This window comes from Notothenia rossii (assembly GCF_949606895.1).
Source record: "Notothenia rossii genome assembly, chromosome: 2".
Taxonomy (NCBI): Eukaryota; Metazoa; Chordata; class Actinopteri; order Perciformes; family Nototheniidae; genus Notothenia; species Notothenia rossii.
In genome coordinates this window covers 64,538,975-64,611,063 of record NC_136904.1, presented here as the reverse complement: position 1 = coordinate 64,611,063, position 72,089 = coordinate 64,538,975, and the positions used below count along the sequence as shown (strand labels likewise).

Below are 72,089 nucleotides of genomic sequence, written 5' to 3'. Positions count from 1 at the left end.
CATAATGCACTTCCCCTATTTAACCTTCTCGATTGCACAAACTACACTGTAAACATTGCCCTCCCAACAACTCCTAACACAGCATAATCACAATTGTTTCTGACTGTTCAGCAGCTTGATTGACAGCGGAACAAAGGAAAACTTATACCTGTTCAATCTACAGTTTGGTAATCTATACCTTCTGCCCTCGAGGGCAGCAACTCAAACTCTCTATACAGGATGTGTTTGGGGTCGCATGTGATTTTACGGCCTTGCTTTCTCACCATCTCCTCAAATATCTTCTGAAGAGAGGATGGTGGAAGCATACCAATTATTTTTCCAGCCCTTTTTATCAAGCTCTGGAGTTGTGATTTAGATTTAACTGACAAGTTACCAAACCATGTTGTGATGCCATAACGAATAATAGACTCAATTGCTGCCCTGTAGAACATTAACATGACACATTTATCCACTCCATGAACCCTGAGCCGACGCAGAAAATGCAGGCGCTGGCTTATCTTTGAGCATACCTGATCCACCTGATGGACCCAGCCTAACTGAGCATCAAAATAAATCCCCAAATATTTAAAACTTGTAACCTGCTCAACTCCCTCCCTGTTGATAAGGACGGGGCTGTGATCACCTACTGACTTGGGGTCAAAGATCATTTCCTTTGTTTTTTTGACATTTAACACCAGGTTGTGCGCCTCACACCACTTCACGACCTCTTCAATCTAAAGTTTATAAATAGAAATGTCTGAGTCTCTAGTCAGTAGACTAAGTATGGCTGTGTCATCAGAAAACTTTATAATGTGGTTGTGTGTGTGCTGACTCCTACACTCATTTGTGTAGAGTGTGAAGAGAAGAGCAGAGCTAATGCAGCCTTGTGGTGCCCCTGTGCTTATGACCTGTGTGTCAGAGAGGGTCGAGTTTACTTTCACCTGCTGCTGTCTTTCAGTTAGGAAGGAGCATTAATCGACATAGTACAGTAAATACAAGCTGTAACAAACAGGTGATCGTGTCATTGTAAGGAGTAAAGTTAACTTTCACATACACATACTTTTTCCACCAGTAAGGTACATAGATTGATTGATTGATTGATACATTTATTTCAAAGAAGTAAAATAAATAATTACAAAACAAAACAAATGTTGCAGTGCATAGTCATGTAAGAAAAAATCAGCATTAGCAACATAAACATTCCCAAATCTAGTGTGTGAGAAGAAGTATAATTTATTCGCACTCCCTTGTCCCTAAATGATTTATGATCTATAATCTGCAATACTTATCATTATTATTCATTATTATTATTAATAATCTGCTTTACCTGTTGATTGACATATATACGCACACACACACACACACACCAGTGTTGGGTGTAACGCGTTACAAAAGTAACGGAGTTACAGTAATATATTACATTACTTCGTTACAGCAAAAAGTAACGCATTACTAATGAAATGTGGGTAATATATTACCTGTTACAATGCTCAGTAACGCAGTTACAACACATTTTAACCCGAAATGAAATGGTGTTTTGTTTTTTAAGAATGTACTAACATAGCGAGACATTCCGACACCGGACAAATTGTGCGGGTAGATTAGTAAACCTGGTGTTTACCCTTCAGGCTTCGCGTCGAGATCTTCGGGGAAGTGGAACGTTATGCAACCATTCAAAAAAGAGAACGTAGCGAAAAATACAAACAACAAATTGTGTCAGGTGCGCGTGACCTGCTCCGCTGCGCGTGCATCATTTCCAAAGTGCTTCCACAGCAGTGACACACATCTGATCTGTGGATAATCATTGATACGAAAATGGTTAAAGCAACCATCACTAAACGCCAGCAACACTGCATCTACTGCAGACAGTAGCAACAGGTCAGATGCGGACATCACGTTACCCTCCGTTGTGGACACTAGCTTACTCCCGCCTGACTCGCCGGCCCCAGAGCAGCAGTCTTCGTCGTCCGAAACTACGCCGCCCCTCTGCGGCCCGCAGGTGCCAGGTATATCTAAACAACTACCCGCCTGTACAGTGGGGTAAGGCGGTCATTTTGCAGCTTGTGGTATAAAAATAGACAATGGCTAGAATATTCATGTGAAAATAGTACCATATTCTGACATGCCTGTAGAAATGTTGGGTCAAAAATAATGCATACAATAGCACAGATGCCTTCACCACGAATGGCTACAAAAATATCTCATATCCCAAGCTTATTATCAACGACGAGCTGATGTTGCAGCTGAAATGTTCTCCAGGTCACAAAGTCAACCTCACATGACGATGTGATACCAGTTTTCAAGCACAGTAAATATTCTCTTCCCAGCGTATATGATGGGACCAAGGTGATGATGTAATAGGCTACATGGTTTTAATAATAGTTTTTCCTTTCAATGTTTGCCATTTCAAACCATGAGCATGGTTTAAATAATATTTGCCTTGATTTACAATATGTTAACCTTCATTATAGTCCTTGACAGCGGTCTGTACTGCTGTATTAACAACGTGTCACATGTTAAGAATTTACAATCAGAATCGAGTATTCAACTAAGCCGTGTAATACAAGTTGTTAGTAGCCTTAAGGCCTACACAGTTGTTATAATATACCACATTGCCCTTCACTGGATGCATAATGAGCTGCACTAAACTACATTTTAGCATTTAAAATACCTAGCTATTCTTTTGCGGTTATTTTTGTGAAAGTAACTAAAAAGTAACTAAAGTAGTTAACTCATTACATTTCAGAGACAGTAATATTGTAATGTAACTTATTAGTTTCAAAAGAGAGTAATAAGTAATATGTAATATTACATTTTGGAAGTAACTTGCCCAACACTGACACACACACACACACACACACACACACACACACACACACACACACACACACACACACACACACACACACACACACACACACACACACACACACACACACACACACACACACACACACACACACACACACACACACACACACACACACACACACACACACACACACACACACACACACACACACACACACACACACACACACACACACACACACAGTGATGAAAATAGTAAGTAGCAAAAAGGTAAAATATTATTTACAATTCTGACAAAAAACTGACCACAGGACTACTTATAAACCTTTGTAGCTGTACTGGATACAATTTAGGCATCACCTGGTATAGAATCTGATGTCTGCGTCCGAGCCAGCAAACCGCTGTAACCCAAACTCTCGCTGGACACGCAACTCCTGCAATTTCTTTTTGAGATCCTCTATTTCTTTGGACAAGTCTTCAGTAGCTGAATAAGACATATCCAGTGCAGATGGTTCAGGGACTGAGCAGTAGTCGTGATCAGTGAGATCGAAGGGCTGTTCGTGCTCCTCAGGAGGGACCGGTTCAATGGGCCGCTCTCTTCTTTCCCACACACCAGGCCGTGGTATTTTTAAAGTAAAGCTTTTCCACTCAAACAGCATAGTTAAGGCATATTTAACGAGCCTCCTTCGACCATCAAGTGTCGTTGGATTTATTGTCTGCTACAGACCTTGGAGTGAGAAGTGATGGTGAAGTTCTCCCGGCGTATATTTACAACCCACTGTCTTCTTAGGTTGAGTTGGGTTGGAAAGCCATGAAAACTCAAAACACCATTACATTTCAACACTCCATAATCGTCCAGGAGCGACGTTTGGTCAGGGTCCCGTGGCGTGCAGTTGTGACGCTCCTAGGCTCCTTCAGCTTCATAAAGGGACGCAAATAGCTTTCAACTGATTGCAATGTATTCCCATCTGCGGGGGGATTTGACGCTCATGGAAGCACGGCATTCATTTGTGTCGGCTGCCCTTAAAGGCAATGTGAGCGTCCATTCCCATTGGATAACGGAGAATTGTATACCCGGAAGTAAGTATTCCCCTTACTGTCGATTGATTTTACAGTGATATCTACACTACTCATCGATTAAAAAACACCAGATTATCCTTGTTAATTACACAACATTGATTGGTTTAAATTGTGTGCAATGCTTTTGTATTTTTCCCCTTCGATTCGGAGAAAAAAATATTTTTTCGGAGAAAAGGATGGCAGAAGACACTACACTACCCAGAATCCCCAGCTATCATTTAGGACTACACCATGTGCTCTGTTTGACCAACACATCCTCACACCCAGGTCGGCCTATGTTGACGTTATGTCAGTCCCCTGTGTCGGCTTTTTACAACGCAAGGGGCCGCCCTTAGCGTACATTTTCAACTTTCCGGGATTTGCCCTTAGCGTACATTTTCAACTTTCCGGGATTTGCCCTTAGCGTACATTTTCAACTTTCCGGGATTTGCCCTTGGTGTACATTTTCAACTTTCCGGGATTTGCCCTTAGCGTACATTTTCAACTTTCCGGGATTTGCCCTTAGCATACATTTTCAACTTACTGGGATGTCCATAGGCTTCTACATAGCTCCCTAAACGTATGTTGTAGACGACTTGAGATCGCGAGTGAATGCTACCCACCGCGGGCCATTCTGCTGAAGCCCACGTTGCGAGACTACATTGCATTAAAAACATTATGCTCTCTATATATTGTCTTTATTATGCTTTATATAGTGTTTCGGGCTTTGGCTATAGGGCGGCTCAAAGTATTTTGTCTGGCCGTTGTGAAGACTGCTTTGTTTATTGTCCTTGTTTTTGTTTTAAATAAAGCATTTTCAATCGACGCATGCCAAACATGTGACGTCATATGATGCGTCGCATCTGCGCACAGGGAGCAGGGAATCCCCGAGCTCCGTATTCCCCGTATTCCCCGTATTTTTTTAAATAAAGAGACTTTAAATCACGGGCGCTCATCAAACGGGTGACGTGATGTGGTATTAAAAGTATTAAAAGAGGTGAAAATCACTACAAGTCTGGGCATGTTGAGAGCTGTACATACACACAAGGGGAGTCAGTCGGTTCATAAGAGCCAGCATGCGGGAATCTGGGATTTGTAGTATTTTGCGTATTTTTCATTGTCTTACATTTCAACAGTTTTACGACAAACTGTGACTTTTTTTTACATGGAAATTATTATTTAAGATTGACAAACATCATTATGTGTAATTCGTGGCACAATTCAAACGGGATCGAAAGATAATCTTTCTCTCTCAATTGATTTCAATGCATATTTTTTCCAAATAAAGATGAGGAACCCGGAAGGGGAGGGGCTTCGCCTCTCTTTAATATGAACGCGTGGGTCGTCGCGTCGCACTTAAATCCCATGAATAAGGTAAGAGCTTCATTAATCATTTGTGCATAATCAGAGACGACGAAAACCATTAAATATACACCAAAACTGTTATTAATTCCAGACAGCAAGTATTGTAAACACCTTAAGAAGAGCAAGGTAGTCGTTTTGTGAGTTTGTGAATCCTTTTAAGACATTACAATACAACTTACTAGACTATGCTAGCTAACGGCTACTAGCCATAGAGAACCCTCCTTCTGGTTCCTTCCTCAAAAAAGCAATGCAATTTCTCCATAGGATTTTGGAAAATAGCTGGAAATAAGGTCTGTGGTTGAAACACATTTAAGAGACGGATCACGTTTAGTTCAGCCGGATAATATTCACATGTCTCCACTACTTTTATAATTTTCGAATCATAAATCTAGTTGCCAGAAGCAAAATGCTAACGTTATGCTACAAACCTTTTTTAGGATGAGAGCTACTTTAAAAAAATAAAACAAGTCGGGGGCTACTTTTAGTCCTCTTTTTGTTTTGTTTTTTGCAGTGTATATATTTAGCACATTTTAACATTATTATATGCTTACCTTTAACCTTTGTGTGCTGTTTGGGTCTGTGGGACCCGTTTTAAGTGTTTACTAAAATAACATGTATGCAATTTAATTATTTTAACCTGCTTTATTTGGGGGTAGACCTCACATCCTCCAGGGGAATTTTCTTTTAAATGTTGAAGTGAAATGCATCAATCTGGAGCACTTTGAGCACAAAATGAATTGATGGATACAGCTCTCAACACTCGTATGAAAGGGAGCTGTATACTTTTCAATAATCCAAAAATCTTTAGGATATGATCACAACCAATAACAAATCATTTAAACTTGTTTATTCTTATCTTATGTTACCTAGTTAGCATTCTATCTTTTCATTTATGCATATTTGACTAATCACTCCCCTTTTAAACTGTTTTTTTAAGGAAATTACGCCATGTGTATGTCTGCATCAAGTGCAATAAATATATATGCAAGTTGCAACACACACACAGTAAAACTCTGCCCCTCATGTGTTGTATAGGCTGGCATGATAGGCTGTTCAATGGGGCTGATGTGTAGATTCTGCCAGAAGGAAAATCAGCGGGGAGGTGCCACATTGCTTTTCTTCCCGACTGCAACGCTGGTCCCGCAAATCAAGCAAGAACGTGATTGGTCGATATTCATTGTGGGGGTGGGGGGAGGGGTGTTAGATATATATAGACAGGGTGTCCGCGGGGTCTTAAAAAGTATTAAAAGTTGATCAATCAATTTAGCGAAAATTAAGGCTATTAAAAAGTATTAAACGGCATTTTCCAAGGTATTAAGAAGGTTCACAGCAACGACAACATGAAAGACCCTTTAATTTACTGAAACGACATGTCGGGAAACCCCACAAGGCGGCCCCATGCATAGCGTGCCGTAAAATGCTGCTTATTATTTTAAGTTTCGTTGCCTTGCTCCGCTCTGTGTGTGTGGGGGGGGGGGGGGGGAACTAAACGACTACGGTAACGGGTCCCAAGGTGGGTAGACCGGCAGACGCAACGCTCTGGGGTCCAACGGCTCCATGTGTGCCCTATATGATCATTTTCTGATAACGATGAAATAGCCCGTCTCCCTCTCCCCACGTCTCCTGCTGCTGCTGGGCTGTCAGAAGAGGGGGAGGAAAAGAGAGGCAGTCACCGTTTATTAAATATTGTTATATTATTATACAGAGAACAGAGTCGTTATCAATTTGTTTTAAAGCTCAATAAATAACAAAGAAGACCTCTGACCGGCACTTTTCTAATTTTGTACGGAAGATTTAAACTTTAACTGACATGTTGACCGGCGGAACATTTTTTTTACGGAAACTGCCGCACGGTCCCCTCGTTCCTTGGGAGAGGCGGAGAGGTGGGTGTTTTTCATCTGCTGGTGGACTACCTGAGAGATACAGCAGGAGAACACGCCGTCCACCGCGGAGAATAAGCAGAAGGGCAACCATGGCAACCATGCTCCGGGGTCTTCTTCGCTGCTTTTGGTGTATTTTGGGCGGTAGCAGCGCCACTTACAGGCCTGACATATGTACTACAGCATTTCCAGCGGTCTAGTGTGAACGGACACGTTAATGAATCGAATGCGTGTGAACGGAAGCCTTTTTTGCGCATGCGTTTTACCGTATGCGTCCTTGTGGGGCCGGGGTCTAAGCCAAACTATATCCGGTCACAGAGATCTGCAATTTTAAAGTAAAGTCAACACATATAGACCCTAAATATAGTTTATATTAAGAACGAGAAAAGTCTTAACATATATATCCTTTTTTGTAAACATATGACAAATGTGTGAGGGTGATGACGTCAGAGCATCGTCCTATGTGCCAGGGCTTAGCCCCGGACAGCCCCAGCCCAATTTAACCCCTGGGTATTTGTGAGGGAGCTCCGGCATTACCCCGCTGAAGCTCACCAAAGTTTAATATATTTCATAGTTCAAAGTTTTGTCAATTGTTTTGTTTATTGGTCAAATACTGGTTTCTAATGGTTTCTGAGGAGTTTTACTAGAATAAAAGAGCACAGAGTCTAAAGAAGCAAAAAAGCAGCATACTGCATTACACCTGACATTCACAGAGAGGTTGAAGTTCATGTGGAAAGGAGGCTTCAGTAGTCTGTCTTCACTCTGTTTAGTTTTGCTATCTTACAATCAATATAGTAAAGTGTGTTGCCAATGTAACCGGTTAGAACTCAAAGTTGCGATGAGGTCTTAAAATGTATGGAAAGGGTCTTAAAAAAGGTAATAAATTTGACTTCAGGATTCCTGCATATACCCTGTATAGAGTTGTAGTAAGTAGATAGGGTTCGCTATGATTGAGGTTTCGTTTATGCATAGGGTAGGTTCTTTTAATTACATTTCCTTTTTTGTTTTGTGTATTTTATACTTTTTGGATTTGCTTGGCGAGCTATTTTTAGAACATGCTCGGCGGGCGACTCACGTTGCCCCTGCGGGCGACTAAGTGCCCGCGGGCACCGTGTTGGCTACCCCTGCTATAAACGAACTACAGCAGGGTCGCTGCTTCAACGTCACGCCAACTTAAGATCCATATTCAAACATACAGATTCTAAATGGTTTAGGTTGAAGCGTTTGTTTGAACAGTTTGCAGGAGGCAGGTACTTGCTTTCAAGCAGAACAGGGCAAACACACTTAGCGGGAGTGTTTACGTGTTCGGTGTAATGACGTAAAACGGCCTGGACAACTTCTGTAGTCCTATTCAGCCACATGTTAACAACCATCGTTTTTCAAACGCGTAACCTCTTCAAAAATCGCCAGCGGGGTCACAGCTGATGTATTTAATGTCGTAGAACAAAACGCGATCTGTCTCTTCAATTTGTGTCAAACACAGACCTTATTTGGAGCTATTTTCCAAAATCCTATGGAGAAATTGCATTGCTTTTTATCAAAGGAACTGGAAGTGGTAAAAATGCTAACTTACTTCCGGGTTTTAGGACGCGTCACTGCGGTTCTCTATTAGGTATTATTCATTAGCTATTAGCTCATAGAATTTTTAATTTTAATAGGGTATGACTATGAGTGAATTGACTGAATGACACCCAATAAGAGCAGTCCAAATGATTATTCCTACATGTTTATGACAGATGTGTATCTTATGCACAGCCCTTCAAATATAGTGTTACTTTTATTTGTCAAATCTAATCATACTTTACCTTTACTTATCCCACAGAGGGGACATTTACAGACATTTTACTTTAATTAAGAGGCATGCATACATTTAAGATAACAAAAATAAATGACAATTTATGAAACTACACATCCAGGTTGAACACAAAAGATAGTGTAAAAGGTACCTTGGCTAATTTTCTAAATATTGTCTCTTCTTTCCACACAGGTCTTTTGAAGTTGATATACCCCTGTGATCTCCCATTCAAACACCCACCCAATGGCACTTTTAAGAGCCACATTTGTTTTGCCAAACCGTCCTTTTCAGTGTGCCTTGTCCTTACCTGTGTTGCTGTCTGTGTATCTCTCTCCGTCCCTCACTCTCCCTCTCTCGCTTTTCCCTATCTGTGCTTACCCCTTTTTTTGTCTTCTCTGTCTGTGTGAGTGTTTCTGTCTGTCTGTTTGTCTTTTTGTGCATCACCATGAGTGATTCAGAGCTCCAAGATGTCCTTAAGAGCCTAGATGATCTTGTTGAACAGGCAGAACAAGAAGAACTCAACAATGAGCTCCAAGATGTCCTTAAGAGCCGAGATGATCTTGTTGAACAGGAAGAACAAGAAGAACTCAATAATGAGCTCCAAGATGCCCTTAAGAGCCTAGATGATCTTGTTGAACAGGCAGAACAAGAAGAACTCAATAATGAGCTCCAAGGTCTTGATAACTTGATTTCAAAGCAGCGGGATAAGGATGCAGCAGCACCAGTGAAGACACCTGAACCAATTGTGAAATTGAAAAAGAGAGACGTGGATGGTAACCAAATGTTTGAGAGACCAAGAGCAAGCAGGAATCTGCCAAATCAGGGTGAGTATTTCATTTCCACTATATGTTGAAGAATTAGAATGTTTACTATCTAATGAGTATTACAACAACAGCATTACATTCATTGATGTATAGGGAAAACAATCCAACGGCAAACATTTTTACATTTGAAAGGCAATCTGACATGATTATAGCACTTGACCAGATTATTTGACTACATGTAATTCTATCTAAGGGGTAATGAAGACATTGAAATAGTATTTATGGTAAAGGTTTTTCTTTTGTACAGCTGGTCCCAGTCGGAGGAAAGCTCCTCGTGTTGATGCTCCTGACACTGACTGTGAGATGGTCTTTGCTCCAGAGACTGTTAATATGTAATGTATTGTGTTTCTCCAAACCTAAATCACTATCTCCATATGTCTGTACTTGTTTCTGTGAGATGTGGCACTGATTTGGAAATGTTAATTCCATGTTTGAATTTTAAAAACCATTTAACATAATTATAAACATAGCTGTTAAATATTTCCAAGCCACAGCTACTCCATAAAGTAAACTTTGATGTAGTATAAAACAATATTTTTTTGTTTCAATCCTTATCATTTAACAGAGTGTTTTCTACAAGATCTCCAGCTATCACTAAGCGATGCCTCAGGTGATGAGCTAGAAACATCAGCTCCAACAGCTCCTCTTATGGCTTCTTTAGACTGGGGCACAAGAAAAAGTCTCTTTTTAGAGAGGTGGAAGACTGAGAGGCCCCGTCTGATTAACAGCACAGCAGCACAAGAACATGTTGCAAACCGTATCTGCCAACAGTGTGGGAGCAATCCAGCTGCTGTCCGTTGTCGTGACTGCCGACCACGCCTTTTCCTCTGTGCTGAATGTCATGTTAGCATGCACACTAGACATGTACTTCACAACAGAGATGCCATGACAGCCGGATTCTTCCAGCCATTACCTCCAACAACTTTTGTTGCTGACAAGGCTCTTTCCCATTGTGGTAAGTGTTTAAAATGAATTTAATTATTGAACTTTTAGAGATCATTGGTCATTAGACATTTCAAACAATGCCCTTTTGACTCATATTTCCTTTTATTTTATGTTTAATCTTGTGTATACTCAATATTAGTCAGTCCCTCAGTACTGTTTTAGCAATGTACCTCATTGTCTGGTTTGATAAATCTTCACATCACAAAGCGTCCTTGGGTTTCGTGAAAGGCGCTATATAAATTGAAATTATTATTAATGTTATATTTCCGAATTGATACAAATGGTCTTAATTCACATATATGATCTTTTCAGTTCGGCTTATGCCTGTAGAAATGCCTGAGAAAATCTGTGGATGCTCGACAGTGTCCTTAAGGGTTAACCCAGGAAAGGTTGTTGCTGTGGTCACAATTAATGGTAAATATGTTAATATTTGTTTTGTTTGAAAACTACTAAAATATATATATTTAACAATTATACAACACACAAGTGTTGCCATAGATGTGTGTGTGAATTTTACAACTATTAGCTACGTTTTGCATTACAATTGATGTGTTTTGTTTTTTTCTAGGAAGACACGATCTCAGCATACCTGAGTTGAGTTGTCACACATGTGATGCAACTTGGGCTGCTGGATTGGACGATCTTATCCAGAGTGGCTACTGGCCTGCTACACTTAACTTCTCAACAATTTATGAAACAGATGTGTTTCATTCATTTGAAGAGATGAAAATGGCCGCACCAGGACTTTCCTGCCAGGCATTTTTAAGAATGCTTGATCAGAGAACTTTCCGCTTTGGCCGTGTAGGTAGGTTACTACATTTATGTATCCTACAGTATTGATCGTCTGTTGGTTTCGTGGATTTAAAAGATGTTAGTTGCATACTTTCTTCACTGAATTAATGGTTAATTTCTTTTTTGGAAATAGTCTGGGAAGATCTCAGCAGGCAATTTTCAGCAAAGTGTTTTGGAGTGGGAGGCTGTCCGATTTGAGGTGGAAAACATCTGCAAAGAGGAGAGCTTCATCTGTCCTGCGTGCACCCCGGATATGCTTGCGGTTTCAGTGGATGGGAACCGTAAGCACTACCGCTTCAAGCATGCAGCTAGGTACTCGGCAATGTTTCTAATCTCCGTGTTTAACTCGTAACAAAAAAAACTCTGTAATATGCTGCAACTATCCTGACACCTTAAAATACTGACAAAAACCTATGTTGTATTTAGATCCGAGGAAAAGGCCACATTTGAAAGTGTCTTCATTGCCAAGGATGAAGAAGTGACACGATTTGTGGACTATATCCACAGGACAACCAAACATGTAAAATGACAGACTATAATAATTATATTCGTACTTATTCTTAAATATATACAGGTTGCCTTCTATTTAATATGTTGATAAGATTATTCTTTGGACTTTTATCAACCATTTTCAATATTTTAGGTCTCTGGAAGAGGTGTTTGTGGAGGGGAATGGTCTGCAGCCAGAGAGACTTCCCAAAGATCCACCAGCAAGGTAGACGAAGAGGGACTGGAGCTTGCGGTGTGTCGCCATGGAGTGCTGCTCTGTGCACTGAATATGTACAGGGGAGAAATGTATGCTTATCCCTTGTACTTGCAAGAAAAGCAGTCAAGTAGGCAAATCACTTTATTTTGCATGGATGTGACTTGCAAATATTGGCCTTACCTCCAAAAAGTAGCAAAGAGCTGTCCAGAGCTCCAGTACCTACTTGACATGAAACCCTTCCTTTCGGTATTTCATGCCAAAGCCCATGATTTCAAATGCGAAGTAAAGAAACATTACCAATTGCTAAAAGAAAACTGTTGAGCACCTAACCTTTTTTTTTGTTGATTTGAAAAGTATATATATTTGTTTTTAACCAGGTGAAATGGAGTGGGGCGTATCAGGAGGGGGCTGGCTTCACACTCGGAGAGGAGGTGGAACAGTGCAATGCCTTTCTCTCTAGGATTGCTGTAACAACCAAACACATGTCAAAAGCAGGTGAGATGACAACATAATGCTCTTATTACATCCTAAGCACAATAGGTAATTGGAATAATGTAAAAATCCTATTGTATGTGTTTGCAGGACGCACAGACATGCTTACACTCATGGCCATGCGCTGGAACCAGCAAAAATTCAGAAATGTGGCAACCTCACTGTGTCACCGATATCAGAAGGTAAGGACATCAGCAATGTGTTTTAAGATTCTATATGTTTTGGCATTATTCGAAGCTGTGGGCTGAAATAATTGTTCTTGTTGGCTCTGATTGTTTGTCATTGTCGGCCACCAAAGTTCTGCAACACCAGTTGCAAAACTTGGAGACCATGAAAGTGCAAATGGCAGTGACAGAGAGCAAATTGGAAGACTGGGTCAATGATGTCAAGGAGTGGGCAGAAGGTAAGGGAGGCATGAGGCACAGTGGTTAGTGCGTTGGCGTTGGGACCAGGGGGTCACAGGTTCAAACCCCACTGCAGTCGGCATGTCGTTGTGTCCCTGAGACACTTCACCCCAAATTGCTCCTGTGGGGATTGCCCACAGTATTGAGTATGTAAGTCGCTTTGGATTAAAGTGTCTAACAAGTAACATGTAATGTACTGAGGAAGTGATTAAGATATATGACTTTAGAAAAAGTAACGCCCTTCTGCAATTTTGATTTTGATTGAGGCTCTATACCTAGACCAGTTTGGTTGAAGTCAAGGTATTTCAGAAACGTTCTAATATGAAATCTTATTAACTCACTTATTTCTTTCTTAGCCGCAAAAACAACAACAACCACCTCAAATGATGCTGATGCCTTGGCCAGCAGAATTGAGGTGCTGGTGGCTAGTATCAAGAGACGATCCCAGCGTCTTTATAAAGACAAAGACGGCAGCAAAGGTCGTGCCAGGATCCGACGCAAGATCAGGACAGAGAAGGGGATCCTGACTTCTGTCGTGGAAAGTTACAACCAAATGGTTGTAAGTACAGAAACTCTGGGCTTGGAAACCATTCTGTCTGGCGAGACAGCTTGGCCATGGCAGCAACCACACAGTGGTATGTACATTAGTCTGTTGACTACTTCCAACAAATCTGACACATAACCCAGAATGTATCAAATGTCAATCTGTAACCCCATAGGACTCTATTCATTTTAATTTCGCATACACATGACTTAAGTCTTTCTCATAAATGCAATCCAGACTCTGTGGATCTGAAGACTAAAAGAAAGGCGTTTGACATCATCATGGCAATAAGAAGACTTCAGGAGGAGAAGAAGATTGTGGTCACAGAGATGGACCACCATTGGAAAGCTCTCAAAGCCAGTGTTGATTCCCTGAAAGAGCTGTCCTGCCTTCTGCCCAGTCAGCCGATACAAAGTATGCATTCGTATGTTAAATTCAATTAACATACAATGCAATAATGACTGTATTACTAACAGACGTTCTTTGTTATTGTTTTCTATTTAAGACCTGCCTTGGAGCCTAAGCGACAAGGGGTTGAAAGGGATCCAAAGCATTGTCTTCTTGAAGAGGCAGAACATCAGAGAGATGAAGACGCGCACCAGAGCGTGTTACCTGCAAGTTTTGTCTGGAGCAGAAAACATCAACTCCTTGCAGAGGGCTTCATCTGAGGATTTCGACAGTGACTCTGATACGGAAATTGATTAGAAACTGACACCTTTCTCATACTGGACAATGAACTTAACTCTGCAAGACTATCAGTTCCCATGTATGCCCTACTTGCACTAAGAATCGAAACCACTCTGTGGCTACTGATATTCACTATTTCCCAGGATCTAAAATAGGCAACCAACTAGGGTTGGGCGGTATGACGGTATGACGGTATACCAGGGTATTTCGAAATCCCGTCGGTATGATTTTCAATACCGTGACGTCACAGACTGTGCGCCAAATCACAGATGAGTTTCATTCTATTACACTGACACAGAGTTTTGACAGGGACGACATTGGTTGTAATGCACAGCACGCGCCAGCAGAGGGCAGGGGAGGGCAGTCCGTCTTTCCCGCTCTCAGAGCTCAGCACAGAGCTGAGCTGAGCAAGATGGCGGCAGCATTTGCCGGCCCCGAACTCGGACAACTAGTAAAAAATAAAAATGCCTCTGCGCCTGTTTGGGACTATTTTGGGTTTACTCGTCGCCAGTGACTTCATCCAGCACAACGAGAGACAGAGGCACTTCTTTGGGAATGTTTAAGACGGGGTGAGTGAGTGATGACATTTTTTAATCCTATGCAACTGGTTGATGGTTTTGTAGTCGAGGTCGGACGGTTTCAAAAACGAAAGCATTTACGTGCTAAACATTCACGCGAGTAATCCAATGAATCAAGTGGAAATAAGGTTTTTAACACATGCACGGAATAATATTGACAAACTAGTTAGTGAATATTGCAAACTTTATTCAATAAGTCAAGTATTTACTCCCGGAAAATGTTTATGTATGATATATTGTTAACTTAGCTCACTATGGAAACAACGTTGGATATCTACAAACGCGTCCTGTATCCAATCTCAAAATGTGCCATTTGCACAATGTGTCATGTATGCAGCCCTTGTTTTTGCACTTGCGCGCACGTCGCGGCACTTTGCGAGCGTCTACCGGCTCGGGCTGCATTTTACACCGAACATATAATATACCGTTCGAAACATCTATTTGCCGCCGAACGCCACCTCGCTCAAGTCGACCCAAGTCATACCGTCAGTGGTGGCTGGTGGAAAATATTTTTGGTGGGGCTGTTGATATAGTGAGTAAAAAAAATAGTTTGGGGAGAAATGACCCCTTAAATTGGGACTGATACCGTCATATACCGTATACCGCGGTATGATGTCAGCAAGGTATGACGGTATGAAAAAAATTATACCGCCCATGCCTACAACCAACCTATACCGTTGTCATCGTTCATTCACAATTATCTGAGGAACACTGGACACAACCTGGTCCAGCTGCTTCCACTCTGGTAGCGATACAGATCATGCATATCATTTGATATCTGATATCACTGTCCATATAAATCCTCCACACTGTTTATACACATATAGATATCATATAATGTAGAACAGTGTTTATTTCATAATTTGATCGTATTTCATACCTTTATTATGCAACGTTAAACTGCATCTGCACCACTAGGCCTAAGCTAACGCCTCACGTCAATGACAAGGTAATCCGTTAGCGTATTAGCTCGCTGTTAGCTTAGCCTCCTTGGCATATTAGCTCGTTGTTAGTTTAGCGTCTTTAGCATACTAGCTCGTCGTTAGCTTAGCATATTAGCTCGTTGTTAGCTTAGCACTGTTAGCATTTAGCTAAACTCTTGTTTTCTCTTCACTTATAAAATAGATTAGTTTGTTAGCCTTATAAGCTGTCTAACTAGCCTAGCCATAGCATGGTCATTTATGTTGTGTTTCTGTACACTTATCTCATTGCAACTGTAAACAATGTATTGTTCTTGTGTGTTACAGTTTTACAATAAAGAATATACAAATATTCAGGAGCTTCAGTAATCTCCAATTCAGAATCCCGTTCTCCTGGAATTATTTGAAGTTTATGCTGACTGAATAGCTAGATTCCATATATATATACTATGAAAACTCATCTGATCCTTGAATGTTCTTTCTAAATAAATATCCTTTGTAATGTTTACATTAGACACATCAATATTTGTGTATGTTTGGGAATAAATAAATAGATATATATCTGTGTACTGGTGTTATTAATTTATTTATTTGTTAGTATAGTATGCCTACACATAATTAGTGTCAATATAGCTATTCTAGCTGTTAGTTAAAACATTGCTTTCACAATAAGGGATCTAATCTCCTGAGATGCCAAGGATGCATTTTGATTGACAGTCTTTCTGTCTGCTGGAACTGCTACCTCCGTGACCCGAGCACGGATAAGCGGGAGAAGATGGATGGATGGATGGAGTTTTTCTGTTATTCAAATGAACTTGTATAACACTTACATTTATCTCAGTCCAAAAACACAACAAAAATGACTATCATCCAATATTGTTTTAACTACATCATAACTAACATAATGCATTCATAACTGTACAATCCTGTTGTCATTTAATGTTATGGCCCCAAAACACATTACACCACATATTGTGCATTTGTGAGTTCAGGTTCAAGTGTTAGTGTGTGGGGGGGGTGGTGTCTAAAGTCAAAGATTAATCTTGATTGTGCCAAATTGGACCCCGAGTCACCCACAACATGCTGCTGGGTCACCACCAAACTATACACTTTTTTCTTTAGAGACCTTCAGACTTGGCTAAAATAGTCAAAATAAGTTTTGTAGAGTTTCTATAGCTGCTGTGGAGGATATCGTGAAGCCTTGTTCCAATAAACAAACTAGAGCGTAGTTATTATATAACTTTAACTTGAAACGGGTCACGTGATTAATATAAATGCAGGAAAGTCGATTGTCAAGTCCAACAACAAACTATGCAATATATTAGACTTTAAGTACTTTGTCAGGCTTAATATTCATCTTTAAATACCCGCAAAGTTTTTGTCTTATTTAAAAGAAGACCTTAACTTAAAGTATTCTTTAATGTTTGAATAAAGGTTAATTTTGTCTGTTTTGCACATCCTCCTATTAATATCTTTGTACATCCGGCACTAAACTGTTTTATTGTAGAGATCACTTACAGTATCTTCTTTATATTTTCATCTATATTTCTATCATTGACCATCTACTTTCCCCCTGTTTTGTATGTACTCTTAATATATGTATTTTTCATAAAATCTAACATATCAACAAAGAAATTCAACAACATGCTTTAACCACTAGGCGTTTCAAACGGTCACGATAAGTGTTAACACAATAAAATATACTACTTTTTACAGTTTAGTTTATGACGTATGTATGTTGTTGTTATCCATATATTGTTTGGATATTTGTAACACCAAACCGACAGAAAATAGGGTCTTAATAACATGACCCAGTGGTCTAGTTAATAAAACATAATACATATCAAACATAATATTACTATCAACTTTATTGTGAAATTAAAAACGGTGTCAGTTTCCGGTGTCTGTTCTGAGCGAAATCTCATATAATAATGTAATATTTAATGCAGCCGAACCATTTTTTTTACAATGCATTTATAATAAGCAGCCCCGTGCCAGTCAGGCGCATTGTAGGAAAGCAAAACAATAAATGGCAAATATATGTAGAAAATAAAGGTAGAGTTACGTCCAAAACAAACGTAAAGTGGGAGAAAATACGTTTCTACCTAAACGTAATTGGGAATGCAGTTTATTTCTGTCGGAACGTAATTTTGACGAGACAGGGTTGGCCTGTGATATATGTGATATAACATTAAAACTTTTGGGTTGGGCTACACCAAATACATTGTTGGAAAGGCCTCGACCTGCAGAGTAACATATGTCAGTATGAAGACCCTGCATGGCTCCTGCTTTGAAATATCGACTTTTCAACCTTGACATCCGTGCATGTTTGAAGGCTAATTCTGCTATAAAAAGGGGCTACAAACATGAGACAAACTGTTATAGAGAGCTCTTGACCACAGCTATCATCATGTTAATTATAATCACATATATATATATAAATACTTAATATAATGTAATTATACTTTTCATCAATATGACAATTACATATTGATAACCTGATCGTGCAGATATGTTAAACCACATTTATACTATTAATTGCAGAGTCTATTTAGTATTTACAACTTCCTATTATAGAAAACAAAGCTAGTTAGATAGTATTTTTATAAAGTGTTTTCCGGTTTGCAAAGCAAGAGGGTTGTAGATAGGATTGTAAAAATATATATGTATTTCAAGAAAATCAATCGAGTGACACGCTGTGTTTACTGTCTCAATAAATATAGAGCCCATGATCAAACAATAAGTGTTTATTTTTCAAATACTAAATGACACTGCAACAAATAAAACATTTCCATATCCGAAACATTTACACAAATAAAGACAGATACATAAACACAGTAAACATATGTACATATTGTATGTGTTGCCTGGATCCACAACACATTGACCAGGCAGCTCTCATGCTGAACCAGAAGGACCTGGCGACTCGGGTGTGGCAGTGAGGCACTCAAAATTACAGGCAGGCTCCCATGTGTTATCCCAGGTTCGGTTACTGTGAAATGCACAAAGTGTCCTTTGAACAAAGATCACATTTTAAGATCATTGATGAAAAAATTAAACACAAACATATTTGACCGATTAATGATTTAGAAGGACTAATTTAAAAGAGGCCTTTATTATTTATTATATCCTGATCATAATTCCATTGTTGAGGTCTACTAGAATAGATTTATATTGTGCAATGTTCCAAACTCACATTGGTTTCTCATACAGCATCTCTGTAAAGTATGTGTATTCACTCTCTGTCCTAAACGGCTTGTTGGAGCTCCTGCCCCACCCCACTGTAAGCCCACTATGCTCTGATGAGTCCACCACCATTACTGTGGAACATCAGTGTTTATGTGTTACAATGGCGTTTGTTGGCAACCAGAAAATGACACCAGTAACGACAAACAGATGAGAATGCTGCATGGGGTCTGGGTGCCGTGTTGGGGGGACGTTGCGGGGCTCGCTGCTGGAGCGGACAGTGTGGGCTGGATTACTGGCATTGTTTCCTGGTTGGTGTATATTCAGCCTCCAGGGAAACACAACGGGAAATCCACCTCACACTGTCCGCTCCGGGGGCCTCGCGGGGCGGACTACTGAGCTGCTCAGGAGTCAGCCCTGGCAGAGTGTGCCTATTGTTCTATAGCTGTGTGACTATTGGTCCATTTGGACTTAGTGACGTCAACCTGCCCCGGAAGTAAACAATGGAAAAATAGTTTTACTCGCTACAGGGTGTACTTTGAGGGTTTGTGACTCTGCAGACCGTTTACATGCATTAAAACCTTCATAACACACAAGGGGACGGGTAATAACCGGAAAAGCATGACATGGGACCTTTACATATAGAATTGGAGGATGAAACCCTGTTTAATGGTCACACATACATGCACAGGGAAAAGTGTTCTATGCATTTAACCCATCCTAGTACTAGGAGCAGTGGGCAGCTATTGTACATCGGCCAGGTTTAATGTTGTTAAAGGGGGACTTTGCAACTTAAATCATGGTTTTAATGAGGTTCAGGTTTTGTGTTTCAAGGAGTAGTTATAAACACACAGGGATAAGGATAGTGACGGCATCTTTCATTCATCAGTGCTCTCCTCTTCGTCCTCATTTCCCTGCTTTTCCTCACTGCTATGTTCTGCTCATGTATATAATGATACAGCGCTCCTGGAATAAATCCCAACACAACCCTATTTACCTCAGGCAAACAGCACTTTATCGTTGGTTTAAAAAAGGAGCATACTTAACTGCCATGGGGGTCCCCAACTTAGGAACTGTAGCTAATACATATCTTTCTGTGTGCTACTTTTGTTTTGATGCTACAAAGATAGGGACGTTTTTGTAATACTTTGGTTACGTAATCAAACACTATGTTGGATTTTAGAGGGCAGAAAACAACACGCAGTTTTGTCATCAAAGGTTTAAAAACAATACAAATATGTATAAATGCAATATTTACTACTTCTTACCACACAGAGCAAAGGCAACCAGCATATTTCACACATATTTTCACACCCCTATACAAACACATAAAACACACAGGGAACAATCATTTATCATTTTAAGCAATTACTGGATATTACTCATTATATTACTTTTAGTATTTCTTGTAAAGGCCTGAATGAGTTAATGAGTAAGGCCCTCACAACGGAAAATATATACAATTAAGCCTTGTATATCTTACCTCATTCATTCTTCTTCCAAGTACCTTGTCAAAGAGGAAGACATATTCCAAAGTACACAACCGAAAAGAATCCGCCCCTTCCTTCAGACCGGTAGATGATGTTGAAGCAAACTCTGCCATGGTGAAAATGTCCTGCAGCGGCTGCTGCTGCCGATTGAGCAACAGCTGCCCGGAGACAGGAAACACGCCCAATGACGGGACGCGTAATGACTGCAGGAGTGTGTGTGCGCACGAGATTGAAGGCTGACAGACAGGTTGGCCAACCAATTATTTTAGCCGGCCCGGCTAAAATAATTGGTCATAGTTTTTACAGTATTACGGCTTCCACAGATGACATTTTTTGATGGGTTTTTTTTCAAAGCACTTAGAATATGCATTGCTATCAGGATATTAAGAGCATTCCATGGAATATAGCAAAAAGTGTATCTCGAGCCGGTTTCTCAAACTTACCTACCCCTCCTTTAAGTTAGGGGTTGACATTAACCATGGCGTTCCAAAATAACACCAAATAGGTCAAGGTCAAAGTCAAGTTTATTGTTTATTTATTTATTAAAGAATACAAATAATAACTAAAGAATAACAATCTGTGTTCAGGCTTACAAATTCAAAGAGCTGGTGATGCGATGAAGACTGGTTTTACTACCCGATAAATGCAACAAGTCAAATTTGTCAGGAAGCGAATGTAATAATAGTGTGTTCAATAATATTTCCAATGCAAAACTTACCAACTGTTTTCTTTTTCCTTTTTTGTGGCCCCTCCTTTTTGAGTGAAGATGTCTGTGGTGATGGCATGTTTGTTGAGGCTGAGGATGGAGAAGAAGAGGGCGAGGTGGGGCAAGTCATGAGATTCAGAACAAAGAACTCTGGCTGCTCTGCGCTGGAGCTCTGTGGCTGCTCTGCACTGGAGCTCTGTGGCTGCTCTGCGCCGGCGCTCTGTGGCTGCTCTGCGCTGGCGCTCTGTGGCTGCTCTGCGCTGGCGCTCTGTGGCTGCTGAGCTGTCTGTGATTGTTCTGCTGGGGGAGTGTCAGGTACAGACGTCATTATTATTTATTAAATAAAAACGGAGAGGCACACAAGTGGGGTCTAAAATAAACAAGAAAATACTCTTACCCTGAGTTAGAAGGACTTCATACACCCTCCGCATCTTATCCAAAATGGCTTTGGTCAAAGAAGAAGCGGCGAAATGGGTCATGACATCTGCTACCCACTTATTTGGAGATTTCTTGTCTCTATGCCCATAAAATAAAATTGTCTTGAAGCCCCGAGCCTCAAGTTTCAACACCTGAAATGAAAAGAAAACAGTTGCAACACATTAGTTCAAACCACTATATTAGTACTGGAGAAAGCTACTTAATTTCAAGGACAGCTAATTGAATATGATGTTAGATATATATAAACAAATAAAGCTTAATTTCACTTAGCAGACATTAATGAGCTATGAACCTTTTGCGACTTACTGCAATACGGGCAGAATCAATGATGCGGTTAACGTTGCGATTCCTAACCACTCCTTGCCCCCATTTGCTGTCCAGGGTCGCTGCCTTTTTTATGATTTTCATCTTTGTTGACAGGGTCGCATAACAGACAGTGCACGTTTTGATGCTTGCCTTATTAAGAGTCTGGCAAGTATGGCACGGCCGTAACTTTGGTCGGGTCATATCTCCAAGACAGACAAACAGTAATATATGCAAAAATAGAAAAGCAATAGTGGACAAAGAGATGGACAAAACAGGAGTAAGCACAGATAGCGAGAGAGAATATGCAAAAGTGAGAGCCAGAGAGAGATACACAGACAGCAACACAGGTAAGGACAAGGCACACTGAAAAGGACGGTTTGGCAAAACAAATGTGGCTCTTAAAAGTGCCTTTGGGTGGGTGTTTGAATGGGAGATCACAGGGGTATATCAACTTCAAAAGACCTGTGTGGAAAGAAGAGACACAATATTTAGAAAATTAGCCAAGGTACCTTTTACACAATTTTTTGTGTTCGACCTGGATGTGTAGTTTCATAAATTGTCATTTATTTTTGTTATCTTAAATGTATGCATGCCTTTTAATTAAAGTAAAATGTCTGTAAATGTCCCCTCTGTGGGATAAGTAAAGGTAAAGTATGATTAGATTTGACAAATAAAAGTAACACTATATTTGAAGGGCTGTGCATAAGATACACATCTGTCATAAACATGTAGGAATAATCATTTGGACTGCTCTTATTGGGTGTCATTCAGTCAATTCACTAATAGTCATACCCTATTAAAATGTAAAATTCTACAAGCTAATAGCTAATGAATAATAGCTAATAGAGAACTGCAGTGACGCGTCCTAAAACCCGGAAGTAAGTTAGCATTTTTACCACTTCCAGTTCCTTCGATAAAAAGCAATGCAATTTCTCCATAGGATTTTGGAAAATAGCTCCAAATAAGGTCTGTGTTTGACACAAATTGAAGAGACAGATCGCGTTTTGTTCTACGACATTAAATACATCAGCTGTGACCCCGCTGGTGATTTTTGAAGAGGTTACGCGTTTGAAAAACGATGGTTGTTAACATGTGGCTGAATAGGACTACAGAAGTTGTCCAGGCCGTTTTACGTCATTACACCGAATACGTAAACACTCCCGCTAAGTGTGTTTGCCCTGTTCTGCTTGAAAGCAAGTACCTGCCTCCTGCAAACTGTTCAAACAAAAGCTTCAACCTATACCATTTAGAATATGTATGTTTGAATATGGATCTGAAGTTGGCGTGACGTTGAAGCAGCAACCCTGCTGTAGTTCGTTTATAGCATAACGTTAGCATTTTGCTTCTGGCGACTAGATTTATGATTCGAAAATTATAAAAGTAGTGTAGACATGTGGATATTATCCGGCTGAACAAAACGTGATCAGTCTCTTAAATGTGTTTCAACAACAGACCTTATTTCCACCTATTTTCCAAAATCATATGGAGAAATTGCATTGCGTTTTTGAGGAAGGAACCAGAAGGAGGGTTCTCTATGGCTGATAGCCGTTAGCTAGCATAGTTCAGTAAGTTGTATTGTTATGTCTTAAAAGGATTCACAAACTCACAAAATGACTACCTTGCTCTTCTTAAGGTGCTTACATTAGTCCAGTGGTCCTGGACTTAATAACAGTTTTGGTGTATATTTAATGGTTTTCGTCGTCTCTGATTATCCACAAATGATTAATGAAGCTCTTACCTTATTCATAGGCTCTAACAAGTGCGACGCGGCGACCCACGAGAGGCGAAGCCCCTCCCCTTCCGGGTTCCTCCACTTTATTCGGAAAAAATATGCATTGAAATCAATGGAGACTGGAGAGAGAAAGATTATCTTTCGATCCCGTTTGAATTGTGCCACGAATTACACATAATGATGTTTGTCAATCTTAAATAATAATTTCCATGTAAAATAAGTCACAGTTTGTCGTAAAACTGTTGAAATGTAAGACAATGAAAAATACGCAAAATACTACAAATCCCAGATTCCCGCATGCTGGCTGATATGAACCGACTGACTCCCCTTGTGTGTATTTAGAGCTCTCAACATGCCCAGACTTGTAGTGATTTTCACCTCTTTTAATACTTTTAATACCACATTATGTCACACGTTTGATGCGCGCCCGTGATTTAAAGTCTCTTTATTTAAAAAAAATACGGGGAATACGGGGAATACGGAGCTCGGGGACTCCCTGCTCCCTGTGCGCAGATGCGTCGCATCATATGACGTCACATGTTTGGCATGCGTCGATTGAAAATGCTTTATTTAAAACTAAAACAAGGACAATAAACAAAGCAGTCTTCACAACGGCCAGACAAAATACTTTGAGCCGCCCTATAGCCAAAGCCAGAGACACTATATAAAGCATAATAAAGACAATATATAGAGAGCATAATGTTTTTAATGCAATGTAGTCTCGCAACGTAAGCTTCAGCAGAATGGCCCGCGGTGGGCAGCATTCGCTCGCGATCTCAAGTCGTCTACAACATACGTTTAGGGAGCTATGTAGAAGCCTATGGACATCCCAGAAAGTTGAAAATGTACGCTAAGGGCAAATCTCGGAAAGTTGAAAATGTACGCTAACGGCAAATCCCGGAAAGTTGAAAATGTACGCTAAGGGCGGCCCCTTGCGTTGTAAAAAGCCGACACAGGGGACTGACATAACGTCAACATAGGCCGACCTGGGTGTGAGGATGTGTTGGTTTGACAAACCCCGTGATTAGTTCTCAAGCTCTGTGATTGGTTGACTTCCAACTGCATTCCATATGAAAAAAAACGTTTCTTAAAAGATTAAATCATACTTTATTCAGCAGTGCTTGCTTTACTCTTTGAAAGTCATCGCATGAATGCATTGTAATAAATGGTTCGGCTGCATTAACTATATTACACATCTGTCGTAGTTCTTTATTTTTATTTATCTTAAGAGATCTGGCTCAGAATAGACCGGGAACTATTCTTTTGAATTTCACAATAAAGTTAGTAGTAATATTTTGTTTTGATATTATTGTTTTTTTATTAACTACTAGACCGCTGGGTCATGTTAAGACCATCTTTTCTGTGTTGCTGTGGGTTTTTTCCATCACTTTTGTGTTAAAAATACCAAAACAATAACTAAATATATCCGTCGTGAACTAAACCAGAAACAGCAGTATATTTTATTTTGTTAACACTGTAAACTTGACAGCTTTTTAACCCAAACCACCTACTGGTTAAAGCACGTTATTACACGTTTAGAGTAATGCAATGCAGGTAGATTGTGTTGCTTTTTAATGACTGTTTAAAATGCCTTTTTCTGAATGTCTTTTATTATTATTAACTACTTGTTACTTGTTGCTAGGGACGCTGTTTCGCAACATTTTCTCTCTCTATGGCACGTCTCTACTGGGAGTTGTAGTTTTAAAAGACGTTTTCGTAATTCCCATAATAAGAAGTTGCCAGTATACTGTGTACATCCCTGGAGGTTTAGGGGATAGCAAACACTCAAATTTAAAACGTATAATTAACAAATGGGTGAAAATTGCTTGTGCCTATAATGGGCAGCATTAATATATATATACCCACATGCCAGCTAAGGTCAGAAGAGCTTTATTTAACAGCTGGTCTTATGTTTGTGACCCCTCCTGTTATTAATTGATAACATTACATTACATTACATTAATTGATAAGCCTAAAACATGCACTTGTCAAGGTTCAGAGGCACATTTTGCAAATATGGCAGTAGCCATTGATCATCTTAAGATAAGATATACTTTATTGATCCCAAGTTGGAAACATTTGCGTTACATCAGCATGTGTAACAGTTGTAGATATGCAGTGGTGTTTATTTGTATATCATTTAGAATAATCACACAAATTCTGTGTTTTATATTTAATAATTCTGTGTTCTTTATTGATTGATTGTTCAATACCTGACAAGGACGGAGATTAAATATCTATATACATCCTATTAGAGTATAATACATATGTATAATATCAGTTAAAATAAGTGCTTCAACATAGTTAACATTGCTGGAGGTATGCACAAATATTGATAGATGTCTTGTAATGCACTATTGAGGAACCTGCGACCCAAGTTTTACATTCATTGCATAACTACACCGTTTGTGAATAAACCTTAGAAAATCTTGAAATCTTGAAAGGGATGTGCAAAATAGTCATTATATACAGTCTTTATAGGGATCCTATTAATATCTAATAATAAAAATAATGAAATTCAATAACATGATTTAACCACCAGGTGTCCCTTTCTATCAGCTGTGCACCTTTATGGTGTAAATACAGCCTATCTACCAATTGGATCAAATATAAAAGTCAGTCGAATTAGTGTTGATCCTGCAAAGAGACGTATTGTGTGAAAAGAAATGTAAGATTTTGTTTAATTGCTGATATATTTATGATCCACGTCACGTTTTCAGTGTTGGCGGCAGTTCCTCATGTTTGTCTCGAAGTCTTCTCATCAGGGCTCTATAAATAGAGAGCTACGGCAGATATGTAATATTTAATGCAGCCGAACCGTGTATTACAATGCCGTTATGTGATGACTTTCAAAGAGAAAAGCAAGCACACTCGGAATAAAGTATTATTTTGTTTTTTTTAAATGTTTTCGGTCTATTTGTTAATGACGATGTGATGTGAGATGTGAGACTGGAATTGCACAGGGGAAAATAACGTATCTTTAGATGCGGATTTTTGTTAAACTAATACGTTTGTGCTGTGGACCAACACTATTGACGGGGAAGGGGGTAGCAATAAAGATAACACCATTAAACAGTTACACAACATAACAGAAATAATATCGATAGCAGCGTCCCTAGCAACCACCTTGGTAACAATGAAAACGTTTTTTATGGACGCAATTTCCTGAAGTAATCTTCGTAATAACTAGCAAACTAAAGATCATGTACATCCACTGCACACATAATCTGAAATAACAACATCAAATGACATCAAAACGTATTTTAATGGCCAAACTAACTTTAAAATAGGCATTTTTCCACCGAGAATAAAACGAAGTTCGGCCATGTTTTTTTTTTCTGCAGGGAGAAATTTGAAGACCACGTGACATAGACGCCAGCCATTGGAATGAATGGTGAAAAAAAACGGGGTTTGTCAAACAGAGCACAAGGTGTAGTCCTAAACGATAGCTGGTGATTCTGGGTAGTGTAGTGTCTTCTGCCATCCTTTACTCGGAAAAAATATTTGTTTCTCCGTATCGAAGGGGAAAAATACAAAAGCATTGCACACAATTTAAACCAATCAATGTTGTGTAATTAACAAGGATAATCTGGTGTTTTTTAGTCGATGAATAGTGCAGATATCATTGTAAAATCAATCGACAGTAAGGGGAATACTTACTTCTGGGTGTACAATTCTCCGTTATCCAATGGGAATGGACGTTCACATTGCCTTTAAGGGCAGCCGACACAAACGAATGCCGTGCTTCCATGAGCATCAAATCCCGCCGCAGATGGGAATACATTGCAATCAGTTGAAAGCTATTTGCGTCCCTTTATGAAGCTGAAGGAGCCTAGGAGCGTCGCAACTGCACGCCACGGGACCCTGACCAAACCTTGCTCCTGGACGATTATGGAGTGAGAGTGTGTTGTATATTTTGCCGAAGCTGAACACAGTGGGACACAACAATGTTCAGACTATTTCCTAGTTTGCCTTTGCATATGCTCTGTTTAAAATATTTTTTTCCGTAGCCTACACTCATTTTGAAACCAAACGCTCTACCGCGAAAGGCAGGGACCGGAAGCAGACGAGCCGCACTAACACGGAGCCGGAAGTACGTCACTGGTCCTAGTGCATGTAGTGTATTGTTTAAACTAAGGAAGTAGCGTAATTCATATACCGATAGCAGCACCGTTTGTCCTGCGGTTTAACGGTATAACGATACCGTCCAATCTGCTACCGGTACTGACTTAGAACCGGTTCTCGATACCCATATAGTCCTGAATCATTTTTCGTTTTGGCTTGTATATACTACTGGGAAAGTTAACGCTATATTATTGCGTTAACACATTTTCAAATTATAGCCCACAATTATTTTATCGCGCATTAAAAGTTTTTTTTTTTAATTATTATTTCTATTTTGAAAGTCTGTTGCTCACTGGCTCTGAATACACATAGACCATACACCAGGGGTGTCAAACTCAAGGCCACATGCTACTTTACAGAAGCAGGTTGCCCATAAACTACATGTCCCACAATGCATCTCAAATGTGCCTTTTTTTCTTCAAAATATGCTTTTTTTCTTCAAAATATGCATTTTTTCTTACAATTTGCCTTTTTCTCAAAATGTTACTTTTTTTTCCAAAATGTCACTTCTATTTTTTTTTCAGAATTTGGCTTTTCTTTTTAGATCATTTTGTGACATGCACACTGAAGAGACTTGCAATTATTTGCCCTAGACTTCTGCTTTCAGACGTAGTTAATTATGAAGTTATTACCGTATCTGAAAATAATCCAATGCAGAGTCAATCATGTAATATAATACATTATGTTATATATATTAAATATTTATATATGTATTTGTATATAGTCTTAAAGTTACAACCGGCCCTTTGAGTGCAGCCATAATGCTGATCTGGCCCGCGAACAAATTGAGTTTCACACCCCTGCCATAGACTGTAGATCAGAGTCCTGCACGGGTCTGATTTTCAAGACCTGCTCCCGCCCCGCACCCGCGACGTGCAATACCGAACCCGCCCCGCTACCCGCACATATTGCCAATTAGTTCCACAACCCGACCCGACCCGTCGGCACAGGATCCGCAACCCAACCCGAACCCGCATATATATGAGCAGTGAAAACGTGCAATTATTAACACACGCATTGCATATTTGTCTAAAAAAGCGTGGGATGTTGGTTATTTTCTGCATCTAGGATGACACCAAAAGCCTCCCAGACGTTGGATTTCGCTCTTGAGGAAGTGTTGGAAAATGCTTTATTCTCCGCTAGAGAGCTTCACCTCAGTCATTTCGAATGTGGCGCGCTCAGAAGCAGATTGATGCGCTGCAGAGGTTATGATTATGCGCGGTCCCGCGGGGGAGAGGTCTGAGAATTTAAACATTAAACTAAATTATTATTATTTTAATATATTTATTATGCAACACCCGCGACCCGACCCGCATCATCTTTGTTTTACCCAGAACCGAACCCGGAAAAAAGCGTTTGAAAAAATACCACCCGCGAATCACCTTTTTTGCGGGTCACCCGTCGGGTACCCGCGGGTACCCGATGCAGGACTCTGCTGTAGATACAGACAAACCATGGATCACAGGAGGGGGGGGGGGGGTGTTTACCATTTGGCTTAGGATGGGCGTCATCACTCGTCTCAACCAATGAGAGCATTTGGGGCGGGCCTAAGACTGCTGCAGCGCTCACATGAAACCGAACAGAAAATAAGTGGCGGGGACAGAAACATTGAGCAAGGTACCGAACTCTTAAATCGACATTTTAAAATATCATTGCTGTAAATCTCAAATCAAGCATTAATTCATGTATTCAAATCAAATATAAAACCAAAGCTATTTGCCACTGCCAGTGCATTAGCGTTTTATCTAGTTTGTTACAGAAAAACATGTTACCCTAAGATTCCAGTGATAAGAAAATTCTACTTTGCAGTGGTCACAAATAACTCTCCGTCTGGAAGAGAGTTAACTGCTGCTTTGTTAAGGGAATACTGCTGTTAAGAAAAAACATTATTTGTTTAAAGTGTTTGCAAACCAAGTGTTATTTCACGTTTGTTCATATAGAAGTACTTTTAAAATAAAAGTGCGCAATACACTACTTTTGAATTCGTTATTAAATTATGTGCAAAACATTGTGTATCAATCAGCAAAAGATTCAACATGCTTAATGAGAGACATTTAACAGATTATTACTGGGTGGGACAGTTTCAGCCAAGGGGCTTTAAAATCATCAAGTATTTTCAGGAATTTATAATGAAACTCATCCCTCTTGAAACTCTACTTTCTACATTGCCAGTGGCCAGACCTTCTTCTGTCTCCAGCTGTTGCAATTAGAATGTCAGGGTTGTATCATGATAACCTTTGCACAACACGTCTTTCTTTTGTGATTAACATGATCATTTGAAGAGATTGCGAGGACCCGTTTTTGCTTCCATTGAATTAGGCATGAATATTGCCACGATAACTTACAGGAAGTTTATCTCCACTGTCATCTTTAAGGGCCTTTAGCCTTTGTTTTGGTAACAGGTAGTCAAGGGAATGACAGCAGCAATCACCAGCAATTTTGATAATTGATTTGTTACTCTACATTTAACCAAATATTTGCAGGTTCCAGCTTGCTGTTTCATTCTCTTTTTCTAAAACATTGTACATTTAATATCTTCGGGTTTATTGGTCGGATAAAACAAATAATAAAAAAATGTTACAGTAGGCTTATGCTGCATTGTCTTTGCATGGCTTGCCCAGTATTTAGTTTGGCTTTCAACTAGAAAAGTACTAGTAGCTGTTTTGGTTTTTGGCTAAAGCCTTGGTTGAGGATCTAGCCAACAGAGCAGATAGTAGAAGGTGGATTTAAAACTTTCCTGAAGCAGAGAGAATTGTTAGTTGCTTGATAAGGACAAACTGCAAAACCCGGCCAATTTTTAATAGCTAAGCTTATCATCAGCCATCTTTTTTCAATGACCAACCAAATTTTGTGAAAATGGCAGCTCATTGAATATCTCGGTGATTAGAACTGGCAGCTCATATACGTATGGTGTCTACTGCCAAGTACACAGGTTTGATTCCCAAACCCACAGAAAGTTTCAGGCAGTGTCTTCCCCTCTTTTCCCCTTTTTATCACTCACATAAAGGCACTCTCTGGCAGCCTGCAAAAGTACGCTGCACACTATGTTAATTGACAAAATACAGACGTAAATCTGTTTGGTTGCAGATGAAAGGATTACTGTTTAAATCTGCTGTGGTTTGGCAATTAGCTTAGAGTCAAGTCTACACAGAGTGTGTGTGTAAAAACTAAATATAGAAAATAACCTACCAACATTGTGTTGAGTTGCGTGGAGCCATACTGTCCAGTGAAACGTTTACATCATATCCATATTATTAAGTGTCTTCTGTTTGAGTCTGAGCATTGGACTCCAGAAACAAGTACATTTCAATTTGAACCAGATGGCTTGAAACAGTTGAATTCAGCTCTTTTGTATCTCATATCAAGCTTAAATATGCTTTTTTACAAATGCATTTAAGCAGTGTCATTTGCACTCAGAAGAGACACTGCCACAAATATATGTACTCCCTTGAAACACAGGGATGGAGGAGTGTAGGTACACCAAAGGAATGTTCACCGTGCACATGTTTCTGCCTATATTGGAAAGGTGAAATGGAAGAAAGGTATGAATGCTCCTGCCGCCCATGAGCCTTGGCCCCTGACTCTCAGTGCGATAGCCTGCTCAAAGAATTTATGCATTAATGAGTGAGACAGGGTGGGTCGGGTAGAACATGAATACATTGACAGACAGACAGACAGACATATGACCTGTCTGCGGAGCCGTTTGTTCAGCCTCGCCTTTTATTGGTTTCAGTTTGAGTCCAATCTTTTAATCTACACACTGGTCTCATTTAGCCCGACTCATGCTAGGTGTGGCACAGTGGCAGGCGAAAGGAAACCAAAACCAAATGGTCCCCGGGCTTGGCCCCTCAGCTGAAGCCGCCGTTGGTCCCTCCATGAGCTGGCTGCTGTCTAGTGGCTGCCCAGGAAGAAAGGAGTGTAAATCCGGCTGCACAGGCGTGGTCCTCCTCACAGCTGACCACTGCACAGCCAGCCACACTGTAGATTGGCAGAGGGACAGTCGACAGACACAAGTACGGCATGCTAACGTGCAGCGCGGGGTTCACAGGAGAGGCCAGCTGTGTGTTGCTGATTCTGAAGGCATTCGCTCCTAACGAAGAAAGACACCTCTGGCAAAACAAGTGGAGTAAGAAGAGGGCAGGCAGGGGAGGGGGTGAGAGCAGCACAGGGCACAGCAAGTGCACTGTGCCAGTACCATTGGAGGTTTTGGAGGACTAAGAAAACAAGCGCCATGACCAAACTTCATGAGGCGAGCAGTGAACATGCAGTCTGTGGAGGAGGAGAAGGAGAGGAGGCGACTGAACGTCCTGCCAGCCCCGAGATCTAATCCAGAGCCCTCCAGTTTGTTGACTTTCTTGTAAGAAGGCAACAGCCATGCCAACTCTGTCTTAATTCACATGGCTACTTTGCATGAGAGATGGTGAAAGCGTACCTTTTAGTACTTTGTCAATGAGCCATTTGTTTTAATTTCACTGTAAGCGTACGTGTGTGGTTGTGCGTTTTAAAAAAATTTAAAAACATGTTTTCCTGCATAGAAAATGGAAATAGGCTTAGAAACCAAGAACAAAACCTACTTTTTCACAGAGAAGCAACAATATGCGTGTGAACAGCATGAAGTTGATAGATGTACCAACCTTCCCTGTGGTTGATGATGTTGCCACTGAGTCAAGTGAATATGATTAAGATTTTCAGTGCATCCAAGTGTTTAACGGTAATTCCCCTATAGAGAAGGTCTTCCAAAGTGGTGAAATCCTGATCAGGATCATCAACAACAACAACAACAACAACAACAACGTGAGTATCAAAAAAACATGGGGACCTAATAAAAACCAAAGAAATATTGTGTGGTGCTAGACCTGTCACGGTAATTAATTTAGCTCTTTGATTGTAAACTGCCGGGAAGGTGGGGGCTCTCAATCTCCAGCTGCCGTGTTTGCTCCCAGCTGGGAAAACGGAATGGGGTGGTTGTGTTTCAGGTGCAGTTTAAGGTCGGTCGTATTGCTAGCTTTTGTTGATACCTTTTTAAAACAAATGTGACACACCGCCTGGCTCATTCAAGTCCGTAGGTTCGCTTCGTTGATTTGGCTTGAATCCAAAATATTCCCACACCGGAGATGGTGTTTTGCAACCACTTCCATTTAACTTAAAATTCCCCTCGAGTAAGTCACACGTTGTCTCCTGCTTGTCTCTATATTATTCATTTGGCTGCTACACTGTTGCACGCGGAGTGTCCTGACCTGGCTGTGTGTGAGCCCCGCCCCTCACAGCACGCAGGGCTAAAATTCTGGTCACATCCTTATGTAAACAAATACGCATGTAAACGGCAATTTATCTCGCTCAGAAAAGTTATCGAGTCCATTTTTATTAATTTTTAAGTCAATTTATTGATTATCGCGAAAGGCCTATCTGGTGTCAACATCTCTTCAAATGTACCATACTCCAGTATACGTATATTTATATACGTTTGTTAATTTACAGTAGGCCTACTTCCGCAACTTCATTGTGTCAAAAGCAAGCAGGCACGTTGTAATGGGGCTCATACTGTTTCTACAACAGCTTTTCCTAGGCTTTTTCGTGGGTGTTCATTTTAAGGGACATGTATTACAATCTACTACTATCCGTGAGACTGTAATCTTGTGCATTGACAGTGATTTAGGGATATAGGGTTTACCTGTGTTGAGCTGATGGCAATCGCGGATGTTCTGTCTCCATTGTGAGTTCACTATTTGATGCATGTTAATGTTGTGGCGTCCTTGTCGGTGAGGCAGAAAATAAAACATCTTTAATAGTATATCTCAGTGTCTGAGAAGCGTCTTACTCTGATGTTGTGATGTGTGCTGATATGTCGCTTGGAGGTACATGTTTTTATATGAGGGCTTTCCATTATATTTTGGACTTTGATGAGATAATCGTGTAATTGTATACGTCTTCTAGAGCTAGAACTGTTGGGTTGTGTAGTGTGTTTTATTTATTTTCTGATCTTTTGTTTTGTTTGCAGTAAGTAAGCTCCTGACTCTATGTTGGTTTTGCCCACCTCATTCAGCTATTAAACAGTACTCGCAATGGGAAGCTGAATGAAAACAAACCTGTGGTGTCTACACAAAGCTGGTTTTATTTCACAGAAATAATATTTTTGCACCAATAAAGATTTATACTTTGAATTAAAGCTGCTTCTAGGCCTTAATGGTATCTGACCCTGATGTCTGTGGTTGGGGTTTGCCACAATGTATTACTTCCGCAAAAGGAGCTACCCTATCCCCCTAGCCCCCAAAACCTGGATATTTGGCTTTCTAAGAAACTGCAAAGTCAGCCATTTGGGAATTATGCATCTCTAGTAGGCCTACCCAAACAGGCAGATGCCTTAAAATGGAAAGCAGCAGTTGCACTAAAGCTGGAATGTTTACAAAAGTGTCCCAGGGACCACAAATCACTGGTGTACAGGCCGCAACCAGACCCACTCGCAGCAGCGGGGGAACATGGGACCGTCATATGGTTCTGATGCAACAAGCCAAGGATAACTGGATGACATCAGTGGGGTCTACCACAAAGCACAGTGATATGGCCAGTTCAGTTTGGAGAACATTCAGAATCACTGCTGACTGCTGCGTCCCCGTGAACTTAACTGAGGTCACAGTGTCTGGGAAATACAGTATGTCATTGGTTTAACAGTAAAGGCAGGACATGACAAAAATGGTCTGTTTATCAAAACAACAGATCTGAACTCTGTGCGTGGGAACCCATTTGCCAGTTACGAAAAGTAACAGAATGACAACACATGATAACATATGGTCTATGAAAAAATATTTTAGGTAGAGTAGTGGGTGCATGCTCAGAAATGACTCTCTTTTCTGTTGACATGCTTTGTTGGGCAATTATTAAACTCACTGACCCATGTACTTTTCTCATGGTTACTTGTAAATGCTGGCTAATGGTAGGCATATTCCACTGTTAAACCCAATTTACTTCAGCGGAGTGTTAGCTAAAGTGATACATCTTTGGGTGTAAATAACGCCATACTCACTTATATTTTATCAAATCTTGGAAAACTCATGGCTTGGCTGCAACCGAGGAGCATCCCTATCTTGGCATCAACATGTGAGCTGTTTTTGTGTTCGTCATCATCTAGATCAGGGGTGTCAAACTCAAGGCCCGGGGGCCAAATCCGGCCCTCAACTTCATTTTCTGTTGCCCCACAAGAGCTCTGAAAGAATATAATATGTTTATACAGTTACATGGCGATTTATAGAAGCACATTGACCATAAACTACATGTCCCACAATGCATCTCAAATTTGACTTTTTTCTCAGAATTTGACTTTTTTTCTTCAAAATATGGCTTTTTTCTCAGTTTTACTTTTTTTTGTCACTTTCTTTTCTTCAAAATTTCACTTTTTCCCAAAAATGTCACTTTTTATTTATTTTTTATTTCACTTTCCTTTTAAAAATGTCAATTTATTCCCAGAATTTGGCTTTTATTTTTAATTTATTTTGTGACATTCTCACTGAAGAGACTTGCAATTACTTGCCCTAGACTTCTGCTTTCAGACGTAGTTAATTATGAAGTTATTACCCTATCAGATAATAATCCAATGCAGAGGCAATAATGTAATATAATGCATTATTTTATATATATTAAATATTTATATATGTATTTTTGATATAGTCTTAAAGTTACAACCGGCCCTTTGAGTGCAACCATAATTCCTACGTGGCCCGTGATGAAATTGAGTTTGACACCCCTGTTCTAGATAATGAAATACAAGGTTTTTTTTCTTTAATGCCTGGTGTAAATAAACTTTGTAACAGCGCATTTCCATTCTTCCTTGGGTGACTGTGGCTCAAGGGCTAAATGGCCTTCTTTCAAGTCTGTAGTTTGATCCCTATCCCTTTGGTAAGATACAACCCCAAATTGGTCCTGTAATGTAGCCATCTACGATAGAGAAGTGTATGTCACTTTTGATAAAAGCATAGGTTGACTGACATGTAATGTAATGCCTGCATTGTGGGTAGTAGTGTTATTCATTATTGCATTTTTTAAAGACATTTATTAGCTACAACTATTGCTAAGATTTTGACTAACATACGGATAGCATTTATATCTTGTCAGACGAATAACCACAAGAACTGGCTATCCCGTTGCAGTCCGATCACAATGTGTACTGGTGTTTATCTGAAGTGTGTGATTATATACTTCGTAGGTTTTTGAGGGATGTAGATCCAGGCAGGGAACCCTCTAAGACAGGTCCGTTTTACTGTCACTGGCAGCAAGATGTTCCCATGTTATTAATTTAACAAAGCTGAGCATTGACTTTTATGAAACACCATAATACACTAAGTAAGATCGATAATTCTTCAGAAATCATTAGTGTTTAAACAGCACTTGCATAAAAAACATCTATGTGAAAGCCTCTTCCCTTCTAAGTAATAAGACTAAGCTCATAATATACGTTTATAAAGGAGCTCTCTAATCTAATAATCTAATCAACTTCTCATTATGATGTGGGTCTATTTTGGATTCCTGTGCCAAAAATTAATTTAGCTTTTTCTGCCAAATACCACCAAAGGGGGCTTAAGCAAGCCCCATTTCAATTGCCTTCCATTATTGTTAACTTTATGTCCCAAAGTTATTGCAAACCGGGGACTGTATCCTTTCATTTTAAGATATAAAGGTTTTTGCACATGTCTTTATAACTTTTTAAATAGCTCTCACACAGTTTGAGGCATGATTAGTTTTAAGTTAAACCATTATAGCTTTTCAGTTAGATTGAGTGCATGTTAAAGAATAGAGCTTTGTTTTATGCATGGTTGGCCTCACAGCTTTAATGGAGATCCCCAACAACATTATTGGAGTCATTTTGAATATATTTGTATTTAAAACGGACTCTCAGATACCATCCCTTCCTCAAATCCAGACATGGTCCATTGGCAGGCCCCAACTTGTTAAGCCTAGCTCTGGATCACACTCAGTATTGGACTGGAACTCCCGCAGAGAACCTTCCTGTTGGGCCAACTTCCTGTCAGCAGATCTAAAGTTACACTAACTGTCTTTGGCCCTTCCTTGGCGTCACCTTAAAACCTGTTGAAGTGTAGTGCGGGTTTACACAGACCTCCCTGCCTAGTAAAGAAACAATACTATGAATGTTCCCATGTGTTTCCATCTTTTATAGGAAAGTACTTGTCTACACTCTAGGGCAGGGGTAGGGAACCTCCGGCCTCCGGGCCGTATACGAACCGCGAGACCATTTGGTACGGCCCTCGAGAAGAAAAACATTTAAGAAATCCAGACCGCAAAATAATTAAACAAATCATCATGTGGTATATGTCTCGTCTGACGGGTGCAGTTCTGCCGGAGAGCACCAGAACGCCGCTCCGGCACTTCAGAAATGTCAGTACCCATAAGGAGCCGTACTCATGCCGCATTTTTTGCGTGGCTGTGTCTTTAGTTGAAAGCCCAGTGGCGATCTGTTCATCTGACATACTGATCATACAGTCAATAACTTTGTTGTTATTAGCATCTGGTTAGCTAGCTATGCTAACGAATATAAACAGTTTTTTCTCCAACCAGTAAGGTAAAGGCACATCTTTATAGGATCATTATAGTTATAAAAAATAAGATAATAAAGTAAACAGGTATAAAATACTATATGCCCGTAAAAAAATGTTGTTATTAATAAACAAGAATACAGTTTGAAAGGGGAGTGATTTGTAAAATATCCATAAAGAAAAATAAAATGTTGCTTACAGTTCTGTTTCATATGGGTGTTGAGAGATGTATCCATAGATCTCTTAATGTTGCTCTCAAAGTGCACCAGATTGATGCTCTTAACTTCAACATTTAAAAAAAAATCTTTCTGTTTTGGTGGTCATGCCACAACCATGCACGTGAATGCATGCGCGAGTCATGGTTAGATATCTGGATTAAGAGGTTGCTTTTTCTTTGCACAGCATGAAAGAAAGGCCAAATGAATGGGCTGTGATTTTAGTATTTTTAAGCAGAGGTCAATAATTTGTACGGCCCTCGGAGGATGTTGAAAAAATTGAAATGGCCCTTGAGAGGAAAAAGGTTCCCCACCCCTGGTCTAGGGTGTACGTGTCCGTCCACATATGTCAGGTGAATTGAACTATACAAGAATAAAGCAATGAACCTGAACAATGATCATTGTCTGTGGCATTCCTATGGAGACACCTTTTGTAAACCTGAAACATGAGTATAGAAGACTCAAAGCCCCAAACTGGACTTTAATCGGTTTTATAGGACAGTCAAGTAGATAAGGCTTTTGTTAATATTGCCCGAGTATTTAGATTGCCATGTTGAATGAAGGTACCAGCATACTAGCATTCTTCGCTGTTATTGTAAGGCTGATGGAAGGCAAGAATGAAAGCCTCATACAGAGCCTTTACGCCTTTCAGACTTTGTTTTGTGTCAGTGGCATGGTTGTTCAAAGTCTCTTGCCAAAACACGTGTAACACTTGCTGATATGAACAAAACAAATGAAAAAATGTTTTCACTTGCATAGGCACGATAAACTAAAACTGCTGACCCAGTTCTGGAAGGCCTCATCGAAGAAGCAAAGCTCTAAAATATCTATCACTTCTTGTCCAGATTGTACCTTCTTCATGAAATCAAACTTTGTGAAAAATATGTTATAAGCAAATTCACATACAAAATGGCACAAGTTCTCTTGGAATGGCAATTCAATCTGTGGGTTTGACAGATGTTATATTTAACCTATTATGCTATATTTGAACAATATATTATTGGGGCATATCTATAGAGTGGCGAAGTTCCTCCCCTTCCGGTGGACCTCCATGGGACCTTATATCGGAAAAATAATGTATTGAAGTCAATGGGGAGAGAAAGATTATCTTTCGATCCCGTTTGAATTGTGCCACGAATTACACATATGATGTTTGTCAATTTAAAAGATAATTTTGCAAGTCAAAAAAATTAAAATCTGTCGTAAAACTGGGAAGTTACACACTTCTTTGTGTGAAGCGCTCAATGAACTAAAACTCTGGTCTTGCACACGTCACCAACACCAAGATGGCCGTCACGTCGGTACATTTCACCTCTTTCAGAATGAGGCGAAAAGTATTAAAAGAGGTGAAAATCACTACAAATCTGGGCATGTTGAGAGCTGTACATACGAAAAAGGGGAGTTAGTCGGTTCCGTAAGAGCCAGCATGCGGGACCGGCTTTACAAGGTTTCGGTGAGTAACACGAGTGTAATGTGTACGTTAATGTTAGCTAGCTAACATTAGCTAACAAGGTACACTCTCGTGCTTTGTTTTAGTTGCTCTTCCAGAACGAGCAAGAGGTACTATTACTGGTATGATAAAAACCTGGTACAAAGCACACAGGCATCTTGTTAAAGTAAGTAAGTACAGTAAGTAAATGTATTTTTAGCTATCTGGAGGGAATACATCAGTTATGACAGCGCTTACGCGACTCTGGGATTTGTAGTCTTTCTAGTTGCGTTTTTTTTTTTTTAAGACAAACTTTGAATTTTTTGACATGGAAATGATTTTTTAAGATTGACAAACAACATGTGTAATTCATGGCACAATTCAAACGGGATCAAAAGATAAGTTTTCTCTCTCCATTGACTTCAATGTATTATTTTTTCGGAATAAGGTCCCATGATGCGGACGTAAGTGGGCGTGACTTCGCTACTCTATACAAAACATATCTGAAGTATTTTCAAAATGTAACCCGAGGTGCTGCTGGCCACGCCCCTTTCCACATGCAAGCTGTGAGTTCTGTGGAGAGAAAAGTGTACTCTACAGGCAGAAACTCAGCTAAATGCTGCCGTGGTTAAACGTCATATTATGATCCAAACCACATCAAGGATTATTTCTGAAACAGTATGGAGCTCAAACGCTTTCTCTCTCGAGGGTTTACCACAAGGTGAGTACCTTTTTAGCTCGTTAGCTCTGAGTTTTAGCGATGCTTGCTAATGTAAACACAGACCATATTACTTCCTAAACACGTTGCACATTGTTTCTGATACAGCAACGTTTCTGACAATTTTTTCTAAGCTTAACATTTTTTGAATCAATATGTTGTGTCAAATTACACATTATTGTTAGGAGGTAGCTGTGCAATCAACCCATAAACACCATATCCCAACGTGCATTGCGGCTAAACAATCCAATCAGCGAGCTTAAACCATAGCTGAGGATCTTGGGTAATCAGTCCAGTGGCTGCGTATCACAATGATGCTCGAAATGTCCCTTACACTGTAGGCCTACGTCTGTTTCCGGTTATTTTTATTTTGAAATTCAGTTCCTGACGGACGCCAAAAAAGCCCGAGATTATGGAATCAAACAAATAAATAAAAACAAGGATAATCGTGTGTTATTATTGGTGAGTAAATAACAGTGCGTTATTTTGAAAATAATAACAAATTAGAAGGAAATAAAGATTTTAAAAAATACAGATTTCAGTATTCTGAGTCTCTGAGCCCCATTTATTTTCCTCACAGACGACAAAAAAAGCCTGACATTATACGATATTAAAATAAAAACAATAATCGTGGCTTGATATTGAGTAAGGAGTTGTTTTTATCAACCCCACAGCTTCCGGTCTTCCAAGACCCGAACGGATAAAAAGACGTGTTGCAGGCACGAAACATACTACCAATAGAATTAGATTGCTTTTAAAATCGTTCTGTGTGACACGAAGAAAAGGGGAAAATTGTGTTGGTGAACACGAATCAATAGATTAAATGTCGTGACTATAACACGAAATGCCGTGAGACTGGGTTGGTGTAATATGCCGGACTATGTGTAAATGGGTCTTAAATCACTGTGCAATATTCCTTCCTAGCATGCTAAACTAAGATTATGAACAAAGTGAATTATACCTGTAACGCCTCCATTGGACTCCTTTGTTTCCATCTGTAACATAGTGACATCACTATGTACCACTCATGCTTTTATTGGCTAGAACTCTAAGACATTGTTTGTAATACGCTAAGAAGCGGAAACATCTAAGTGGTTGACCAATCACAACAGACCCGGCCAGCTAACCAATCAGAGTAGACTGGGCCCTGGTTTCAGACAGAGGGTGAAAAGAGGTGCTGCAGCACAGGTAGTATGAGAAAAATAAAGAGCTTTTTGAACGTTGAAACATGCAAACATGTCACAAAAGAGATACAAAGAGGGAATATAAACCTGAAAATGTGCATAATATATCCCTTTAGCTTAGCATTTAGATCAAATGCAGGCTTATTTAGAAGTTAGCTGTTGACTCTTACTGTGGCCTGGTTTCCTGGTCAGAGATGCAGTACTCCTTTTAAAACACACATTGGTTTCCTTTAATATTCCCCAGGCTATAAATACAAATAAATGATAACTTCCCTTGAGTTTGAATGTCTTTGACCTAATACAACCTTTTATTGAGAGGAGTCTGATTCATGTGAGTTGGGAAAATGGGAGGAGGTTGTTCCTATCTCAAAGCAGAGTCATGTACACCTTATTGACATAGCATTACACTTATTAACTTATTAAGAGGACTACAAGTGAAACTTGATCTAGTGAGACCTACTGTGAAAAACTAAATTCCTTTCCTCATCACATCATAGGGTTCCAATACGTTTGTGTTTCCAACTGTGCAAAAGAGCAACCATTATCAGTAATCTGGCCCTGGTTCGGTGGCTGGACAAGGACAAAGTGGGGGTGTGTGTGTTAGGGCAGTACCGATGTTCAGTTGGCCAGTTTACAATGGAAGCTTCACTTTTTCAAAAATAAAGAAACGTCTAAGCAATTCAATTCAAGAGGTGATATCAGGTTATGTTTGCTATAGCGTGTTGCATGTAAAGAGGAATTATTACAATGTGAAGTCCAATCAGCGTTGGAAAATGTTCAGTCCTAGAAAGAAAAGTTATTATTCAGATCTGTGGTTTTGTCAAAACCCAGATCTGCATGAAGACAAACATTGTTATTTGGAGACGTATATGTTGAACCCATTGGCGGTCTGTCTGAATATATTTTTGTTATTTATAATGAAAAACAGACTTTGCTTTCCGTTTATTAAAATTCCTGGAAATGAAAATGTACCTCAATTTCAACGATATCTCTCCCTCTGTTTTCTGTTCTTTTTCCATTTAGTTTTGCATAAATTCATTCCAGATTCTACATGCCGATAAAGTCCCTTTTTGTTCTGTATCGTAGTTATGAATTAGGGTAAGTTACGTCAGAATTATCAGTAACATATTTCTATTGCCTCATGTATGTAAACATACAGTATGTTGTATTACCCTTTAGAAGGGTTACTCCCTGTTGCAGTGTGACATTTGTTCGCACTGGCTTCATTGTTTTGTTGGTCTGACCACTGCAAGACCACAGTAGAACACAATCTGCCAAACACAAACGTAATTATGGCCATTTGCTTATGATCATAATTCATATCTCATAGCCACATGATGTTTTTTTAAATTGGCATAATCCACGTTGTTATTACAATAAGAAAGGCTACACATGTATAATAACAGTAAACTATTGTAAATGTATGCGTTGCTAATCTGAAAATACATTTCCAATCCGTTGTTGTGTTGACATAACACAAGTCTGAAAAAAATCCCGTGGCAACATGCAATTTTAATTTTTCAAAGCTCTCTCTTCACCATACTGGCTGTGATTAAAGAGTTTGGTATTACAACAAAATGTGCACATTTCCTAAACAATATGAGCAACAATATGATTACTGGATAAAGAAAAAGAGTCTTTCAAAGATTTTCCAAAATAGCTATCTTTGAGGGTACTACAAGGTTTTGGAAATTATATCAAATTGTTTTGTTTTTCGGAAGCTGCCATTCATTTTGCGGTAGCTGCTACTAGTGCTACCAGTATCAGTTTCTCATTCAGACAGCACAACACATTCTATCAATGGATATAAAGCAGCTGCCTTCACACACGTTATGGGTCAAGGTTTTCACATTGCACATGCTGGGCCTTATTGTTCCAGTTGCCTTCAACAGATTATTTTAACAATAACAATTCTTGATGTGGGTCATTAAAAGTTAATATATTTGGCTTTGTGCAAGCTAAATCATTACAATAACTACAATGGTATACTTTCAGGTTATGGCAGCCTGTTATGCCAAAGCTAAATGTCAAAATGAATCATTTCAGAGATAACTTACTGAATGGTCTGTTTTTGATCCTTTGGTTAAGCTTGAATGTAATGAGAAGATACAGGTTGGGGTTCCCCGCCAAGAAATGGACCAACACATCGCACAACAATATGACGTTTTTATGAATTTCTTTTTATATATCCCTTAAAAATGTAGAAGGTGCCTGTTTAAAGGAACATATCACATTATTGTTAATTTCATCTAGACCAGACCACTCTCTACTGCATAGACACACTTTGACATGTTTCTGGAGTTGCTTGGCCAATCAATATGAACCTTATGTTTGGGCTCCATAACCCAACCATGAAGTCAGTGATTGGAAAAGCAGCGTGTATAGATTCACGGTTACAATTCGGTTACAATGGGGTTATAACTTTCCTCATTAGCTCCCATGGTAATAGAATCTGACTTATTATTGGAAATGAAACACTCAGATAATCTGTACAACACAGTAACTGAACTCTTCTTGAGGAAAGAAAGGAGGAAGATTTTGTCTACAAAAATACAAAAAATGTGTTGGTGAATATATGCTGTTTTGATATTTTCTTGTTATTTTATTAAGTAAATATTGAAGCTTCTGCTGAGATTATGTATGTGGCACAGCTGTGTGACAGGAGACGTGTTGAATTGTGTTATTTGGGTTTCTTGCTTTAGTAATGGCATTCATTCGTACTACATTAGATACCTGTCTGTGATGCAACGCCCTGTAATATTGCGTTTCTGTACAATATTAATGGTTTCTATAGCCGTGACGTCATAATGATGGTATTAAGAGGTGGGTTTATTCAGGTAGCAAACTACTGAAGGCCTAGGTGTGAAATGCCCACTACTGGTCTCACAATAACCCTAAACGTAGTCATTTGGGATGGGACCACCATTACTGACTTCCAACACTGTTCTAACAAAACCTGGGTGACCTTACATGAGAGGCTAGCGTCAACACTCCACTGTACCCAACCACATCAACGCAATAGGGGAGGGGGGGCAACCGAAAACATTGCTCCTGGACCCATGCAAAGATGAGAGAGCCTGCTGGATCCCTGTGGTGCGAACACCAGTCACTGGAAAGAGTACTCAAGTGCGAGTATTTTTCCAATCATCAGTCTTGTGTGTTTACAAAAAAGCACAAAACCACTACATAGTAGATCAGAATCTCTGCTTCAGAGTAGCATTTATTCACTTTGATGTCCGGTTAATTTCAATGTACTATCTGATGGCTATGCTTTTCAGGGTACTTTCCAAACGGTCTTCTGTAATGATCTTCCAGCTTGAAGCGTCATCCCGAACCTCTGGCTTTGTCTAGGAATTAATGCGTGGTCCCAACCTCTGTAGTTTAGTTTGTCTTTCCCTCTGCTGCTCCTTTCATATGCTCAGTGGGTACTTGGACCTATCCCAGCACAGGAAGCTGAACTTCTTGTGTCCACCTTTCATGTGGTTCCAGGCAACAGGGAAAGAACAGGACACACACACACACACACACACACACACACACACACACACACACACACACACACACACACACACACACACACACACACACACACACACACACACACACACACACACACACACACACACACACACCTAGAGAGAGGGATAGAAAGGGAAAAGGAGAGATAGTCATACAGTGAATACTGATTCCAAGGATAGATTTCATTGTCTGTGCTTGGTGGCTTGAATTGCTGACCTCGGCAGCTGCGAACACTGTTGCTTCTTGACTGTTTTGTTGCTGTACCTTAACCATTGTCCTCAATGTATATTATGACCATATGTATTTTCTTGGCCATATGTTCATACCAAGCAAAAGGCACCCTGAGCTTTTAAGTTTTCCAGAAAGACAAGAGTCGGGATATACACTTTAAAAAATGCTGCTCCAAAAACCAGTAAAAAAATAATGAAAACAAGTAAACAAATCTGCCAATAGAACAAGTGAACATTTGCTGGGTTAGATTTATTGAAATAAGATGGGATATTTAGATTAATCCGATCTTCTAATTGGCTGGGAAAACGTATTTTAAACTATACTTTACCAGAATCAGCCAATGTTGTGTTACAAAATAAGCCACAAATGCTGTCTGCTTTCTGAAAAGAAATGTAAAAAGAAACCTTTCATCTGAGACGCAGCTCAAAATAAGATGTTTTCAAGAGTCTTTGACTTAATAAGATAATTATGATGCTTTGTCTAAAACACTCTATTTCTATTTTGTAAGTTATTAGGTGTTATATCAAGTGAAAATACATATTCTGATTAGATATTAGACATATATTCAGCTATATTTCTAGTTTTTGTAGTTTGGAGTTGCAAATGAGAAACATTTTAACACGTCAGAGGCAAACATTATCGCAGGAATGAAAATGTTGACCAAGTCCTACTTTCGCCCTACACTAACAGTCACCCTAACAGAACTGAATGTATCTTTGCCTCCGTTTTGTCTCCCTGCTCCTCTCTATTCCGTCGTGGACTCTCCACACAGCTCAATCACATCAACTTCCCATTGCCTTTTCGCCTCAGCTCTGAAATGACAATTCCAGATGTGGCTTAATAAATACTCTGAGGCCTGATGATTGAACCCTCGCTTCACTCGAGGAAGTTCACTGGAGAGCCATGTTTCAAGGTACCAACAGATGAGCCCGCTCGGTCTGAAACGGGAGATGTTTTTATTCTTCAAGAATAGAGCGTGCATGAGGCTCGGGGCTGGGAGCGACCCATGCTCTCCGCTAACTCTGAGAGTATGGTTCGCATTAGGGACACATCATATTTCATGTCTTTTTATCAAGAAGAGGGTCAGGAGTACGGGCTGCGCGGAGCTGGTGAGACCGCAAGCTAAAAATACATTTATGTGCCACGATTGAGGCTGCAGTTTTACGCCCCTCGCATGCATTGAAATGATTTAGAGTGGATCAACGTCAGCATCAGCAGGCCTAAAAACACACTGTGTATTTACATGGTTGTGTCTTATAAGCCTGATGGGTCCCTGTCAACACTGACCACAAGTGGCAGATTTGGAATATGGAACACATGGGACAGTGGCAGAGTTGTTAGACAGAGTTAAAGAGGCTGCACAAACAGACATACTGCATGTTGTAGTATGAGTATTTTCATATCTGGTATTGGTGACTTTTGGACCATATAATTTATCGTAGTCACAGTTTGCAGTGAGCCTGTAAAGGATTTTCCAACAGTGTGATGATTTTTTGAAAAAAAGAAAAGAAAAAACGTTTTACCCATAATATGCATGCAGCAAACTCATAAACAACCTGCTGTTGTCCATATATTTGTAGGTGGGCCTCGTCTTTCTCAAATGTTGTCTTCCTAATTATTAAACGTGTAAAGGGATGTCTACTTGCATTTATGTCTCTTTTTGTTCATGCTTGGGCTTCAATTCCGAAATAAGCTATACACTCTTCACAGATGGCAGAAAGACCATGCATATTAGTTTACTTTTTTATAAGCTTTGAATCTTCTAACCCTAACCCTAAACCCATTAAGACGAAATGTGGTACTGGAGACACCTACTGTAGTGGGACTTCCATAGAGGCAGAGTTGAGTGAATTGTCAGGTGTTCATATTTGTGCCTGTGGAGAGGTTTTCTAACCACAGAAGGTGTAGTTAAAGGGGACCTATCATGCAAAACACACTCTTTAGAATATAATCGTTTAATGTCATTATAGATGTACAATGAGATAATAAATGCTTCTCCCTTTCAAAAGGTGCAATCAAAACAAAAAACATCACAACATAAGACAACAAATACACGCAGCATACATACTTAGGAATAAGGAATAAGGAATAAAGGAATAAGGAATAAAGTGCAGAAATTGTTTCCAGGAGTATAAGAATAAAATCTGTAATGTAATAAATAATAATAATAGAATGTATTTATAATAATAATAATAGTAATAATAATAGTAATGATATATAATGTATGTATATATGTACAGAGTCACATTTATGATGATTAAGAGGTATGATTTCAGGTGTTAAGAGCAATGATGGCTCTTGGGAAAAAACTGTCTTTGAGTCTGTTTGTTTTGGATGTGATACACCTGTGGCGCCTGCCGGAGGGCAGCAGGTTGAACAGGTGAAAGCCGGGGTGTGAGCTGTCCTTGAGAACGTTTTTGGATCTACTGAGGCAGCAGGATGTGTACATGTCCATCAGGGAGGGGAGAGGGCAGCCGATGATCCTCTGTGCTGCTTTTACGACTCTCTGAAGCCTCATCCTGTCTGCCTCAGTGCAGCTTGCATACCACACTGTGATGCAGTATGTCAGTAGGCTCTCGATGGTAGAGCGGTAGAAGGTCACCAGCAGCTTAGTGGCCAAGTTGTTCTTCCTGAGCACCCTCAGGAAGTGCAGACGCTGCTGGGCATTCTTGATGACAGCTGTGGTGTTGTCCTTCCAGGAAAGGTTGTTGGTGATGAGGACGCCGAGGAACTTGAAGGTGTGGACCCTCTCCACACACTCGCCGTTAAAGTCGAGGGGAGCGAGGTCGGTAGTATTCCTCCTGAAGTCTACAATGATCTCTTTGGTTTTTGTGGGGTTCAGTGCCAGGTTGTTCACTGAACACCACGCTGAGAGCTTCAGTATCTCACTCCTGTAGGCCGACTTGTCTCCTCCTGAGATGAGCCCCACCACAGTGGTGTCGTCAGCAAACTTGACGATGATGTTCTCTGGGTGGGCTGGACTGCATTCGTGGGTGTAGAGCGAGTACAGGAGAGGGCTCAGCACACAGCCCTGAGGAGAGCCGGTGCTGAGAGTGCAGGTGGAGGAGTGATGGGGGCCAAGTCTCACACGCTGGGGGCGGTTAGTGAGGAAACCTTTGATCCAGGAACAGGTGGGTGGGGGAAGGCCTAGGTTTGATAGTTTGCAAACTAGAATGTCCGGGATGATTGTGTTGAACGCTGAGCTGTAGTCAATAAAGAGCAATCTGACGTAGCTCCCACGATGCTCCAGGTGGCTCAGTGCAGAGTGGAGAGCTATGGCTATGGCATCTTCAGTGGATCTATTTACTCTGTAGGCAAACTGGTGTGGGTCGAGGGTGGGGGGTAGGCAAGCCTTTATGTGATGTAACACCAGCCTCTCAAAACACTTCATGATAACAGGTGTGAGTGCAATGGGGCGGTAGTCATTAAGGCTGTCTGTGGTTGCTTTCTTTGGAACAGGAATGATAGTGGCAGTTTTAAGGCAAGGTGGGATAACAGCGAGTTTCAGGGAGAGATTAAAAATGCTGGTGAAGACCTGTGGGAGCTGGTTGGCACACGCTCTGAGCACCTTTCCAGGTACTCCATCTGGACCAGCAGCCTTCCTGGAGTTCACTGCTTTGAGCACCCGCCTCACATCATGCTCCTCCACAGTAAGTGGGGGGGTGCTGAAGGCTGTTGGGGGCTGGGGTGGAGTTACTGGATCAATCAATCAATCAATGTTTATTTATATAAACCAATATCACAAATGTTACATTTGTCTCAGTGGACTTCACAGTTTGTACAGAATATCAGTATGACAAAACGACACCCTCTGTCCTTAGACCCTCACATCGTACAAGGAAAAACTTCCAGAGAAAACCCACAGTTTAAAGGGAAAAATGGGAGAAACCTCAGGGAGAGCAACAGAGGAGGGATCCCTCTCCCAGGACGGACAGACGTGCAATAGATGCCGTGTGTAAATTGAAAAGATAATACATTTGCAACATAGGTAGTCCAAATGTTTGGAAATGCATGTGTGTATAATAGGAAGATGAATCCACGAGGATATCCATCCAGGACTTATGATCCAGGACCACAGCCACGACTCAAGATCCAGGATTCGCGATCCATGACACAGGACCGCAGGATCATCCATGACTCAGGATCCCGGCGTATATAGACACCAAAAAGAAAGAAATTTGGGGAAGCTGGGTTAATCGGAACATGAGAGTACACAGGTATAGACAGAGAGAAGGAAGAAGTAAGATGTCCCCCGACAAACTAAGCCTATATCAGCAAAACTAGGGGCTGAATCTAATCAGCCCTAACTATAAGCTTTATCAAAAAGGAAGGTCTGAAGCGCACTCTTAAAAACGGATAGGGTGTCTGCCGCCCGAACACAAACTGGAAGCTGATTCCACAAAAGTGGAGCTTGATAAGAAAAGGCTCTGGCTCCCATTGTACTTTTAGAGACTCTAGGAACAACCAACAACCCTGCATTCTTGGAACGCAATGCCTTAGTAGGACAGTAGGGTATAATGAGTTATTTAAGGTAAGATGGAGCCTGCCCATTAAGGGCTTTGTAGGCGAGAAGAAGAATTTTAAATTCTATCCTGTGTTCTATAGGGAGCCAGTGTAAGGCAGCCAGAACAGGAGTAATGTGGTCCCTTTTCCTAACTCTGGTTAGTACACGAGCTGCAGCATTTTGAATCAGCTGAAGCGACTTGACTGACTTCTTGGTACACCCTGATAATAAGGAGTTACAATAATCCAGCCTTGAAGTAACAAATGCATGGACTAGTTTCTCTGCATCGTTTTGAGGCAAGATATGCCTGATTTTTGCAATGTTACGTAGATGGAAGTAGGCGGTCCTTGAAATAGATTTTATGTGGGCGTTAAAGGATAAATCCTGATAAAATATAACACCAAGATTCCTTACAGTCTCACTGGAGGCCAAATTAATGCCATCCATAGTTAGTATATCTTTAGATAATTTGTTTCGTAGATTCTTTGGGCCAAGTACAATAACTTCAGTTTTGGTCGTGTTTAACATCAAAAAATGTAAGGTCATCCACGTTTTTAAGTCCTTGAGGCAGTCTTGAATTTTATTTAGATGATTAATTTCATCAGGCTTGATTGATAAATATAGTTGAGTATCATCCGCATCACAATGAAAGTTTACAGAATGATTCCTTATAATATTGCCTAACGGAAGCATATATAGTGTGAACAAAATAGGTCCAAGCACTGAGCCCTGTGGCACTCCATGGCTAACTTTGGTTTGCATGGAAGATTCATCGTTGACACGTACAAACTGAGAGCGTTCAGATAGATAGGACCTAAACCAGTCTAAAGCAGTTCCCTGTATGCCAACTAAGTGCTCTAGTCTTTGCAATAGGATATCATGGTCGATAGTATCAAATGCAGCACTAAGATCGAGCAAGACAAGAATTGAGACAAGTCCCTTGTCTGAGGCTATTAGAATGTCATTTGTGACTTTAACCAGAGCTGTCTCTGTGCTATGTTGTGTTCTAAAGCCAGACTGAAAATCTTCAAATAAATCATAGTTTTTTAAGTAATCACACAGCTGTTTTGCGACTGCTTTCTCAATAATTTTTGAGAGGAACGGAAGATTAGAAATAGGTCTATAGTTGGCTAAAACCTCTGGATCGAGGTTGTGCTTTTTAAGAAGCGGTTTTATCACTGCTACTTTGAATGATTGTGGAACATAGCCTGATAATAAAGACATATTCATAATATTTAATAAAGAAGTGCTAATTAATGGAAAAACTTCTTTGAACAACTTAGTTGGAATTGGGTCTAAGATATACGTTGATGGTTTAGAAGAGAGAATCATTGAATTTAATTTTTCAAGGTTTATGGCTGAAAAGCATTCTAGTTTACTATCTAGTGTAATATTAGAACTTACGTTTCCGGGAGCTGTTGATAATACTATACTGGTCAACGGCAAGAGGTCATTGATTTTGTTTCTAAGAGTAACAATTTTATCGTTAAAAAAGCACATAAAATCATTACTACTGAGTGCTATGGGAATAGAAGGCTCAGTCGAGCTGTGGCTCTCTGTCAGCCTGGCTACAGTGCTGAAAAGAAATCTTGCATTATTCTTATTCTCATCTATTAATGAAGAGTAGTAGGCTGCTCTCGCTTTACGCAGTGCTTTCTTATATTCATTGAGAGTAATATGCCAAATTAAACGAGATTCTTCAAGTTTAGTGGAACGCCATATCCTTTCAAGTTGTCTCGACTTTTGCTTTATTTTGCGGGTTTCGCCATTATGCCATGGAGCTAATCTATGTTGTTTTATTTTCTTCTTTTTCAAAGGAGCAACAGAGTCTAATTTTATTCGCAGCGCATCTGTAGCACTATCAACAACATGATCAATTTGGGGTAGTGTACATTTTGTATAAGTTTCCTCCCTTACATGCAGACATGCTATCCAGTTAAGTATTGGTGGAATCTCTTCCTTAAATTTGGCTATAGCACTAACAGATAGGTTTCTGCTGCAGGTTTTTTTTACAAATGCTTTGTAGTCTAGTAACAGTACTTCAAAAGTTACTAAGAAATGGTCGGATAAAGCAGGATTATGCGGTTCGACTAATAGTTGCATAAGTCAGAACAAGGTCGAGAGTGTGATTATAGCAGTGGGTGGAGTTACTGATTGCTGCTGTGGTATCTCGAAGCGAGCAAAGAAGCAGTTCAATTCCTCTGCTAGCGACCAGTGTTGTGCTAGTTACTGAAAACCAATAACTAGTTACATTACTAGTTACTTCATTTCAAAAGTAACTCAGTTACTTTACTGATTACTTACACCAAAAAGTAATGCGTTACTGTGAAAAGTAACGTTTTAGTTACTTAAAAAAAGGGCTCCCAAAATTTTTTTCGCCCATTAATGCCCTTATAGCCTTCATTTAAGTACTGTTATTGCATTGGAGAATTATACAATCTGTTGATCAACTTGACATGCATTTGCATCACTGAACTCTGCTAAGCAATGTGGTCTATACAAACACAAACACAAAGATATGTTTCAAAGTGCCAATTTATCGTTGTCAGAGAGCGATTCCGGTTGATACATGCAGGGGCGTAGCTGGAAATTCTGGGCCCCATGAAAGAATCTATTTGTGGGCCCCCAATCCATGCGAGTGCGCATTAGCGCGCACGCTAAAAAAAATGTGGCCATTTATTTATTGATGAAAACGCATAATATGGTTTTTACCTATACATTCGGATCAGCAGTTCAGCACCAGTTCAGGATGTCGCATTGCGTTCATCTTCAATGAATGGACCAATGCAATAGTCTACCAAACAACCTTGAGTTGCACTAGCTAGGCATATTTTCCCCTATTCTTGTGACAATGTTTTCTGATACTCAACATACAAAAGCTGTTACTTGTCCTGTCTCTCTGTAATCCCATCTCCAACACAAATAGTCTACTCAAGCACACTATTAGGTTGACAGACACTTACATTTTGATGTGCTCTGTAGTATACAATCGTTCCCTGCTTGGATATACCTTTTATGAAGCAGATTTTGAACTGTCGCGGGCAGAGCACTAGCTTTTTTGCTGTAGCGGCCGGGTTGCTGCCTTTCTCAGCAGAATGCTAAAGCCCTACCTGTTACACGCGCAAGTAATTCGAGGAGGCGCGAGTGACAAGTGTTGAGTTATTGGTGGGGACAATTCAGGATTCTTGGATACTGGTGGGGTCAGAACCTTGCGTCCACCCCCAAAACGACACGATGAAACCCAACCTCGAAAACCCTGTTGAAGTTAATGAACTGTAATGGACTGCAAGAAATCAACATGCACTGACTATCAACTTTATCTTCTGTCTATTTAATTGAAAATTACACCCAATACAGGAATGAACAAACAAAAAATCTCAACATTCTTTGACTTATTAAATTAAGATTTGAACAACACAAGGACAAAAGTATAAATTAACTGAAGATTTGAACATAATTATAAAACAATAAACTCTCAGGACATGAACACACTTACAGCAAACAATGAAAAATGTAGTGCGAGAGGACTATGCATCAGATAGTAATTGTTCACAATGTGGGCTGTAGCCTGTCAGCTTACTATAGGGAAACATCCCACAATCCTGTCATAGACTGGATTTTTATTCCTAAATCCCGAACGCCAATCGCCGGACCTTCTTGGTGGCAAAATCTTTTACGAGCTCTTTGAAATCAAGTGACAGAGCCAGCTTGCTTTCAATCGATAACATTGCAAGGCTGTTCAACCTCTCTTGCGACATGGTAGATCTTAAATAGCTCTTGATAAGTTTCAACTTACTAAATTATCTTTCACCACCAGCTACGGTAACTGGGAGCGTCAAGAAAATTCTGAGGGCAATGCAAACGTCTCCAAAAATGCTCTGGAGTTCCATCTTGTATATTGCATTCAGTAGATCAAGAGAGCTACAATCAGGGGGGAAAGTGGCAGAAAATATTTTATTGAGATGCCTTATCTCACTCTCAAACTGATCTGTGAGATCCTGTGAGTATTTCTCCCTCAGTGGCTGACACACAGAAGCCATGACACTGTCACTCAACTTCCCAATTTTAAGTATGGCAGCAAATTCTTCAACAATATTTGCTGTTGTTTGGAACCGAGTGTCCAAGTCACTTATGATCTGGTCCATGGCAGTGAGAAACACAGTGTTACGGAATGTTGTTTCTGGCCTATCCTCCTGACCTGTTCCTTCAGCAGTTTCATCATGAAACCTCTTCCTCCTCCTCTCACGGCAAAGTTCTTTTTTGAAATGAGGTGGAACCTCCATTTCCTTAGCTACCATTGATGCCTCAGACAGAATAGCATCCCATCCATTTCTGAGAGTCTGCATCTCATCTCTTAGTGCAGCAACATTACCTGCCTCCACCTCTATTGAGATTTTCCCTGACTGGAGTATCACATTTCTGTCATCAATAGATTGCAATACTTTCACCCAAATGGTGAGAAGGACAATGGCATCAAATGACATGAGGTAGTTCCTCAGACCAACAGCTTCAGATCTGGCCTCACCTGTGAGACTGCATGAGCTCAGTATGGTAGCAAGGGCTTCAATGACACCAGGTAGGTGCTTTGCTACAGGTTTCACAGCATCAATTCTCGCACTCCAGCGAGTGTCAGATAGCCTATGTACAGAGCAACCTGTTTTCTTTTTGTATATAGACCAACGAGATGGACTGGCACTTACAAATGTGTAGAGGCGGTTAATGTAACCAAAAAAGTTGGATACTTCAGGGCTCGATTCTGCAGCATGCACGCCTACCAGATTCAACGTGTGGGAGGCACAAGGTGAGAAAGTAGCAAGATTATTCTTTTTCAGTATTTGTGCTTGGACTCCCTTGATTTTCCCTGACATATTCGCCCCATTATCATACCCTTGCCCCCTGCAATCACTAATGTCTATCCCTAGATCCAGAAGCACACTCTCCATCATGCCTGCTATTTCACATCCTGTTTTTCCGTTGAAATCTTTGAATTCAATACATCTTTCAGTGATCTCCCATTCGCCTGTGTCTTCATTATAATGTACATATCTTATGAGCACAACATTTTGCTCGGTGTGGGAAATGTCAGGCGTTGCATCACAAATGATTCCATAGTATATGGCATCCTCCCTTTCCGTCAGAATGGTTTTTAAAACCTTTCCCCCACACAATTCAATAAACTCGTTCTGGATGTCTGGGCTCAGATAATGAGTTAGCTGGCTTCCTTTTTTGGATGTCCTGATTTTGTCTAAGTGGTCTTTCAAGAGTGGATCATATCGTGACAAAAGTTCTAGCGTACCTACAAAATTTCCATTGTGGACATCGCCCAAAGCATGCGTTTTACCTCGGAAAGCTAAATTCCTCGTTGCCAAGTGCAGAGTGACATCAAGGAGTCTCTGCAAGATAGCTTTGTTTTTCTCAATTTCAGACTGTAGCTCTCTCTGCAACTGATGATCAACGCCACATGCAGTCATAACCGAACACTGTAGGTGTTTCCATCGCAAATAACAGTCCCTGTGATTCCTACTTGTTTCATGGCTTGGGAATTTATCATACATGCGACGCCACTCGACGTCACACATCTTGTATCCCTGGTCACTACTCAAAGCACTAAGAGAGGGTATTTTTTGCTCCTTGGAGAAAAGAACACATGGTATGCAGAACAGTGCATTTGCACTTTCACTGTGAATCAACCAGTCCCTTTTCACTTTTCCCCTACCCTTATCTGCTTTGGTGTATTTCAAGTAATCTGGAAATCTCTTTCCCTTTGAATCATGTGGAATTTCTTGATCTGTTTCTCGCATTGCTAATTTCTTTACAATAGTTGCCCTGTCCTTGTCACTCATCCTAGCTGGGAACAACCCTGGGTCAAGTGATAGCAGATCTTCTACCTCAGACACCACTACAGGTGGCTCAGTATCTGTGGCATCCTGTGTTGGAGCCTCACTTTGTCCCTGACATTGACTGTCAATAGCTGCTTCCTCCTCATCTGTGCTGCTTTCATGGTCCTCGACCTCTTCTTGTACTGGTACCTCTGCCTCTTCACCTCTGCTCTCCTCGTTGGCTGCCTTGCTCGAAGGCCCTGGCTCTAGAGTATCCATAGTGTACATAATTTATAAAATGCCCTATAATAGTAATAACACAGTACAGCTCGAGCTATCTCTTAATTGTTATAATAATAATAATAATAATAATAATAATAATAATAATAATAATAATAATAATAATAATAATTTGTATAGATATTTTTCAATTGCTCAAATCTAGCTATAGCTACTGTAACAACCTCAATTTAATGTGCCAGTGGTCAATGGTATTGCAATTACTGGAAGAACTAGAGTAACTAAATGTGAATATTACCTAAAGTTGTATTCAATGCATGGTAAGCATATTTAAAATCTGTTTGTTAACCCCAAGCCCTGCTGCTTTACCTCCCTCTCCTTCAACTGGGAACCGGCCTGAGGGAAGGGGTACTGATCCTGAAGCCGCATCTGTGCATTAGAGCAGATGTGATTAGCATGTAACATTATACAGGTTAGGTTAGCTAGCCATAGCAAAAGGGCATAGCTGCTGGATACAAATTCACTGGGCTCATCGACACTCATCTAATTTTTGATAGCAACAGGTAGCTAACGTCAGCCACAAAATGTTGGCTAAGCTGTTATGGGCTTCAAAACAAGTTCTGTGAATAAATACCTTTCTTGTGAAAATACTTGGTGACTATCTGTCGACCTCTTTTATTATTTTCCTCTTGCTGACGTTTTTTCTTTCGTTTCTGAGCTCCTGATTCATGAGCTGTAGAGGACATTTTCCTGTCAGTCTGTTCAAGCTGCAAGCTGCTGGTGCACTGCTGTGCCGCCTAGTTATAGTTGAAAGTGGGGGTGCAAGATTAGTAACTGGCAGGCAAGGGGTGGTTTGGAGTGGGTCAGGCACGACCACCTCCATGGCAGAATTGTTTTAATTTAATGAACACCTGTACGTGCAATTTCCTGCAATATAGAGCACAGAACTGTCTCAAAATCCTATGGGATCCTAAAGGATTCCTATAGGGTTCCAAAAACGTATAGAGATTCCTATAGCATTTTTTGACTAGGGATGTTATCCTAGGTCTCTTTCTCACTTCCTCTGCCTCCTCCCTGAGTCTGCACAGTCACCACATCATTCTACATTAAGGAGAGCAATACACTTATGAGTACACTGAACTGGTTTGAATACACAATCTTTATGCTACTCTGTAAAGAAAGGGAGAGAGGGGGGAATATATTATCCAAGTATTTGTGTCTTAATTTGTTATGTTATCCTACACTTTAAGCTGACTGATATTTCCATTACCTGTAACTCTTGTGTCTCTTTCTCTCCTTCTCTGCCTCCTCCCTGAGTCTGCACTGTCACCACCACATCATTCTACACAGGAGAGCAATACACGTATGAATACACTGAACTGGGTTGAATACATGATTTTTTTTTTTTTCTGCCATGTTCTACCTGGTTGGCTGGCTGGCTACACACACACACACACACACACACACACACACACACACACACACACACACACACACACACACACACACACACACACACACACACACACACACACACACACACACACACACACACACACACACACACACACACACAGTGTGCAGGTTAGTTACAGTAGGAGATGGGCTTCTATCATATTATCTTCTATCATTCTATAATTCATTCTTCTTTTATTTTCATTTCAGGTAGTTGTACCTTAAAGTCCATGTAATGTCCAAAATAAATGTTATTCTGTGTTAATAAATCGCTTCATCACTTTCCACTGTTTCATTTGACATATCAATATCAATGATTCTTTCCATAAATACCCCCCAAATAACATGAAATGTGTGCCACTTTCCCGTGTTATTCCGCTCCGGTAGCAAAAAGCTTGCCAGCCATTAACCCAGCTGTGTGACGTCACACGTGGCAAACACCAGCCTCGTCTGGATTGTTTGTTTTGTATCCTTCCGCTATTTTCGCTCAACATAGTTGTAACCGGACCTCGCTAAACTTTTTTTATCTAACAATTCATGATGGTGAAGCGATGTGTAGTTGTGAGCTGTGAATGTTTCCTGATTGCTATAAACATTGATCATGGGTGCTGGAAGATTGTGCACAAAACTCGGGTCAGAATTAAGTTACTACAGGTGTTATGCCAGCTTGAGCTAAATGTCACCAGAGTACAGTGAACTTGCCTAGTGACTGAAATATATAAAAGTTGAAGTGAAATAAGTAAGGCCAAAAATGAATTACGTCTGAATATCTTTATTATTTTTACCACTTTTAATTATTTGTGGGCTCGCACATATACCAAAAAGACTAATGTACACTGCAATAAAGATTAAATGTTACAAGTGAAAAATTAACAAAAGAACCCTTTTTTATTTATCAAACAGTAAATTAATACAATCTTACAAATTTGTGATTTGGAAAATGTTGTTATATTTACATGTTTCTTTGGAAAAATAATATTGTAAATGATGTACTTTGTAAATTATTTACATCATGCGAAACCATTTTAACCAGTTCAGCTGCATGACTTATGTCACATTACAGATTTGGCCATTGAAATCCCTGATAGCGGCCTCCCGGTTCAGGGTAAGTCTTCCGTATCTCGGTTACTGCACATGCAGGCAGCGGGACTCTGATTTTTGGGCCGAGTACACCCCAGCACCAACGTACAAACTGTCGATAAGCTGTATATCGATGCTTCCTAATGAAAAAAAATATATAATTATAAATATATTTGGAGAAAAATAAAATGTTATGTAGTACTATTATGTAGCAATGGTTACAAATTGGCTTATAACATGATATTTGTATTTTACTTGTACAAAATAAATATGAGGTTATACATGACTGCTTGACAGAATCATAGACCTCTTATATATTTCCTCACCTGTGTAGTTGTTTCTTTTCCCAAGCATACATTGAACTTGCATACACAGAAAAAATAAAAGCCAAGCTGTTTTTGACTGCTTGAAAGAGTTTAATGGTATCTTTAAAAGTGTACCATATCTGTAGCGACTAAAAGTATTATATGAAAGCAAAGCTGCAATAGGCAGTTGGGTCAATCAATATTTACTTACTGGTGTAGTGGGCCATCAACTGCTCTGTGTTGTTGTTTGTATTGAAGATACGCTATTTTCAGTGTCCAAACACTGAGACAGCCTTCTCTAAAGCCTGGGTGGCTAATAATGCACCTTGATTTCTCGTCGGTGTCTTCTATCTGGCAGAGTCCTGCACGGGTCTGATTTTCAAGACCCGCTCCCGCCCCGCACCCGTGACGTGCAGTACCGAACCCGCCCCGCTACCCGCACATATTGCCAATTAGTTCCGCAACCCGACCCGACCCGCCGGCACATGATCCGCAACCCGACCCGAACCCGCATATAAGCAGTGACAACGTGCAATTATTAACACACGCAGTTGCATATTTGGCTCAAAAAGCCTGGGATGTTGTTTATTTTCTCCATCTAGGATGACACCAAAAGCCTCCCAGACGTTGGATTTCGCTCTTGAGGAAGAGTTATTGAAAATGCTGTATTCTCCGCTAGAGAGCTTCACCTCAGCCATTCAGAATGTGGTGCGCTCAGCAGCAGATAGATGCACTGCAGAGGTTATGATTATGCTCGGTACCGCGGAGGAGAGGTCTGAGGATTTAAACATTAAACTAAATTATTATTGTTTAAATATATTTATTATGCCACACCCGCAACCGGACCCGCATCATCTTTGTTTTACCCAGAAGCGAACCCGGAAAAAAGCGTTTGAAAAAATACCACCTGCAAATCACCTTTTTTGCGGGTCACCCGTCGGGTACCCGCGGATACCTGACCCGATTCAGGACTCTGCTATCTGGTCAGTAGGTTGCAAACTGTCTATTTGTTCCATCACCTGCCAGATCTCTCTGCAGCATACACATTCATCTGCAGTGGGCATGCTTTCACAGCATTGACATGTACACCTGAATATTGTACATAACATTAAAAAACAAAACAATATCTGCCGGACGTGTGAGGAACAGATGACAAATTAAGATCGACATTTAGTGCAGGTCAAATTAAATAAAACAGAATTTACCATTCAGTATTGCCGACTCGAGTCTCGCCGGCTGCGGAATCCGCTTCTCTTTCACAAGTTTCTGCCTCGTTGTTCGATTGCTGGGCAGGAGGCTCGTACTTATAAGGCAAGATGCCTTGAAGTGAAAGGCTAGCTGGTTCACTCTCTACTTCTGTAACTGAATCCAGATAACCCACCGAATCTGAGCTTGAATGATCGCTGTCGCTGTCGCTGTCTGAAGTTATCGCGTTGCTTGCCATTTGGACTGATTTGATCAAATGGCAATGTTTGCCACGTGTGACGTCACCGCTCGTTCGGGAGTGATCGGGGGCGTACTCGGCAAACTTCGGAACCAACATCGGTTTTTAACGTATATGTCATTTAATTATGACCAAACTTTAAACATTTTTATTTATTTTCATTCTGGTGATATCTAAACTACATGTTAAAAAACACCTGTGTTAGATGCATTACATGGCCTTTAAGAGAATTGAAGGCTGGCATCTGTAAATGCAGATAGATATAAGTACTTTATTCTTATTTTATTATCATTATTTTCTTTCCAATGAAATGAAATCAGAAAATAAGTGGTATATGATGGAAAATATGAAAGTCAATGCTTGAAGGAAAATGGACTTCGGAAAAGTTTTTTATTTTGTATTTACTGTTCTGTAAAAGTCTTGTCGAATGCAATGTTTTATGTTTTGTGTGGACCCCAGGAAGACTAGTTGTTGTCATGCAACAGCTAATGGGGATCCTAATAAACTCAAACTCTAATGGGCTTCGATCTACCAGGTAGCTAGCTAGTCAAACACACACACTGGTTGATGTTACTAGCTAGCTAGCAAACGTCAGCTAACCGCTAGCTAACATAAAGAGTGACCTGTAATTCAATGCAGCGATGAAGAGAAGGTGATGATTATAAATGTGTTTTATTGTATTGAGTGGTAGAAGTAAAGACGTGTCTAACATATTCTTTGTTTGAACTACTTACTGAAAAGGTCTGCCACCAATGACAGACTGTTCGCGGTGATTTACACTCAGCCTACCTGCATCAGGACTGCTGTGGGTGGGAGGCAGTTGATCAAACCATTGTGAGCGAAATGCGGGGGGGGGGTCACAATCTTTGGAAACTTAAAAACTCGCTATTAAGTGTCTATAATCAGCACAAGTTCTTTCATTGCGTATTATTAATTCGATTGAAATTACACACTTATGTTTACAGTGATATATTGGGGGGGAAATGTCATATTTTTCATATGATCAAAAAGTGGGGGTGCAAAAGCACACGTTTGCTCCCCCAAGGTCAATTGTGGGGATGCACCTGCTCCGCTTGCTCCATTGCTCAGGCGCCCATACCATGCAATGAATGAAGGGAGGGGTGCTCATTCTGTCAAACAGAGTAACAAGCACCTGTTTGTTTCTTTTGGGACGTTTTTTTTTAATACAGGCAATTATACTTTTGAGTCATTTACATTAACTTACTTTAGGATAATAATAAAACCATATTAATAAAAAGATAATAATAGTGTTCTCTGGGCCCCCCCCCCCCCCCCCCAGTGCTGGGCCCTTGGAATCATCCTAACCTCCCCCCCCCCCCCAGCTACGCCCCTGGATACATGGCAAAGGCTTTCCCAAAGTTAGAGCCGTTATCAGTAACCGTGGAGGTAACTTTTGTTGACACTCCATACAAAGAGTGAATGTGGTCAATCTCACTAGCAATAAGATCGTACGTGTGCCTACCCTTTATCCTCTTACAGGCCAATGCAGCTTTCTGGCGTTGTAAAGTGGTGGGGTTTATCCAGTGAGATGTTATCCCGAGGAAGCTTCTGTTGTGGACAGACCAAATGTCTGCGGTGGTCGAGATGTATTCCAGCCCCTCAAATGTTTTCTTTAGCTCGCTATCCATTTTGGTATATTCTTTCTCCAGGTAGTTGGAAAACGTTTTGCGTCCCATATGCCGTGTGCCGCCCGGACATGGTATCATGCTTACTAGCTCCCAGAAAGCGGGTGACTCCACTGTAGAAATAGCCTGCACGTGTTCAACAACATACCGTGCAATGGCTTTATCCACTTTCACCTGACTAGCAGTCCCTAGGTTGAAATCCAGCCGCTGTTGCTTGGGTGGAGGTGGGGTGGCGTCGGATGGCTCTGGGTCTGTGGTCTTAACTAATAGCTTCGTCCCAGCATGTTGTTTTTGCAGATGTTTTAACAGATTGGAATTGCTGTTTTGAGCAGTAGATAGGATCTTTGACCCGCAAAGACACAACTTACACTTAACTAACACATTATTTTCTTTATGCTAGAGAAAAGTAAAATAGTGAGCATATCTCCATGCGGAGAAACTCGACTTGTGCTCCGCCGTCGCCATGATAGTATTGTTAGTAGGCTAACTAAACACAAACATGCCCACAAAGCGTCTCCGCATGTGACACAGGAAGTATCTAAGTACATTTACTCAAGTACTGTACTTAAGTACAGTTCTCATCTCTGTTCGCCTCGCTGTTGGCGCCGCTCACCAACGTCTGGGAGCCGAGACTATATAAAAAAAATAACGGAGTAACGCACCATGTAGTAACGGTAACTGAGTTACTGAATTTAAAAAATAACGCGTTAGAGTACTAGTTACTGCCCAAAATAACGGCGTTACAGTAACGCGTTACTTTGTAACGCGTTAGTCCCAACACTGCTAGCGACACGCTTGAGTCCCCAGTTGCAGTGTCACACCCCCTGTAGTTGGTTATCTTAATGCCCTGCCACACCTGCCTAGGGTTGTTGCTTGTGAGGTGGTCCTCAATCCTTATTTTGTAGTATGTCTTGGCTTTTGTAATTCCTCTACTCAGGTCGGCTCGAGCAGCACTGTAGAGAGCTCTGTCCCCTAACCTGAAGGCTGAGTCACGGGCCTTGAGCAGCATGCGGACCTGGCCAGTCATCCAGGGTTTCTGGTTTGGGAAAACCCTGATGCTTTTTACCATAGTGACGTTGTTGATACAGTATTTAATGTAGGACAGTACCGTCTCTGAGTAAGTTGCCAGGTCCCGGTGCTGATGTTCAAATACATCCTACTGGGTGTGTTCAAAGCAGTCCTGAAGCTGATGTCTTTTATACATAAATGTATTTTATACATAAATATGTCCCCGGTGTATCGGGGAACTCACGCAGCGTCCAAACATAAAACCATCTCTCTTTTGCTCCGTACACAAATCTCTAAAAACGGGGCTACAACGGAACGGATCCAGATTTGCGTCCGATATGACGTAATATCGGAAATATAGGCTGGCTTTACACCCACGGCCCTATCAGAAAGTTGCTATCAGAAACAATGCCCGACTGTTTTGGACGTAATATGGTCGTTGTTTACAGATGTAGCGCTTAATTTCAGACTCCAGCTTACAGCTTCCTGCCTACGACCTGCCAAAGACCAGTATAGAGGAATGTTAAGCCCTCCCACTATTTTCCAAGAGGGCGTTGCCAGATTTTCAATTTCAGGGTTTTAACCAGGAGATGGCGCTTCATTCACAAATACAGAAAGACAAGTTTCATGGACTTTCAGTTGTGTTTTGAAGAGAATTTGAACACATCAATATTTTAGATCAACTAAAGTATATCTAATCTTGTAATTCAATAATATATAGTCTTTATATATTAAATAATCATAATTATAATGTAAATGTTTACATTACACTTCTTTATTTGTTATGCTCATACTTTTACCTTTACAATCGTTTGCTTTAATATGCAGTATATTTTTTGTATATTTTTGTGTTTGGTTCCTCCTGCTCCCTTTCGGACACATACTGTATGATTTATTATTATTATTATTAATATGAAAATATTATTAAGATAAGATAAGATGTTACTTTATTGATTGAACATTTTAGTATAGAATGTGCTGTCCCACGGTAATTCAGAAGACTCACAGGTCACATTCCGACCATTATTTAAAAAGGTGCTTTCACACCGTCTACAGTTAGATTTGTATAGAGGGAGCTCTGTCAGTTTTCGAATTACCCATTTGCTTTCGGGGAGCCCTATTTTTCAGAGCACATCCTGCTACTAAATATGTCACACGCACGCTCTGTTGACTGGCGCAGCAGCGCGGATGCGATCAATTGCTATAAAAACACTCTTCTACTAATACAGACGGTGTCACTATGCCGGCGGATGTGGCCGTTGTTGAAGCCTCTTCAGGCTCCGCATCGGCAGGCCTCTCCCTCGGTGTGGAGCTGTCAAGCTCGAACCTAACGCCTCTTACAGCCGGCCAACTAAAAGTTGTTTTCCGTTCACGTTCTCATTTTTAGACTCCTTCGCTTCTTTGCTTGTGAATCCAAAAGCTGTGACGCTTGGCTGTTTTTGTTTTGCCATATTTTTTAAAATATCAATATGAACCTTTCAAATACCACGCCGGCAACACCGCCATAACCATAGCAACGTAAGTAAGAATGCAGCGCCGCAACGTACAGATGGCAACACCTAGACATATTCACAAATATAAAACAAATATTCAGAAACTGTAATGAACAATAACTATTATTTATTTCAAGAACTGTTATTTACTGAAACTCAACATTTCTAATCTGTGTGACACAAATATGCACGATTGTTTTGGGCTCCCCCTATTTATCTCAAAGTCAGCCTTCTGGGGAGCTCCCTCCCTCTTCGGGGGAGCCAAGCTCCCCCTAGCTCCCCCCCATTTCGAACAGTGTCTGTGGCTGAATGGCCAGCGATTAGGTGCGGCGCATTTATCATAGGTGATCAGAGCTAACTGCCTGCCGTCATATTTCATTTAAAAAACAGATCTGATTTTAAGACTATTTCTGCGCTCATAAAGAATGATAAGAATAAGAATAATGCGTATTGAACTGGTTTCATTAATTAGTGAGTTTATTTAACACTAGAACCGCCAATCGGGTCAATTTGTGTGATGTGTGTTGTGTGTGTGCAATGTAACTTTTTTTCAATAAAATATTAAAGTCTCCCAGTCCGTGACTTTTCCTGAAAGTGTGTTATGTAGCACCCTATGTTGTTAAAAATTGCATTCTAATAGCGGGATTTGACGGGTTTAGGTAGGCCTATACAAAAACCTCTGGCGGTTCTAGTGTTAAGGTAATTAGGTACAGTAGAAGCCCTTTTTTATCAGTAACGAATTTAGCAGTTGAACATAAAAGTCAACTAACTGAGGGTCACTTGCAATGACAGTGTTGTGTCTAACTGTAAGCTTGTCACTCAGAGTAACCTACAATTAATTTAGCTGCTGGAGAAGAAAGATCAAGGGGGGAGGGGGGGAGAGAGCTGTGGTTGATGGGCCATTAGTTGTGTAAATACACAGCTGAGAGCTGCCGTTTCATTCAGACTGTTTAAAAAACGGTAACAACGGACTATTTTTCTTCGCGGATGCCTGTCAATTTAAATCAATACATACAACTATTTTTTAAATCAATAAAAACATTTTCTAAATCCATAAAAGCATTTAAATTAATATTGGGAGTCATGTCGTTACTTTGTTGAGAATGTGGCCGTGTAATAAGTAGGATAATTGCAACGACTTGTTCCTTATGGGGAAAATAACACCCGTCATGTGTGTGTAGAGGTGTGTGTGGTTAAAACACTTTCATGAAGTGAAGGAATTTCCTTCTATAAAACAGCTGTGGGCAGCAGTGAGTGTCACGGACATGAATTCATAGATCAAGGCAGACTGGTGCACACACTCTCCTGTCCTGCCAGGCGACACGCCCGTTCTATTTTTTTGTCTGGAGCCGCAAAACATATTTCATAGCTTGATAGCTAATAAAGTTTCATTTATTGTTATATCAGACAAAAACTACAGTTTTTTTTGCATTTATTAGGCTATTTATTACATTATATAAAACTGTTAACCTCTAATAAGAAACAAAGAACTCCTATAAGGACTGCTACAGGATTTGATTTGTAGATTTGATTTGTTTTTGATCTGTATTTTTGAAAATGATGTAACTTTTTTGTTTTATTTTTAGCATATTGTTTATTGTTTATTATATTATAACTTAGTACTTTTTTAGCATATTGTTTATTGTTTATTATATTATAACTTAGTACTTTTTTAACGCATTTCAGATATGCAACACTAAGCTGTCTGTGGCTCTTTCCTGCTGTAACGCTGCAAATTTCCCCTCTGTGGGACTAATAAAGGGATTCTGATTCTGATAAGGACAATTAAAAATAATACACAGGCCTACTTTAAAATAAATGAAACACAGCACTTGGGGAGTCCTTTGCACATTTGAAGGGGAAAAAAATATTATTCAAATGGGCCCACTTTGAAATAAATAAAACATATAGCTGCACCCTAAAAAGAGTTAAAGGTAGGGTAGGTAAGAGTGCGCTAGAATTTGAAAATACACAACCGGAAAAAATATGCCTCTTCCTTCAGACTTTCTTACAGAGTCCCTCCTCCAACACACACGAACGTGCATCATCAACGAGGCCACGATATAAGTTTGTGCACAGATGGAAGGCGGACAGGCAAGTAGGCCATCCAGTTATTTTAGCCGGGCCGGCTAAAATGATTGGTCGTGCTTTTTAAAGCGCTACGGCTTCCATAGATTAATTTTTGTATGTATTTATTGTCAAAGTGTTTAATATATTCATTGCTATCGGGACGTTAAGAGCATTCCATGGAATATAACAAAAAGTGTTTTCTGAAATAAATTACATACCCCATTGAATTATGACTGAAGATTGTCAGCTGTCTTCCTCTCCCGTGTTGTTCCTCGATACGTAAAGGCTGCAGCACCGTTGACAACTTCTCTCTACATATCAAACATACCGGTAAACCAGCATCGTTTGCTGTGAAAGCATATAACTCTGTCCACGCAGAATTAAATCCTGTGTTCCTCCGGTACTTTTCTTTGATTTAACCATAGTTCGCTCATCGAGCCGGGGGTCAGGTTATTCACCCTCAGGAAAAGGCGCTGGCGCGGGACCGTAGCAGGATGTGACACATATTTTAGTTGACCTAATTAAAACCGTTTTGTTTTTTATTTTTGTGTCACAGTATCACCTCAAAATACAAGATACGAAACATTTTCAACCATGCAACAAAATATAAATAGTCCTACAAATACTTTTATTTTATTTCCTTCTTATTTTTGTCTAAGCCTATGGTCTAAGCTCAAGGGAGCCGGAGCAGAGGGCTTAAAGGGCCGCATGCGGCCCGAGGGCCGCGGGTTGCCGACCCCTGTGCTAACGTTAGCTTTAGCCTTCTATTTCTAATAGTTTTTTTCATAGTCTATAAACAGAGGTGGTATAAGTATATATGTATTGTACTTGAGTAAAAATAGAAGTACTCAGATCTTGTACTTGAGTAAAAGTAGAAGTACTCAGGACTTGTACTTGAGTAAAAGTAGAAGTACTCAGATCTTGTACTTGAGTAAAAGTAGAAGCACACAGATCTTGTACTTGAGTAAAAGTAGAAGCACACAGATCTTGTACTAGAGTAAAAGTAGAAGTACTCAAATCTTGTACTTGAGTAAAAGTAGAAGCACTCAGGTCTTGTACTTGAGTAAAAGTAGAAGTACTCCGATCTTGTACTAGAGTAAAAGTAATAGTCCCAGAGTGTAGGAATACTCTGTTACTGTAAAAGTCCTGCATTCTAAATGTTACTCAAATAAGAGTAGAAAAATATTAGCATCAAAATATACTAAAGTAGCAACAGTAAAAGTAAAAGTAGTCATTGTGCAGATTGGTCCATTTCAGAATAATAGATATGATAGGTTTTATAATGATTGATCATGAAAGTGTTCTCAAAGCTGGTAAAGGTGCAGCTAGTTTGAATGACTTTGTATACTGCTGGGTAGCTTGTGGATTTACTCCAGGTGGAACTAAAGTTGGAATTAACACTTGATTATATTTCACATCATTCATCCACATCTGTAAAGTAACTAAAGGTATTACATACATGGAGTGGAGGAAAAGTACAGCATGTACCTCTGAACTGTAGTGGAGTAGAAGAACAAAGTAGCAAAACATTGAAATACTTAAATAAAGTACAAGTATCTCAAAATTGTGCCCAAATATAGTACTTGTTGAGTTTATGAACTTAGTTACTTTACACCATGTGACTATAAAGATGAAAAGACTAAACCTTAGACAGAGGCATGAAAATACATTTTCAAAATGCTCAACAGTGCTGCCAAAATTATAAACTGACTGCTACACAATTTAAAATAAATGCTTTTATATATTTCTATTAGATGTGACTCTTTGGCGTTTCTGTTATTATTAACACTGCTGCTTTAGTTGTTCTGCTAATATCCTCTGTTATTCCTCATTTTAAAGCCGATATTCTGTGGGGTGGGGGAGCCGGGGGCTCGGATCCTTGTCACCTTTTTCATACCTGATGAGTTTGCATCCCTGTATGTTAAAAAGCCTCGGTCACCTTCATGTAATAAAAACATCTCAGGTCAGTAACACTCAAAGCTAAATGTGCAATACCATGTTCAGCTATGTTACTATTTATAATGTTATTGTTGTTATATTGGAATGATTTCTTAACTTACAGTAGGCTATTTTTTACAATGTGTGTTGGAAGGATTTATTAAATCACAATGAATATTGTCATTGTTGAAGGCTTCTAGAGAAGGGTGAACTATAAGCCTGAATTACATAACATTTTATACCTAAAAACATAAAAGCAACAATAATTAAATCACAATTATTCTAGTTATTTCTACCTCCCGTATTGCTTTCAACCCACCAGCTTTTATGGTGTTGTTACGTCACTAACTGTAAGCTTGTCACATACAGTCTATGGTCACTCAGCGTAACCTACTGGTAATGTAGCTGCTGGAGAAGAAAGATCAGGGGGGGAGGGGGGGAGAGAGCTGTGGTTGATGGGCCATTAGTTGTGTAAATACACAGCTGAGAGCTGCCGTTTCATTCAGACTGTTTAAAAACCGGTAACAACGGACTATTTTTCTTAGCGGATGCATGTCAATTTAAATCAATACATACAACTATTTTTTAAATTAATAAAAACATTTTCTAAATCCATAAAAGCATTTCAATTAATACTGGGAGTCATGTCGTTACTTTGTTGAGAATGTGGCCGTGTAATAAGCGGGATAATTTGCAGCGACTTGTTCCTTATGGGGAAAATAACACCCTTCATCCAGATGAGGATCCCTACGCTACACTTTGGGATCCTGATCGACCGACGAAACTCCATTAAAATATACATATTTTTGGTGAATTACTGAGTTTAGGCACGTTAATAACGTTTTAATGAAGTTGAATACAGTATATTCATATGTGTCAGTGATTTCGTGTCAATTCGGCGAACATAAACATAAATGATCGTGGTGAAGATGATGATTAAATTAGGATTAAAAATCGAGAGCCGGGCTGCATTTCCTCCCGTTCGTTTTTAACGAATAACAAAATTATTTGGTTAAATAACAACATGGTGATGTTTTGTAAATGATTAAATGTCTCTTATTTAGCACAGTAGTATGATATCCGTGACATATGGATCTTAACAAAGTTCCGCTGTACATCCAGCGTACTGTATCTGACTTTATTTCACATGAGCTCCAGTGTGGAACCCCACTGCACACCCTGGTGGATCAATGATCAATTGCAGCTGGCTTCATTATAATTACATTTATCTATCACGGGGGCGGTCTCAAGTCAAGCTGGAGGTTTTCCCTTGAGCGAGGGCAGATCACGTACCAATCACGGCCCTCGCGTTTCAAACTGTCTGAAATGAATCGCTACATCTGTACATTAGCATCGCTAACCCTATGAGATAACCTGTACTGGAGAGCATGTGTGTGAAGAAGCAGGAAATAAAAAGGAACTCACCTTGTGGTATAACCGGCAAGAGAGAAAGCCTTTGAGCTCCATACTGTTTCAGAAATAATCCTTGATAATCCATGATATGGCATTTCATCACGGCAGAATCTGCCGGTAGAATCTCCCGCGTGAGCTCAGCCCCCTCCTTTTTTTTTTTTCATCAATATTTTTTTTTTTAAAGCTTTATACCCAAAATCAGCAGTTTTTAAACAGGAAGTGAAATAGAGGCATGTGAGGCATGGCTACAATGCGTGATCTGTTTGGTATTTTGAGCAAAACACTTCATACACATTTATTTTTATATTTTTGTATATATCTGAGACCTATGCTATTGCCTAAAAATAGCAGGATAGGTCCACTTTAAGATCAAAATGAAAACAGAATTTAAAGATGGGTGTGGTCGGAAGTGGGGAAGTGAACGTTAGACCTTCCAATTATTGCCCGTGGCCCAATTTGCAGTTGTTGTGGTTGATTTATCCCATTGAATGTTGGTCTATTGTTTTTACTGAACCTTTTTCCTTTTCAACCTATCCATTTCCTTTTTAGCAGTTTATCTCCAATGACTCTGACCTTAACTGCATTCTTTTGCACGGATTATCCACGGATCAAAATGTGCCATGAAGTATATTTTTAGCATTATTTGACCCTTGACCATGAAACCCCAACTCTCAGCACAACCTCTTACTGTACACACGTATAGCTAGCTTAGAATATATTTACATTTTAAACAATCAAAAGCCTAGATTCAACCAAACACTAGGGGCTGGCCAACATGCAGCTAATAAGAAATATTGTCGCTGAATCATTCTCTGACATCGAGCAATACATCTTCCTAAAAAATGCAGGGGGATGTACCATTGACTTTTTTCTAAATGATATGTCTTACCTCATACTTCCTATCTTCCAGGCACAAAATACACAGTAATAAGCTTTGTAGTCAGACGGTATGCAGTGGGTCTGATTGGTATTGTAGTTGGTATTAAGGTGACATTATGAGTGTGTTGACATTCAACCATACAATCATGACTGTACAGTACTACGGGTAACGTAGGTCAGGTCTTGAGACTAAAAGCGTCCCGTGGTAATAGAACATTCCACTAATAATGCTATTTTGTGAACATCAAATCTGTGTTGAGACACTAGCTTAATGTTAGCTGCTAGCTGCCAGTGGGAAGCAATGTCCTGCTTGGCCAAATAAGCTAGCAAATGGCTAAAGTTGGAGGTTGCAATGGTTTCAGTATAATGCAATCTGGCCTCATTCAGTGGAAATTAGTTTTGGGAAGAGCTAAATTATTAAGTATCACGATGTGTTCAAATGTAATCTTGTACAAGAGTTTGGCAATTCAGACAAGTATAATCACTTTGTAAAAGGCCTTGGGTAAAAATGTTCCTCATCCATCACCTCTTTTCCTTCTTGGCTGTGAAGTACCAGCACACATCCATCTTTCTGTCTCCCTTCTGGCTGCCTTGTCTTTAACACCTCTTTAACACCACCTGTGACTTATTTCACCTCCAGCTCTGATCCAGTTTTTGAAAGCCACCCACTGCCAGGCCTGTTGCTTGAAGGCCTGATAGTACGGGTCAAAACTTCCCCCACGTTTCCAGCAAACACATGAAGGAAGAAAAATCGCTATAAGCACTGAATAATGAGGAAAATATAACAAAGTACAACTTTTGGATGGCATTTATCACGCATTGATTTGATTGTGTGTTGGGCTAAAGTGTTTCCCAACCTTTATCCTCTGTATGCTTAACAGCTGAGGATTTATTGCAATTACAATGAATTTTAATAGTGACCAGTTTTATTGGAAGAAATAAGGTATCGATATTTTTTTTGAATTTTGTCATTAATTTTTTATATCTAGTCTTAGTCCTATGTCAAATTATGTTAATTAACCTAATCCTTTTTTTGTTTACTTTAAGTCAAGTTTGATTTAGTCCAAAGTCTATCTTGGTCAAGAAAAACACGTAAATGTTTTAGTATAGTTTTAGGAAATGTAACTTTCGTCAGTTTTGTTGTTGTTGGATTATCATCATTAAGTAAATCTGGCTAAACCATCATATAACTGCAGTTCTTCTTTTCCAAACCCTGTATTTTTTATTGTTATCTTTAAGTTGAAGAAACTTACGTCAAGTCCTTTTTACTGCTCATTGTATGCTGCTGCTTTAGTCATTACATTTGTAAGCACCAGAAACCAACTGCTGCATTGTATTAAAAAATAAGTATATTATATTGTTTTATTTTTTGTCCCTGGAAAGACAGAGACATTTCATTTACATTTTCAAAACAATGTTGTAGCCAGTTGATTAGGTCACTATTAGTGTTTAATGATGTTAGTGCCATCTCGTCATCCTCTCGTCTTAGTCGTGGAAATTAAGATCATTGATGAACATATTCAGTCATAGTCTTCATTAATGAAATTAACACTGGTATCAAACGACTAACTACTTATGCCGTATGATCATCACTGATGGCCTGCTCAAGGGACAGGGTGTTTTAATTTGAAAGATTCAGACATGATGGTGTTTTATAAAGTCATCGGATTATAATCAAGTATAATAACAGAACCATGGGAATTAAATCAGACACACGCATGTTTTGCTATTGGATTTACTGCGTGTGTGGGTGTTGGGGTGATTGGTTTTGTGTGTATTTGGGACTTTTGTCATTATATTTGCTCTTGTGTAAATTTTGTGCTAGACTTCTGCTCAACAGAAGGTGTGTCTGTAATCAAATCAAACCAGCCAATATTGGTCCTCAGTCAACATAAAACAACATGAAATGAAAGCCAAGTGTGCATACTATGTGTATGAGGGCATGTTGAATTACACTATGATCTCAAAGCAGAATGTTTGCAATCCATAAAAGTTGCACAATGGGATCGCAATTCACAGAGAAGGTTCAAAAGGGTGTTACATGTAATAAATCACACCATTGTTTGGTATCCCCCAGTTACATGAGAACCGACAGCTCTTTCAACTGTCCAGTGCACTTTCAGCCATTATTTAATGTGTGCAGTGAAGTATGTCTTCAACTTCACCTTTGGAGTACCCTTCTTCTTCAAGAAA

The 72,089-nt window shown here is 39.9% G+C and overlaps 4 protein-coding genes across 20 annotated transcripts in view; 2 read left to right on the top strand and 2 right to left on the bottom strand.

The window, feature by feature from the left end:
• Nucleotides 1-23,780, bottom strand: part of LOC307029076 (uncharacterized protein) — a 25,477-nt gene extending 1,697 nt beyond the window's left edge. The window contains exons 1-7 of one of the 14 annotated variants that reach the window (XR_013805212.1): nucleotides 23,646-23,780; nucleotides 21,908-22,369; nucleotides 21,561-21,732; nucleotides 21,176-21,463; nucleotides 20,451-20,660; nucleotides 20,236-20,283; nucleotides 18,513-18,794 (exon numbers count right to left, since the gene is read on the bottom strand). Coding sequence is in view for 11 of the 14 variants with exons in the window: in XM_079664670.1 (XP_079520796.1) it covers nucleotides 18,529-18,794; nucleotides 21,176-21,463; nucleotides 21,561-21,732; nucleotides 21,908-22,108 (927 nt within the window). In the remaining 3 variants the exon portion in view is untranslated. Of the gene's footprint in view, nucleotides 1-18,512; nucleotides 20,284-20,450; nucleotides 20,661-21,175; nucleotides 21,464-21,560; nucleotides 21,733-21,907; nucleotides 22,370-23,514 lie in introns of those variants that run through there. The other 13 variants (XR_013805213.1, XR_013805214.1, XM_079664680.1 and 10 more) reach the window with 13 other exon arrangements.
• Nucleotides 10,286-13,447, top strand: LOC307028937 (uncharacterized protein). 4 transcript variants are annotated; one of them, XR_013805172.1, is made up of 10 exons: nucleotides 10,286-10,668; nucleotides 10,971-11,072; nucleotides 11,227-11,459; nucleotides 11,584-11,762; nucleotides 11,877-11,970; nucleotides 12,094-12,165; nucleotides 12,534-12,651; nucleotides 12,739-12,830; nucleotides 12,947-13,051; nucleotides 13,409-13,447. XR_013805172.1 is itself a non-coding variant. In XM_079664349.1 (9 exons), exons 1-9 carry the CDS (start codon nucleotides 10,362-10,364, stop codon nucleotides 12,980-12,982), a joined length of 1,233 nt encoding a protein of 410 aa, XP_079520475.1. In that variant the 5' UTR covers nucleotides 10,286-10,361; the 3' UTR covers nucleotides 12,983-13,387. The 4 variants fall into 4 exon arrangements, 3 of the variants coding, with proteins under 3 accessions (XP_079520475.1, XP_079520474.1, XP_079520473.1); XM_079664349.1 differs by lacking the exon at nucleotides 13,409-13,447 and having other exon boundaries at nucleotides 12,947-13,387; XM_079664348.1 differs by lacking the exon at nucleotides 13,409-13,447 and having other exon boundaries at nucleotides 12,739-13,387.
• LOC307028938 (uncharacterized protein) lies at nucleotides 13,387-16,348 on the top strand. Its single transcript, XM_079664350.1, has 3 exons — nucleotides 13,387-13,687; nucleotides 13,834-14,010; nucleotides 14,102-16,348. Exons 1-3 carry the CDS (start codon nucleotides 13,606-13,608, stop codon nucleotides 14,299-14,301), a joined length of 459 nt encoding a protein of 152 aa, XP_079520476.1. The 5' UTR covers nucleotides 13,387-13,605; the 3' UTR covers nucleotides 14,302-16,348.
• Nucleotides 23,781-46,874: 23,094 nt separating the features above from the next.
• On the bottom strand, nucleotides 46,875-62,164 carry LOC307029658 (uncharacterized protein; the record flags this gene model as incomplete). The annotated part of the gene is made up of 5 exons (XM_079665737.1): nucleotides 46,875-48,284; nucleotides 53,555-55,191; nucleotides 55,535-55,594; nucleotides 56,436-56,488; nucleotides 61,917-62,164. 5 exons carry the CDS (start codon nucleotides 62,162-62,164, stop codon nucleotides 46,875-46,877), a joined length of 3,408 nt encoding a protein of 1,135 aa, XP_079521863.1.
• Nucleotides 62,165-72,089: the final 9,925 nt, after the last annotated feature.

Excerpts from the sequence above, each read along its gene's own strand:
- LOC307028938 (XM_079664350.1), top strand. The coding sequence starts at position 13,606 with ATGGTTGTAAGTACAGAAACTCTGGGCTTGGAAACCATTCTGTCTGGC. Across the intron at positions 13,688-13,833 it reads ATGGCAGCAACCACACAGTG|ACTCTGTGGATCTGAAGACT; the intron begins GTATGTACATTA and ends AATGCAATCCAG. Across the intron at positions 14,011-14,101 it reads GCCCAGTCAGCCGATACAAA|ACCTGCCTTGGAGCCTAAGC; the intron begins GTATGCATTCGT and ends TTTCTATTTAAG.
- LOC307028937 (XM_079664347.1), top strand. The coding sequence starts at position 10,362 with ATGGCTTCTTTAGACTGGGGCACAAGAAAAAGTCTCTTTTTAGAGAGG. Across the intron at positions 10,669-10,970 it reads CAAGGCTCTTTCCCATTGTG|TTCGGCTTATGCCTGTAGAA; the intron begins GTAAGTGTTTAA and ends TGATCTTTTCAG. Across the intron at positions 11,073-11,226 it reads TGCTGTGGTCACAATTAATG|GAAGACACGATCTCAGCATA; the intron begins GTAAATATGTTA and ends GTTTTTTTCTAG.